Source organism: Perca fluviatilis, chromosome 7 (assembly GCF_010015445.1).
Source record: "Perca fluviatilis chromosome 7, GENO_Pfluv_1.0, whole genome shotgun sequence".
NCBI lineage: Eukaryota > Metazoa > Chordata > Actinopteri > Perciformes > Percidae > Perca > Perca fluviatilis.
The window spans coordinates 37,038,813-37,110,901 of record NC_053118.1 but is presented as its reverse complement, the minus strand read 5'-3'; the positions used below and the strand labels follow the sequence as shown (position 1 = coordinate 37,110,901).

At 43.0% G+C, this 72,089-nt stretch overlaps 1 protein-coding gene and 1 pseudogene across 1 annotated transcript in view; both read left to right on the top strand.

The window, feature by feature from the left end:
* The window catches only part of LOC120562574 (collagen alpha-6(VI) chain-like), a 146,306-nt gene extending 124,228 nt beyond the window's left edge, over positions 1–22,078 (top strand). The window contains 11 exon segments of the mRNA XM_039806349.1: positions 932–1,425; positions 2,157–2,247; positions 2,788–2,916; positions 2,919–2,968; positions 2,971–3,433; positions 3,531–3,648; positions 11,255–11,394; positions 13,170–13,217; positions 15,674–15,730; positions 16,330–16,368; positions 21,491–22,078. Coding sequence (XP_039662283.1) covers positions 932–1,425; positions 2,157–2,247; positions 2,788–2,916; positions 2,919–2,968; positions 2,971–3,433; positions 3,531–3,648; positions 11,255–11,394; positions 13,170–13,217; positions 15,674–15,730; positions 16,330–16,368; positions 21,491–21,759 — 1,898 coding nt within the window. The 3' untranslated portion in view covers positions 21,760–22,078.
* Positions 22,079–35,548: 13,470 nt separating this feature from the next.
* On the top strand, positions 35,549–68,692 carry LOC120562462 (annotated as a pseudogene).
* The last annotated feature ends 3,397 nt before the right edge of the window (positions 68,693–72,089 follow it).

The window sequence follows — 72,089 nt, the reverse complement described above, 5'->3', positions numbered from 1 at the left end:
AAGACAGTGTCATTATCCACAGTAAACGAGTCCTGTACCACCATGAGCTAAAAGGTTACTCTGGGAGAAGAAAGCAATTACTTCAAAACCACCATAAAAAAGCCAGACTACAGTTTGCAACTGCACATGGGGACAAAAATCTTAATTTCTGGAGACATGTCCTGTGGTCTGACGAAACAAAAATTGAACTGTTCGGCCATAATGATAAACGGTATATTTGGAGGAAAAAGGGCGAAGCTTTGAAGCCTCAGAACACCATCCCAACTGTGAAGTATGGGGGTGGTAGTATAATGTTGTGGGGCTGCTTTGCTGCAGAAGGGAGATTGTATTCTGAACGAGCCGCCATGATAGTCTATCTTTGAATTTCCGGAGAAACCAGACCCATGTGACGCGTTCATCTAATCAGCTGCCGGTTTTCATTTTTTGGGCGACAATACAGATTAGCGCTGCCTGCTGTTATGGAGACGTATTACGTCTCATCTCTCCAATGTGTTCCGAGGCACTTTTTTTGACCAACTCAAGGAGACTGATCAGTCCAACTGTCTTTTCTGCCAAGAGTCGGCCGTCTGGTTGGTGTGTCAGGGGCTTAAGTAGTACTACCGAGCACGAACACCCGTTTCCTGGGTGAAAGTCTTGTGTTTTCTCCTTAACTTCTCCCGGGACATGACACCTCTGCTCCCAGGCTTGAAAGCCCTGTGCCGATCTTCGCAGTCTTATACAGCAGCAGTCAATTTGGTGCAATACAGCAATAAATACGTACAATACATACCAAGTACAGTGCTTTACATTTCATAGCTTTATGTACAAATGGTTCATGAGAACAGCCTGCTAAGGTAAATGTTTTGGTCAGAGTTTCTAAGATGATAGCATAGTGGTTTTGGGTTTTTAATGGGACCTGATTCATACTTTTTCTCAACATAAACTCCTCCAGGTGAATCAAGGTGCCCGGTCTACCCCACCGAGCTGGTGTTTGGTCTGGACATGTCGCAGGACGTGACCCCTGCAGCCTTTGAGAGGCAGCGCTCCGCCCTCCTCTCCCTGCTGGACGACATCACCATCTCTGAGAGCAACTGTCCGTCTGGTGCTCGCGTCGCCGTGGTGGCTTACAGCGCCTACACCAAGTACATGATCCGCTTCCAGGACTACCAGCGCAAGCCTCAGCTGATCGAAGCTGTGAAGAACATCGCCCTGGAGAGGACGTCCATCAGGCGCAATCTGGGGGCCGCCATGCGCTTTGTGGGTCAGAACGTCTTCAAACGTGTTCGTAAAGGACTGATGATGAGGAAGGTGGCAGTCTTCTTCTCCAGTGGGCCGTCAGAGGATAATTCAGACATTGTCACCGCCATGATGGAGTACCGAGCCCTCAAAATCGTCCCAGTGGTCATCTCTCTGCGAGGCGCTCCGGAAGTTGAACGAGCGATAAAGGTAGGTTTGATTCAACCGTTTTAAAAGTAGGGACCCATTCTTGTTCGCCCAGTGGCCTCGGGGGAATCGCGTCCGAACTAGACGTCATTGAAGAGTTGATTACTTCAAACTGACCTATGACCTTTAAGCCCAGTTCAGACCAATGATTCGAAACAAGTTTAAACTAGCAACTACTTGCAAAGTGTCGGTCTGCAGAGTTCTGAAACCTGCTAATTCACACCAATGAGACAAGACGGTGTATCATCTGCATAGAAAAATTACTCTCCGTCCTTCCGTTCTAACTACCGACTTTCAAAATATGAATGTGGATAACATTAGTGATAGTGAGATGCTTGCTAGAGTTGCATTTCTAGTGCTGAATCAGCAAAAACGTTTTATTTCATTGATTCACTGCTTTGTTTAAATGCTGCTCGGCCCGCTGCCTCTCTAGACTTCTTTTCAGGCTTTAGACAATCTAACCCGTGACGGGAGACTTTGGCCAATCACGGGTCATTTGAAAGAGAGTGTGTTTCTATTGGCTGTTCTACAAATGCAGATGCGTCTACGTTCTTTCAGGTGGTGAAAGCCTGATTCAGTGGGGGGGGGGAAATCCTGCAGAAAAAGAGCTGCGTTTTACAATTCGGGCACTTTTTTTGCCCGTTGGAGAGCATTTACAAGAAGTACTTTAAGTCAGGAGATGAAATGTGAACAAAGTTAGTGATAAATATTAACAGCTGCTGTTTTATCTCCAGGTCGACGACACAGGAAACTCTTTGTTCACCGTGCTGGGGAGGGACGTGGCTGCTGACCTGCTGAAGGTCAAGAACTGTGCAATCTGTTACGGTAAGCCCCGAGCCTCAGGCTTGGATTATTATAAATCATTAGTGATATTATAAAAAATGTGCTCTAGTCCATATCGACGACGTTCCACTTCCGGGATTGCTCAGGTGCTGCGGAAATTCGCCGGATTTTCCGCCGGATATCCATCACCTTCCTCTTTCTTTGTGTTGGCGTTCTAAACTGTGGGTGGCTTTGTGCCCATGTGTGTGTGTCTCCTGCATGCGCAAGTACAGCTGCGGAGAGTTGCTTACTTCCCTAGATGAAATGGAGAGCCCAAGCATGTCTTCGCAGTGGGCTACTGGTGTGTACAGTGTGTTCAGGGGACAGGCAGCTATCAGATAGTGAGGAGATGTTTGCTGTATGTGACAAAAAATGTTGTAGCCTAAAAAACGTGTGACGTCGCTTAGAGCAGATTGTCTAGCTAAGTGATTTCCAAAAGTGTCACTAAGAAGTCCCAAGTGACAATTTTAACAGCTTGAACTGCACAAAGCCATTTTCTAACCAAGCTAGTTGACTTCTCGATGATTGTTGTTTTTTCTTCAGACCCCTGTAGGCATTCAGAGTTGTGCCCCTCGATCGAGGACATCCCGACACCTCAACAAGTCAACGTGGACCTGGTTCTGGTGCTGGACGGCTCCAGGGAGATGCAGGCCGATGAGTACGCCGGCGGCCAGCGCTGGGCTCTGTGGTGGAACATCTGGCCGTGAGCCCACAGCCCCCGAGAGCGCGCGGCGGCCGGCCCGGGTGGCTGTAATCCAGAGCGGTACCAAAGATCCCAAGCTGGAGTTTGGCCTGGGGACGTACCAGAGCAGCACGCTGATGCGGAGGCACCTGATGAGGAACATGACCCGGCGGGGCGGCTCCTCGGCGCTGGGAAAGACGCTGGACTTCACCCTGAAGGAGGTGCTGAAGGCCGGCCAGACCCGGAGGAGGAGGGCGGTGCTGGCCGTGGTGGGCACCAAGACGGCCTCCTGGGACCAAGCTAGGCTGGACTGGATCTCCTCTAGAGCCTACTGTGACGGGGTGGCACTGTTTGTGGTGACGGTGGGCAAGCGCTACGATCGGGAGCAGGTGGAGGATCTGGCCGGTCGGCCCGTAGCGCAGCACCTGATCCACCTGGACAGACTGAAGGCCGACGAGCAGAGCTACGCCCAGCGCTTCTTCAGAGTCTTCCTCTCCGCCCTCAGCAGTGAGAACACACGCACACACTCTCACACACACACACACACACACACAAAACATACATAAACAACAACAAACATGAGTGTATTTTGTGCATATTTCAGAGGGAATAAATGCGTATCCTCGTCCATCATTTAAAGAAGACTGCAACAGGCTGAAGGAACCAGACGATGCGCCGGCCTGGGAACATGACGATTCACTGATCTTCGATAGGGACAATGGGTAACTCACACTTTATTTATACACAGCCTTAGAAGGAACAAATTACAGTTTTTTACAGTTGCTAGAATACATTTCTCAATACTTAGGTCACTTTTTCAAAACTCTTAACACAGTTCTCTTAACCAACTTTCAGCTCGGCACAGCAGTTCATTTCACATTCAAAATGCCCTAAAACTACCAAATCACTTCATACATGTCTCAAATCAACTCCTTCTCCCATAACACTAGCAAAGGTTGACAGCCAACAAACACACTTTGTCACCCACAAAACAATGACCTAAAATACACTAACAACAGGTATCATTATACAATGTTTTCTTATGTAAAACAAGGACACCTCTCTACTGTTTAGAATTCACTGCAATATATGTTACTGGAATGAATCAGACATGATGCAGTACGCTTCAATATATTTCCAAAATAGTAATTCCAAAATACAAGAATTTGTATACACACCATCCACTGATACAGATACAATAGGAATGCTAATCTACTCGGTCTTCTGCATTTGGCCACAGGTTCTCATCCACATCACATCTTATAACATCTAGGGCAATACACCTAGGAAAGAATCTTCTGGCATGCCTAATCCATCCCTGGCAATCTTCTGCTGATATGTCCAGGCATCCAGCATGCATTGCTTCCAGGAGGGACATTTGATTATGTGGAAGGTGGTCATAAACCTTCCACCTCCGTGAGGAAAATAATTCCTCTATGGGGTTGAGGAATGGAGAGTAAGGTGGGAGGAAAAGTGACACCATTCTGGGATGGGCTGCAAACTACTCGGTGACTGCACGGGAGTGGTGAAATGCCACATTGTTTCATACAGTTATAAATGTTGGCTGATTTCTTCTCTCTGCATCCCTTTCCTCAACTAGCACAACCCTTTCATAGAGATCATGCAGGAAAGCAAGGAGACGCTCAGTGTTGTATGGCCCAATTAGTGGTTTTTGTAACAGCAATCCATCAGTGGATATTGCTGCGCACAGGGTTCCTACGTTTTGAAAAAAACTGGAAAAGTTATGGAATTTAAAAAATGCAAATTCCAGGCCTGGAAAGGTTTTGGAAATATAAAAAGACCCAGACAGTTTTGGAAAAGTCATGGAATTTTTTTTTTAACACAGCATAATAATATGTGATTAATAAATGTATTTCACGTCGTCCTAACCTCAACATTCTATTCAGGGCACGATATTATGAATCCCACTATGAACCACATAAATTGTCATTCGTTTTATTGTTAAACCTCTGAGGGTAAACTTTAACACAGATTTTTATTCTTATTGTATAAAGTCGACTGACATTTTCAGGAATACATAGTCATGGAAATTTGACAAAAAGTCATGGAAAAGTATTGGTTAAAATGCGTATGAACCCTGCGCGCACATTGTGATGTTGGCACCCCTCTGGCCCAGGACATCCACTGTGGCTCTCTTCCCAATCACATTCCTTCCTCGTCACCGTGTTTTCGCCAAGTTGAAACTATTAGGCTATTGCAGTAGTATACATTACCTAAAATGTATGTCTTTGTGTGTGTTTGGTTTTGTTCAAAAACAGTTATTTTTGACAAACAGTTGGTTTGCCAGAAAACTCGAACAATAGATGCCACTGTTGAGCGTTGCAGATTTGGCTGCACTCTCTGACCAGCCTCTCTCATTGAGAGACCACGATTGATTACATGATCAATTACAGTAGCTCTAATCTCATCTGAGACTACAGCTCTTGATCTTCCTCTTCTTCTTCCACCACCACGCATATGAATTCCTCGCCCCCTTCCAGCCACTCTTCTTCCTCTTTCAGCCACTTCTCCATCTCTGGCTGGGTCCATGTTTCTGTCACAATACAAAACTATTCTGAGGTTGTCTCCTTTTGTAATGAAATTGAAAGAGTAACACCTTTGTAGGTGTTCAGCCATAATGAGAATAAGCTGTGTTTGGTCCAATTGTCCAATTGTTTTCATAGCATTTAATTTTTCGATTCAAAATATATTTCATTATAATAGTACTGTAGAAATGTAGCAAATTGCTGTCTTATTCAGTTTTTTATTATGTTATTGTTTTGAACTTAATTTTAACAGTTTTGAAAACAGTATGTTAGCATGTGCAAATTGGCCTGTAGGTACATAGAGTTTTGGCGGTTTGAAAGATGTAGTCATTGAATGCATTTTGTGCCAAAGCAATGATAAATGATCCACAGTTTAGCCAACATATACTTCTGTGTGCTTACTGTGTGAAGAGTTTTGACAAAGTGACCCAAGTATTGAGAAATCCGTCCTAGCAACTGTAAAAACTGTAAAGGTCCCACAGCATGAAAATTTCACGGTTTCACGATTTTTTTTTTGGGGGGGGGTTTGGGGTGGGGGGGTGGGGGTAGGCGGGGCCCTGGGTATCCTTCTCTGCATTTTAGAAAATGAAAGCTCAGATGGACCAATCTGGAATCTTCTCCTTATGAGTCCATAAGGACCAAGGTTACCTCCGTTCTCTGATTTGCCGCCCAGAGAATTTGGCCCGCCCATGAGAGAGAGACATCATGGCTTGCAAACGAGCGATATATGGCAGTTAATCAACGCCACATCCTCACCCTCCACCTACAGTATTAGGGGACCACTGAGGCCGATATAGAAGAGACTTCAGATACAGTATTAGTGGACCACTAAGGTCTATATAAAAGAGACTTCAGATACAGTATTAGGGGATCACTAAGGTCTATATAAAAGAGACTTTAGATACAGTATTAGGGGACCACTGAGGCCGATATTAAAGCATCCAAAAAGAAGCATGTCATAGGACCTTTAAAGATAATAACAATGATTCTGTCACTGCAAGCTTAACATTTCCTGCAGGAATCCGGGAAGCATTAATTTAATGATTTGTGGGCCAAACAACATCGAGACCGTTAGGTTAAAAGTGGGCTGTATTTGTTTGAAAATTGACAATTCCATACAGTAGATGTCCATTTAAATCAACAGTAATTTAATCATCGTACAACACACTTCATTCAAAGTCGACAGAAACTAAATAAAACTATCAAAAGCTGTCTTGGTTCATCTTTCCACTGTTCCAACAATCACCACTCTGGTTTGGTTGAAATGAACCCTTAATTAGGACTGGGCACTGAACGTCGATACTTTTATGGCACCGAAAAAAATACAAATTTCGGTTCCAAAAGCGTCTGAGCGCGTAAGCTTATCTGTCCTCTCTGCATATTGACACAGAGCGGAGCTCCGACCGACACACACACACACACACACACAGATAGGTGCAGACGGAGTAAATTACGTCGTCGGCTCTGCAGTTGTGTTGAAGTCACCGCAAGTCACGGCGATGCCGATAAAGTGGTTTCAAGTGTGGTTACAGTTTTTAAAAACTTCACGGAGATAGCGTTTGCTGCGATGTGATATTAATGGTCGGCATCGAAACTGAGGTATCGAAATTGGCACCGGATCGAAAGATTTTGAACGATGCCCAGCCCTACCCTTAATTCACCCATTTACATGTGGAAATACGCTGGCTCTATACACGCTAAAAGTCCTGATTTTTTACATGGAGTCTGGTGGGTTTCAGGGTTCATACGTTTTGAAAAAATCTGGAATTTGGAAAATGCAAATTCCAGGCCTGGAAAGGTTTTGGAAACATAAAAAGACCCAGAAAGTTTTGGAAAAGTCATGGATTTTTTTTTTTAACACAGTATAATAATATGTGATTAATAAATGTATTTTGTGTATGATTTGTGTAATGTATTTTCGGGGCGTGATATTATGAATCCCACTATGAACCACGTAAATTGTCATTCAGTGTGCCGATGTGCTGAAATAGCAGCAATCGGCACCATGACTATTATTGCTCATACTTATTATTATTATTCTGCCTGTTTTTTGTCCCGCTACTAGTCACGGAGCGTTGCCAACACGTGCACACAAAATACATCAAAATGTGTGTAATGCTCGGGAATGGTGTGCTATGTGTTTTCAAAAAGATTTGCCGCACGGTTTTCACGAAATCTGCAAAAAACGGCGAAAAATTGTCCAATAGACTTGAATGGGAAATCTTCAGGAAATCACGTAACATCGCTCAAAACAACCCCTCTTTAGGGGGCATGCTGTATCGCCATACTTTAATGTAGAAAAAAAATGTAAAGTTTAAACTGAAGACAAGACTTTGGTCTTTGTTGGGCTGAATGGGCATTCGGATATCAAGCACGGTTTCTACCAAATCACAGTTTAAGTATCGTCCTCTTTTCAGACCGTTTCAGATTTTCCAATGTGTGTGTATGTGGCCGGAATGTGGAGAGTTAGAGGGGAGGATAGAGTGGGGAGCTGCAGTACAATTCTCTGAAAGTTTTCCAAACAAATTGCTGTCTCCCGTACAGTTTTCATTCTTCATACATCATGGTTGGTCAAAATGTAGGAAATCTTGTGCCGGTCGCAGACATGTATCTATGGAATCCACCGGACCTAAACTTTTAGCTCCATTCATACCAGTTGCCGATAGAAACAATGGAAAAAATGGAACTACAGTGCATTCTCTGAAATTCTTTCCAAACAAATTGCTCTCTCCCCTACAGTTTTCTGCCAATAGAAACAATGAAAAAAAAATATGTGGAAGGACGCAAATGGTTCCCTGTTGGTTACCTGCTCTGTGTCGCATATATTTGACACCACAGAGGAGAGGACAGAGCTGCAGTACGATTCTCTGAAATCTTTTCCAAACAAATTGCTCTCTCCCCTACAGTTTTCACTCTTCATACATCATTGTTGGTGAAAATGTAGAAAATGTTGTGCCGGTCGCAGACATGTAACTATGGAATCCACCGGACTTTTGGCTCTCTTCATACCAACTGCCGATAGAAACTGTGAAAAAAAATATCTGGAGGACGCAGACGGTTCCCTGTTTGTTACATGCTCTGTGTCCCATATATTTCATACCACAAACATAAAATCCACATCAATGCATTCGCCAGACCTTTATCTTTCTTGTGATGATAATATTATTGCCGTTTAGACCCAGTGTTTTTTTGAATTACAGAACAAACTTAAGAGGTATAATTATCATTAAATGGATATATTTGACCCATGGAAGATACTGTCTCCCCCTCTCCCCACTCCCTCACTGTGGAAATCACCATAGCAACAAGTTCTGACACACACAACTCCTATCATGGAGACTTCTGGAAGGAAGGAAGAAGGAAGGGAGGAAGGGAGGGAGGAAGGGAAGGAGGGAGAGAGGGAGGAGAGAGAGGGAGGGAAGGAGGGAGAAAGAGAGGGAGGGAGGGAAGGTGGGAGAGAGAGAGGGAGAGCACAAATAGTCTTATAGGGTTTTGAATTAAAGAAAGGAACTTCAGAGGTATAATCATCATTAAAATGGACATTTTTCACCTGCCAATCAAACTGTCTACCCCTCCCTCCTCTAACTCACACACAGAAAATAGAGGAGAAAAGGAAAAGAGAGGAAAGAGAAAGAGAAAGTAAAAAAGAAGAGGATGAGGAGAGGAAGGAAGGAAAAGTGTTATTTGTCAGCTAAAGTCATGATGGACTAAGGTGGTATTTCAGAAAGCAGGTTTAGTGAAAACTCTGAGTTAGTTAAGCCTGAGATGAGGGAACCTCTGGGTTTTCTGTTTCAGAAAGAGAGGTAACTTAACCTCAGAGTCAGTTACTATGGTAACTGAGCCTCAGTAGCTACTAAGGTAACTGAGTCTGTGAACCTAACCTGGTAGAGCAGGTTTTCTTCAAGGAAACTTCGAGTTTGTCTCAGTCTCTTCCCTCTGACACAGCGCTTTTTATTTCCTCATTCATTCATTCAATCTGGATCAGGCGAATTTTAAGCGCAGTTTGTTATCGGCATGAATAAAAAAAAATATGTTGGTTTATTAACCATGTTAGGCAGACTATAAAACATTTTATTTCTCAAAACATGGCATTTCCTTTTGTCTACGATCCCATTGATGAAGAAGCTGCTTTACTTCACAGAGAGTTAAACATATGTGGAGATGATATTGACCCCCAGCCCCGACATTTAAATTTTCAGATAACTTCCTATTTGAGTGGTATCGTTTTTCTTCCCAGTCGATCATTAGGTTAGGTAGCCTAGGCTACCTAACCTTATCGTCCTCATATCACTAACGTCACCCATCTATGCTCTTACATCCCAGCAGATTATTTGTGTCGCATTAAGTTTTTTGCAAACTGCATTTGTCTTTGCAACATTGGTGATGCGGAGCATTTTAGTAAAGCCACTGTAGCAAAACGCCCGTCAGAAGAGTGTGACTCCCTCTGAAACGTGTTTTAAACGTTTTTAAAAGGGAGTTCCACAGTATTGCAGGTGATTGCAGGTGACCTTTTGAAATAAAAGTTTATGGATTATAATTCTGATAATGATGGTGCTGTAACTGCAGGATTGCACCTAAATGAAATGGATTATAGGTTCAATACCATTTCACCGTAATGTTAGGCTATACATCTATATTGGAATATACGCATTTACTCTAGCAGCAATTTACACTTCTCCCATGATTCTATCTCTTTTGAATGTATATATATATATATATATATATATATATATATATATATATAAACAGTCATTTTAGCATCCTAAACCCACCAGACTCCATGTAAATAAACAGTACTTTTATGCATCCCCAAACCCACCAGACTCCATGTAAATAAACAGTACTTAAAGCATCCTAAACCCACCAGACTCCATGTAAATAAACAGTACTTTATGCATCCCAAACCCACCAGACTCCATGTAAATAAACAGTACTTTATGCATCCTAAACCCACCAGACTCAAAGTATGGAATTATACATTGTGAGAAATTTTACAAAAGTTAAAAAAAAAAAATGGTAAGTGGTACTACGCTGTTCTCTGGTCTTGACCTGTATGCATTTGTGGTGTCTTGTAAGCCCATCCATCCATTCCCTATTGCTATGTACGTCAATACAGCTACTGCTATTAATACTTAGCTAGTGTTATTCGGATGTGCACCAAGTAGTAGGCACACTGTCAAAATTTCTTCCAGAATTTTCTAGTTCATTTTATTGTTAAACCTCTGAGGGTAAACTGTAACACAGATTTGTATTCTTATTGTATATTGTCGACTGACATTTTCAAGAATACATATAGTCATAAAATTTGCCCGCAAAAGTATTGGTTAAAATGCGTTATGAACCCTGGGGTTTGGTGATGGTGATGTCGGGGTTGTTTCATGTTAAACTAAAAGGATCTTACTCTTTAACTAAAAGCTCTATCTCTGTAGAGATCCTTCCATAATGTTGTCAGGCACTTAGAATAATAATCTGAGTCTGTCAGCGGCAACAACAGAACTTTTAGTGGACGCTAACTGACGGTGAACATCTGTCCTGTAGGGTTACATTACAGCCTGGTTCACGGCTGCCAGTTACAGCGATCACGCTCATGAATGGAAAAAAGTTTTTAAGATTTCTTTTAACATTAGTCACTTAGACACCAATGCATGGAAAAATAGGGTTGAAAAATACCTGAAATTACCCTTTAAGTACAGTTCTTGAGTACATACTACAGCGGTGTTTATGTCTGAGGCCGAATGTGACTGAGTTTATCTTCTGTGTTATTCGGCTGGGGTGTGTCCAGTCAGGGGTCGGCAATGCTGGCCGACGAGTTTGTGGAGGAGGTCGAGGAGAAGTTTCGGGTGCAGACAACACAGCTGGATGTCATCGCCAGTGTGACCCCAGGGGACGGCCAGAGTTTCCTCTCAGGACTGAACCTCAGCGGTAATACACACACACACACACACACAAACACATGTATACATATATATTAGGGCTGCAACGATTCTTCGAATAACTCGAATAATTCGATTACAAAAAATCTTCGAAGCAAAATTCTTTGCCTCGAAGCTTCGTTAAATCAATGTAATTAAGGTTATACGGCTCACTGTGTTTCCGCACGGAGGATTATTAAGGATTATAAGAGGTTTGCGCTTCTGCGGACACAAGACTGACGGCCCATATTACAAATGAAGGAAGACGAAAATAGCGATGGTCTAAAAGGGAGAGACAGGCGAGAGAAAACGACAGAAAGTTTGGGATCATTTTAAGCTGCAAACATGCTGCTACATCACCTCTGTAACAAACCTCCAGTGTACTCATCCATTCCACGGAGCTAACCCGATACAAGGTAGCTAACGTCTGCTGCTCTCGTCCACCGCGCTGTTTACACAACTAGCCTGCAGCATGCTATTTTGCTAATAGCGATGTTTTACACAACTAGCCTACAACATGCTACTCTGCTAATAGCGATGTTTTACCAAGCTAAAACGAAAGCTGTCGGTTTGTAGTGTAACTTTTTATTAGTTTGCTTCTAATCTTTGGAAATGTAGCTGCTGCCGGAGACAAACCGGCTCCTCCCCCCAGCATGGCTACTCAATATGCACGTGAATGACGTCATCATGCATTCTTTATTCTTTCTCCTCACTATAGATATATCTGTGCTCCTCACGGTGTATTAGGCTTCTGAAAATGTGTCCCCCAGAACAGTGTAGTTGAGTAGCCCTGCTGTAAACCCTCTGGTCAGTGAACAGCTCTTTTGCATAATCAGTGCAAAGAGCCAGAGGCAAGAAGGGGAATTGGGTGAAAAATATTAACATTTGGGCCACCAAAAATGTACTATTGTAATGTATTTCTTTTTAAGGGTCTTGGAATTTGGCAATACAATTTTTTGCTTTTTCTAAAAAAGGAAACCAGTCTTTTGTATATATACAAGCGACAGGTTTCCTTTTTTTTTAGTAAACAGCAATAATAAATATTTACTATTGCTGTTTACTAAGTATTTCTTACAAAGTATTTCTTATCCGATTACTCGATTAATCGATGGAATAATCGGTAGAATATATAACACGGTGCCTAATCATGTCCCGTGTAGGATTTAAACAATTCAGACTCTGGCGATAACAGAATATGTAAACAGAAATGTTGTTAGGCCTAGATTAAATTGTAAACAGAAATAATCGATTATGAGCCGGCCGGTTACCCGATGCAGCATCGTCCATGTCCACGATTCGATGCATCAATTATTTGATTAATTTCAACACCTCTAGAAGGGACGTACACGCGATCTGCATTTGTAGAACAGCCAATAGAAATGTTCTCTCTCTGAAATGACCTGTGATTGGCCAAAGTCTCCGGCCCTGGGATTTTTTAAAAGCCTAAAAAAACCAGAGCAAAGAGGAAGTGCAGAAGTCTAGTTCTCTCGAACACTTAAAATTAGATTTACAAAGATTAATCTACAAATTGGTTATCATCTATCATCTCATGTTTATGTGTTTTTGTGTGTGTGTGTGTGTGTGTGTGTGTGTGTGTGTGTGTGTGTGTGTGTGTGTGTGTGTGTGTGTGTGTGTGTGTGTGTGTGTGTGTGTATATGTGTGGTGTGTGGGTGTTGTGTGTAGCGTCGTCTGTGTATGTATACAAAGAATCTGCGATTACGTAAAAAAAAAAAATGGACTGAATTAGATGAATATGTAATAATAGTTCCGTGTCGTCTCTCCCAGGTGCAGACACCCTGACGAAGCCGGAGCCGACCAGCTACGTCTCTAAAGGTAAGAACTAAACTGCCACTCTCTGATCCTTTCAGCTTTTCAAATATGCACAAATACAATATAGAATACAAAGCTGACTGATTTTTTTTAAAGTCATCAGATCACTTCAACCGTTGGCTGATGTTCTGATGTGAACTCAGTACCGTATGCGACCTGTTTTTTTGAAGCTTCGGGACTTGAAGCATGTGGTTAGAGCTGTAACAATTCAAAATTTTGCTGTACAATTACTCGTCTCAGAAATAATTCAGATCAACAATATAATTGTCTCTTTCAGTCAAAGGTAAAAATATTAAAATGTATTCCTTTTTTAAACAAATTCAAGTTTTGAGTGAATGCCAGGACACATCTTTAGGTTATATATCAGTTATATCACCATACGTCTCCATCCTCCATCACTCTCTGACTCCGTGGCAGAAACCCTCATTCATGCTTTCATAACCTCATGTTTGGACTACTGCAATGGAGTCCTGTCTGGGGGCCCCAGCAAAACCCTGGACAGGCTCCAGCATGTCCACACGCACGCACGCACGCACGCACGCATGCACGCACTCGCACGGTCGGACTGTTTAGCTAAAGCGATGCTTGTTGTTGGCACAGGACCCTAAACACGTTCCTAGCAACAAAAATGACAAAATAGAGGCGTTGTTTACTTCATAATAATAGTAATAATAATAATAATAGTAACTTTTATTTGTATAGTGCCTTTCATGAAACCCAAGGACACTTTACAGAATGACTGTGGCTAAGCTAAAGGAGGTTGTAGGCTGTGGGGAACAGGTGGTGTTTGAGGAGTTTTTTAAAGTGGTGGTGGTGTGGGTGAGTCATTTTTTTCCATGACTAAGATGAGACGATGACGAGACTGCGCCGATGTCCAAAAACGCTGACTAAGACTAAATTAACATCCATTATTGTTGACGAAAAAAGACGAGACTAAAATGTTTTGCATAAAATAAAAACTAAGATAAAATCTCTCTTCATTTTCGTCTACAATCGTCTCTACTTTTCCATCATGAGATAGAATATTCAGCTGTTACTAGGGTTGGGTACCGAGACCCGGTGCTAATACAGCACTGACCGGTGCCATAACAACCGTTATCTACCGGACCGAATAGCAACGCAGATTTCGGTGCCTTATTTAGGTGCCACTTAAATGCCTGCGCTTCTCTCTGATGCTCCTAAATGGACGTTAGAGACAACCGAAACATCGCTGCACGGGACGCTAGTTAACACTATACCTGGCGGCAGGTAAAGTTAGCCTACCGTTAGCTAGTTAACACTACACCTGACAGCAGGTAACGTTAGCCTACCGTTATCTAGTTAGCACTACACCTGGCAGCAGGTAACGTTAGCCTACCGTTAGCTAGTTAACACTACACCTGACAGCAGGTAACGTTAGCCTACCGTTATCTAGTTAACACTACACCTGACAGCAGGTAACGTTAGCCTACCGTTATCTAGTTAACACTACACCTGGCAGCAGGTAAAGTTAGCCTACCGTTAGCTAGTTAACACTACACCTGGCAGCAGGTAAAGTTAGCCTACCGTTAGCTAGTTAATACTACACACAGAATTTACTGGTGAAATAAGGAAGAGGCTCAATATGTATATAACTTTATATAATTTATTTTTATATAACTATTTGACTGAAATGGTTATCAGAAATAATCTCAGAAATAATTTGTTATTTAAAAAAAGACTAACATGTTTTGACTAAAACTTGACTAAGATATATTGAGTTCTCTTTTGACTAAAACTAAAATGATGAGACTTTTAGTCGACTAAAACTTGACTAAGAAAAAAAGATATGTGAATGACTAAATATGACTAAAACTAACAAGGACATTTGGCACAAGACTAAGACTAAATAAAAAATAGGTGACAAAATTAACACTAGTGTGTTTGTGTGTGTGCGCATGTCTGTGTGTGTGTTTATGTGTGTGTGTGTGGTGTGTGTGTGTGTGTGTGTGTGTGTGTGTGTGTGTGTGTGTGTGGACATACTGGAGCCTGTCCAGGGTTTTGCTGGGGCCCCAAGACAGGACTCCATTGCAGTAGTCCAAACAGGAGGTTATGAAAGTATGAATGAGGGTTTCTGCCACAGAGTCAGAGAGTGATGGCCGGAGGATGGAGATTTATGGCTATGTATTTGTGTTCCTATATTATCTGGGTCACATAACAGTGATATACACTCACCTAAAGGATTATTAGGAACACCATACTAATACTGTGTTTGACCCTGTCCTATCAATATGGGCCAACATTTCTAAAGAATGCTTCCAGCACCTTGTTGAATCAATGACACAAAGAATTAAGGCAGTTCTGAAGGCGAAAGGGATCCCCCCCCACACCATTACACCCCCACCACCACCAGCCTGCCCAGTGGTAACAAGGCATGATGGATCCATGTTCTCATTCTGTTTACGCCAAATTCTGACTCTGCCATCTGAATGTCTCAACAGAAATCGAGACTCATCAGACCAGGCAACATGTTTCCAGTCTTCAACTGTCCAATTTTGGTGAGCTCGTGCACATTTTGGCCTCATTTTCCTATTTTTAGTGGAGATGAGTGGTACCCGGGGGGGTCTTCTGCTGGTATAGCCCATCCGCCTCAAGGTTGTGCGTGTTGTGGCTTCACAAATGCTTTGCTGCATACCTCGGTTGTAACGAGTGGTTATTTGAGTCAAAGTTGATCTTCTGTCAGCTGGAATCAGTCGGCCCATTCTCCTCTGACCTCTAGCATCAACAAGGCATTTTGGCCCCCCAGGACTGCAGCATCCTGGATGTTTTTCCTTTTTCTGACCATTCTTTGTAAACCCTAGAAATGGTTGTGGGTGAAAATCCCAGTAACTGAGCAGATTGGGAAATACTCAGACCAGCCCATCTGGCACCAACAACCATGCCACGCTCTGGACCACACCCCTAAATGCATTGAAGCAGTTGCCATGTGATTGGTTGATTAAATAATTTCATTAACGTGAAATTTAACCGGTGTTCCTAATAATCCTTTTGGTGAGTGTATAAAGAAGCTGCAGTTACGTAAAAAAAAAGGACAATTAGATGAATAAGAAATAATAGTTCCAGGTCTATGTGTGGTTGACTGTGTCGTCTCTCCCAGATGCAGACACCCCTGAGGAAGCCGGAGCCGACCAACCAGGTAAGAACTAAACCACCGCTCTCTGATCCTTTCAGCTTTCATGGTCAACTGACACTGACCAATCACACAATTATTTATATATTACACCACTGCCATATCACTACTAAATACAACTTATTTAATTTTGACAGTTTTTTTTTTTTACATTATCTAGATGCCTCCTGCCTAATTTTCTAAATATTACATGGGCTTGCACCTCCACCACTGGGTGAATTTATACAACAACGGTCGGCAAAACTCTGAACACATCTTCCTTTTTTAAGAATGACTTCAGTGCCGTTCTTTGTTCTTTTCTCAAAGAAAAGCTGAACTCCAAGTCTTCCAGAGTCGCGGCCAAAGACCGCTGTTCTCCAGCAGCAGCAGCCATCTTCTTTGTTTTCAAGTAGCAGGGAATTCACGCGCAACCGTCACAACTCTGCCGTCATTATGTTAAGCCCCGCCCACAGACTCTATACATGATGTGATTGGCCTGACTACAGTTTGGTTTTTCCAGCTCACAAGCCAACAGAGAGTTGCTAGACTGACCCTGGGTGCAAATGACATTTGTTGCCGCTAGGGGGTGCGTCTAGATTTCTAGGCTATTACTTTTCTGCAATTTTCACACTTTGCAAAGTAATCCAGTGGGCCTGATTGGACCCTTTGGGGGGCCGGGCCGTATGTTTGACACCGCTGCCTTAAAATGTGAATTTAAGAAGATATGTAAAAAATGCCCTCAGACCTCCGAGGGTTAGGCTGAATCTCATTTCTCATCTTACCCCTTCGTCTTACCCCTAGCCCTTGTCCCTCAAAACCAAGTGGTAAGGGCTAGGGGTGAAAACATACCCCTATGAAATGAGACGCCACTTGATTACATCATCATACATACTTAGGTCTGTTTGCAATCAATATTTCTATACACACTGCATGGTGTGTTGTATATCTGTTTCTGTTATCACTGTTTTGAATGTCATTGATGTTCAGAAACACTTTCTTTGTTAACAAAAATCTCTTTATTTCCCAAAAAACATAACCGGCAAAAACATTATATAAAAATATATTATATTACAGAACCATTATCAACTATTAGAACCATAACTTACATGTCACACACATAAAAAAGGCACTCAAATGTATAAAACTAAAAAAGACACACAAGACCACAAACTTAAACCAGCTATTCTGAAATTCCAGACCCCAGTCTGAGGCCTGTTGGCCAGTAACCCTTCCCTCCAGACCCCAGTCTGAGGCCTGTTGGCCAGTAACCTTTCCCTCCAGACCCCAGTCTGAGGCCTGTTGGCCAGTAACCTTTCCCTCCAGACCCCAGTCTGAGGCCTGTTGGCCAGTAACCTTTCCCTCCAGACCCCAGTCTGAGGCCTGTTGGCCGGTAACCCTTCCCTCCAGACCCCAGTCTGAGGCCTGTTGGCCAGTAACCTTTCCCTCCAGACCCCAGTCTGAGGCCTGTTGGCCAGTAACCCTTCCCTCCAGACCCCAGTCTGAGGCCTGTTGGCCAGTAACCTTTCCCTCCAGACCCCAGTCTGAGGCCTGTTGGCCAGTAACGCTTCCCTCCAGACCCCAGTCTGAGGCCTGTTGGCCAGTAACGCTTCCCTCCAGACCCCAGTCTGAGGCCTGTTGGCCAGTAACCCTTCCCTCCAGACCCCAGTCTGAGGCCTGTTGGCCAGTAACCTTTCCCTCCAGACCCCAGTCTGAGGCCTGTTGGCCAGTAACCTTTCCCTCCAGACCCCAGTCTGAGGCCTGTTGGCCAGTAACCCTTCCCTCCAGACCCCAGTCTAAGGCCTGTTGGCCAGTAACCTTTCCCTCCAGACCCCAGTCTGAGGCCTGTTGGCCAGTAACCCTTCCCTCCAGACCCCAGTCTAAGGCCTGTTGGCCAGTAACCCTTCCCTCCAGACCCCAGTCTGAGGCCTGTTGGCCAGTAACCCTTCCCTCCAGACCCCAGTCTGAGGCCTGTTGGCCAGTAACCCTTCCCTCCAGACCCCAGTCTGAGGCCTGTTGGCCAGTAACCCTTCCCTCCAGACCAGGGCTCTAGAGTGCAACCAATTTGGTCGCAAATGCGACCAAAATTTTTAAGGGTGCGACTAAGATTTTTTCTAGGTCGCACCGGTGCACCTAACGTCCTCGCATCCGCTGCCTCTCCACTAACGGAGCGATGTTGTTTATATCGATATGGTTTAATGTTGCGTTACATGACCCATTCCTTCTGTAAAGCTGTGCCTGTGTTTGGATCTCTCCTCCGCGCAGCCCCGCCCCCATTCACTCACACACCGGCCGGCTCACCTGCAACATGGAGAGACACAGCGCCGCTGGTCCAAACTCCCGACATTTGTCTACAGTTTTAATTGTTATTAACACAGCTGTATATTGTTAAGTATGAGAGGGAAACCTGTATTGGTACTAGTGTTTCCGCGGGTAACTCTGTCACTGCGGCCGCCACGGCGAAAAACACATTATTAAACTAACTTCAGTTCGTTGAGTAATAGCGTGTAAGACGGAGCATGCTGGATCATAGTTCATAAAAATGCAGCGCAGTGACGATACAGACATTTCATAGCCTACACAAGACTGGTGTAACGCCGCTAATGAGTCAGCCGTCACTCTCTGAGTAGCCTAGCATACGCTTCAGTCCATCGCATTCCCCCTGTCTTTCGGTCGTTCTTTATTTATTTATTTTTTTTTTTTTACGATTTCGGCCTTTATTTTGATAGGAAAGCTGAAGACATGAAAGGGGAGAGAGAGTGGGGGGATGACATGTACAGACATGAAAATCACTCACCTTTCGTGAAATTCCGCGCTTTGGAAACCCAAAATAGGTGACCTACGTGAATCGTGTAGATTTGATGAGAAAATGTTTAAGGGGGGAGAGGGGGGGTGTAAGTACTCGGGCCTGGTGCCGTATGACTATTTTAGAAAAATTAATAAATGAAATAGTCCACATGGGATTTGTTTTAATGCGCTGGATTTAACCATACTGTCTATGGATTTGACCAATCATCGAACTTCCACCCACCAATGAAACGAGTTCCGCCAACCTTCTGCAGCACATGTTCAGGGAAGACGCCGGCAGCGGTAAGACGGTGCTTGCTAGTCATTAGATGCTAGTCACAAAGCTTCGGTCCGTGCACTCTGTAATACGAGTACGTTACCGGCAACGACCGCTACCGTTAAGACTGCGACTGTTCCTTTACTGACCGACCGTGATACAAACAATACGAGTGTGCACGTTCATAGCGGATCATGATTTGTAAAAGCTATCTGAAGTCCAAACTGCCTTGATAAAGCTGTCTGTTTGGAATCAGCATGGCAGGTATTTAAACATAACGGCCTTGTCCCAGAGTTTAGACTTCTAGCTATATGAAAAGATAAACAATGCCACATTTTTAATAAATGTAAATAAAGCAGCTAATATCAGCATGGACAAAATCATGAATGTACTAATTTGCTTTTTTGATGATGACCTGGCCAAAGTAGTAAATTTTAGTTTAATTTTAGTTAGATTCATTGTAGATTGTGATTATGATATTATTGCAATATGTAAATACAAATTGACTCTTTATTTAGTATATGGTTGGAAGAAGTACAAATGTATCCAAAACTTTTTAGTCTTTAAAAATTATGACTTTTATTATTGTGTAATGTCAGAAGGACTTTAACTGTTTTGCCAGTCAAATTAACTTTAATGAGTGCATATTGAAATATTACACTGTTGGTTGGCAAAAAATGCATCTCAAAATGCATCAGATTGATGCTTTAAAATATGGAATATTTAAAATTTTCTTCTGGGGGGGCATGCCCCCGGACCCCCCTAGAGGGGTAATATCCTTCTCACCTTTTTCACCCCTGACCCGTTTTCATGCCTGTCATATAGGAAAGGGCTGCAGGTCGGAGTCAAACCTCTATATTTATCAACTGAGCTATCCGGGCGTCCTCTCTCTCTCTTTTAATCAGTCTGTTATTGTTGTTGAAAGCTTATGAAGGAGCTTTCTCAGGCTATTTATTTTAGATAACTTTCATTTATATGTGTTGCAGCTGTATATTTTCAAACTGGTAAAGAAAACCCTTTCTTTGCATTTTATTTTAATCACAATCTGTTTTAATAAAAGAGCTTGTGAAAAGTGTCTTTGACTTAAAACTGAACATTTAGCCCACTTTGTAAAAAAATACAGAGCTATATATCGTGTATCGCCATTCAGCCTTACGGCGATGCGAGGAAAAATTTGGGTGCACCTAAATTTTGTGCTGGTGCACCTAAATAAAAAAAGTTAGGCGCACCAGTGCAACCAAGGCAAAAAGTTAGTGTGGAGCCCTGCTCCAGACCCCAGTCTGATGCCTGTTGGCCAGTTATGCTTCCCTCCAGACCCCAGTCTGGTGCCTGTTGGCCAGTAACCTTTCCCTCCAACCCCATTTCTTTCATTAGTGTCCTGTATCATAACCAACAACAATGTACAGGTACATGAACAGGCATGAATTACCGGTACAAATGATTACTGCTCGTTTTCAGCCCGAAAGTTGATCAGCTGCTGGGTTTCCTCCAGCGTCCCTGTGTGTGATACAGGACGGTATATGTAAAGCATGTGTCTCAAAAGCAAGTAGTGTTATGCACTGATATCAAACGAAATTCGCTGGTAATGGAGTTTAGTTAACAATGTAGACATGCTTGGAGTCCATTCAAGGCAGAGAAATGCGGGACTGTTGTGCAAATCAGCAATTTAACGTTAGCGTTAGCATAGCAAGCTAGCGATTTTAAAAAAACGTTTCAATTACAAATATTGTTGCAAATATATATGTACAGGACTGAGTAGAGCACAAAACAAGACTTTCGTAATTTTTAAATCAATTCTTTAAGCTGAAATTACTTCCATTTATGGGTCTCTCTGGTCAACCTGGCAGCCATTGTTCCTTGTTGCGCAACGTATCTGGATACCTCTGGCTGGCCAAGTAAGCTTACATCCTTGCTTGGTTTCAAGGGGTATCTAGCCCTTCCCCTTAGCCCTACCCCTAGATCAAAATGAATATTGGGTCAGCCCTTACTCTCACGTGAACGCGCAAAACGAAGGGGCAGGGGTAAGGGGAAGGGGTAAGACAGAGAAATGAGACGCAGCCTTAATCTCTCTCTCCCGTCTTCATCCAGACACCTGTCTCCTGCGCCCGGACGCCGGCGGCTGCCAGAACTACACCATAAGATGGTACTTTGACAGCGATCAGGGGCGATGCTCTCGCTTCTGGTACGGCGGCTGCGACGGCAACGGAAACCGTTTCAACACCCTGACTGAGTGCCAGAGCCTCTGTGTGACGAAGAGTCAATTAGTGGGAAGAAGAGGAGGAAGAGGAAAAAGAGGAGGCGCCGGTGTGAGACAACATCGCCTGGACCGAATGAAGAAAACGGTTGCGTTGCACTGAACACGAAGCGGGATAAAATACATGCAAGCTGAGTCTGCTCTGGGATGTTTAAACTGAAACACATCAGGGAAAGTTTAAACTGTTCCAAAGCGTTTCCAAAGCCTGTCTACGGAGAGCCTGTTCACTCCCTATTTAGCCCCATTGTACCGAATTTGGTTGCAGTTCCACCAGAGTTTCACTGGGGGTGATCACGGTCTAATGCAAAATGTATGGGAGTCTACAGTGGGGAGAACAAGTATTTGATACACTGCCGATTTTGCAGGTTTTCCCACTTACAAAGCATGTAGAAGTCTGTAATTTTTATCATAGGCACTCTTCAACTGTGAGTGACAGAATCTAAAACAAAAATCCAGAAAATCACATTGTATGATTTTTAAGTAATTAATTTGCATTTAAAAAGATTTTTAGAACAAAACAGCAGTGTGTATTTTCTTAGCCCCCCCTTTCAAATGCAACATTCAAATTACTAGACAAAAAATGATATCCTGAGAAAAGTGGATTTTGAGGGGTATAGCTCCATAGACCTCCATTCATTCTGCACTGGCCCGTGAGCGCCCTCATATGGAAGCAGAGTGGAACTGCAACCAGTTCAGAAGCTGGAAGTATCTAGAGAGTGAAACTTCTTCCCTTATTATAAATTCTTTGGTGTTTCTTTCTCTGGACCCGTTGCCTTGAATTCTTTGTGTGTGTGTGTGTGTGTGTTCTCACCTTTACTAGTATTTTCCACCTTGTTCTCTACCCGATGCTCAACAAGAGCTGCCTCTTTCAGGATATACTGTATGTTGTTATTTTTGATGCAACCAGGTGCTATTTTCTGAAGGAAGAGAAATTGCAGCAGGTCAAAAACCACAACAAATAAAATAAAAGGAAAATTGACATGCCAGGAAATTGACATACAGGTCACATTCATCTGAATTTAGTCAAATTTTTGCCACAGAAAAACTCTCATTTTTATTGTTTTGTACTATATTCTGAATAAAATGTATGTTTCAGTTAACACCAAAACTCAAGCATGGTCTATTAATGTACATCTTGTCAGTCCTGAACTATCGGTCCCTATAACACTGTGCACAAAACAACCTTTGAGTGACTTTCAAACTTTCATTCAAACCCATCAGAGGTTAATGTTGATCTCCTGCACCGTAGTTGATTGTTAAAGGGTCATTTCGGGTTTTTAACTCTAGTTTCCAATGTTTTTGTGTGTAAGTGACTGATAGGAACAACAATCTTTGAAGTTGGTCCAGTAGTGAGCGGGAACGCTGTAACTGCAGCCACAGACCGGGCTGCAATGTATCCATAGGGGCAAATGTGCATCGTCAATTTGCATCCACTAAAGAATTGCTGTTTTTGCCAGTGAGTCAGATTATTATTCTAAGTCTCTGACAACATTATGGAAAGGATACTTTTAGAGAGATACCTTTTTAAAACGTCTTTAAGACCTTTCTGTTTAACCAGAATCAGCTCTGAAGTCGCTAGCGCTAAACCCACCAAACAATACTTTTAGCGTGTATAGAGCCAACATATTCTGACATGTAAATAGGTCAACTATGTGTTTATTTCAACCAAAACTAGAGTTCTGATGGTTGAAAAAGTGGAAAGACAACCCAAAATGGCTTTTCATAGTTTTATTTTGTTTTTGTCGGCTCTGAATGAAGTGTATTTTACGCTGCTAAAATGATACGATGAAATTTATTTACATGGAGTCTGGTGGGTTTAGCGAACGCAATTTTATGTTTAAAAAAAAAGGATCTTTCTCTTTAACAGAAAGGTCGACCTCCTTCGAAATCCTTTCCATAATGTTGTCAGACATTTAGAATATTAATCTGAGCCTGTCAGCTGTAAAAACAAAACTGTTACAGCCCTAAAACAAAGTGATCTACAGCTTGCAGAAGAAACTGCGCAGTACCGTGTTTCTGCCACAAGATGGTGGCCAAGTATTTGATTTGAAAGTGCTGCGGGTCTGTAGTGACTCAGCTCGTATTTATTCCTTAAAGGGGTGATAGAATGATTATATAGGGTATTTCACACTGTTCCTTAAGGTCTCCTAATAGGGTATGTAACATGGGTTGGGCTGAAAATTGCCCGAATGCTATTTTATGGGCCCTTAACTACCCTGTGAATATGGCCCTATTTGTAACAAGAGCTTTTCTTCCAAATATGGTATGCTCATGAATATTTAGATGAGCTGCGCGCTGATTGGTTTGAGCGAACCACATAGAAACACATTGGAGACGAGACAGCAGGTCTCATATTTCAGACCCTGCAAAGTTATACATTGTTTGTCTGCTATTTCATTATTAAATTCACTTCTGAGACTTTTTAATGCAAGAAATCAACTATAAAAAGCTCAAATATGGGCCGTTTTACGAAAATGTATGGCTAATTGCAACTTTTGGTAAGACGTGTCGGACTTTAGGAGCTCCACACAGTCTGACGAGAAAGCGTCAGCCTCCATACCCAGTGAAAGTCACCGTTTCTCGGTTACTTACTACCGGGGCTCGGGATTTCCCATGATTCCCAAAAAGGGAACGGATATGTGACTGGAACATGTTTGTCGCGTTCCTGGAAAGGACTGTGTAATTTACAGTAGTAGCACGTAAAGGGACAACACACTTCCAGTTTAATCATTCCAATCAACTACTCGTGTTAAAAAACGTGACATTTCTGCAGGCAAACAGTAAAGTTTACTTGGGTTTAATGGAGCCATTCTTTTAAAGCCAAGGAAATTATTCTAGAAATCTTTTACACCTTATCTCTGTTTGCCTGTAATTTGTACCGAATTACAAAGTTCTTTCTAAAAGAACTTCCTAGAAACTCACAGTTGATCACAAGCATGCTCTGAACTGTATGTATTACAACCACGCCCGCTAAAACTTAACAGCAAGATGAATTTCTTTGAGCCGACAAGTCTTCAGTGAAGTCATTTACCTCCCCTTAGCAGCGCCCAAGACGATTGTGATTGGTTTAAAGAAATGCCAATAAACCAGAGCACGTTGTTCTCCCATCCAGGAATACATTGTGGACTAGCCGGACCTTCCTCTGCAGCGCTGTGGAGGAAGGTCTGGCTATAAGAGACTAGCTGTTAAAGTAAACTCCTGCAGTTGTTTCTGTCCCCTCTGTGTGTGTGTGTGTCTGCAGGCTGCTGAGGGCGAGCGGTGCATCCTGGGACGTCCCGCTGCTGCTGGCCGTCCTGCTGTCCTCTTCCTCGGTCCTGATCGCCGGTCTGGAAGGAGCCTGGCCGTCCGACCGCACGTTTGAAGTCCTCTGCTCAGTGAGTCCACACGGCTGTACAGACAAATGTATAGTGGAGTAAAAAGTACAATATTTACCTCTGAGATGTACTGGAGTACAAGTGAAAAGGAGCAGAACATGGAAATACTCAAGTAATAGTAATTATAATAATAATAATAATAATACATTTATTTATTTAGCGCTTTTCTAAACACTCAAAGATGCTTTACAGTTGTTATTACACAGATACAAGAAGCAGACAAGGTTACATAACAGCGAAAATAAAAGAAGACCTGCATGGACAAGCAGAGACAAAGCAAGAGAGGTGGGCAGTGAAAAGGAGGGAAAAACTGGGAAAGTCTGTTTGAAGGATGGTAGGGTGCTTGACTGTTTGATGTGGTCGGGGAGGGCGTTGCAGAGGGGTGGGTGCAGCAGCTGAGAAGGCTCTGTCCCCCCAGGTCCGGAGCTTAGGCCGGCTACACACTGGCTGCGTGGTGTGAGCGTGTCAGCTGCGTGGCGTGTCCGTATTTATTTCGGCTGCCATGTTAACAGGTTAGAGGTTACACACTGCCTGCGTGACACGCACGTCTCAGGCGAAACGCAGGGTGCATGCTAGAAATAGGACCGACGCCTATTTTTCACGCGACACGCAAACGTGTTGGAAGGGTTTCCAGGCAAAATAGAATAGGAAAAGATGTTTATATGTCGTTTAGACAGAAATACATATTAATAAATGTCATGTTGATGTTTGAAAGTCTCTAAGTTTATACTTATATACTTATTTATAAACAAATAATCGATTTTCAAATATTGCACCTGTCAATACAGAAGGAAATATTCTGTAGCCTATTTTGCTGTAAATACGGACAACGTTGTCTTTGCTGTAATCAGATCAGAATATATTTGTTTCTGTTTATGGGAAACATCCATGTGTCCAGACAAGGCTAGCAGCAGCAGCGCCGCGTCAGACACGTTTCTGGTGTGTAAAGACATGCAGCCGCCACGCAACTGACACGCAACACAAACGCCACGCATCCAGTCTGTGGCCGGCCTTAGTCCTGATGGTCTTGAGTGTGTTAGCATCGACAGACCTGAGGAGGTGTATGGAGGGGCAAGGTTATTAGGTGCTTTGTATGTGAGGAGAAGTATTTTGAAGTTGATTCTGTGTTTGACCGGGAGCCAGCGCCGGTTTTGGAGAACAGGGCTGATGTGGTCTCGGCGGTGGGTGGAGGTGAGAAGGCGGGCAGCTGAGTTCTGGACGTATTGGAGATTGTTGGTGATTTTGTTTGGTAGTTCGTAAAGAAGTAGTCCAGTCTGGAGGTGATGATACAGTGGAAGTATAGTAGCTCTAAATAGTACTGTAATACATTAGATTTTTCCCTTGACATGTTCTAAACTTGAAGGTAAACTCTTAACAGGGTGTGTCCAGTTATAATGGAAAAAGAACCTAAATACTATATATATATATATATATATATATATATATATATATATATATATATATATATATATATATATATATATATATATATATATATGTATTTATATAAATATAAATACTAACTACTTCAACGTAGATTTTCTTTAGGGCTTTATTACGTGGTATCGGATCGGTGCATAAACTCCAGTACTTCCCGATACCAATACCAGCGTTTTAGGCGGTATCGGAGCCAATACCAATACTGGTATCGGTATCGGACCATCTCTAGTTATAGGACAAACTTTACAAACATGAAGTTCAGAGTTTTGATTATTAATTGTATGAACAATCTGTTTGTGTTTTTACAGAAAATGAAGGACAGGTTTTTGTCGAAAGAAGAGAGCAAGAAAGACGCCGAACTCATCGCCAGGAACATGTAGGACTTCCTGTTTCCTCCTCTTCTCCTTTCCTTTCATCTTAATCTTTCTGCTTTCTCTTGCCTCCCTATCCCTCTCCCTTTTTTTTTTTTTTTCCCCCCCTTTTTTTTTTTTTTTTTTTTTTCTTTTTGCCTCAATACACACACACACACACACATACAAACAGGTACACACACAAGTACCCATGCACACACACACACACACACACACACACACACATGTCTTGAGATGAATGTTGCTATCAAACGTGTAAATCTATCCTTTTCTATATATAATAGTAGCAGGAGGGGCAATATTAGTTTTCTAAAACTGTAAAGTGGCGGTGGGTTAACTGGGCAGATGGCGGTGAATGTGCTCGTGTAGACCATGGATGTAGCCTGTAATAAAACCGGTGTAGATTCAAACCACTTCATAAACCCGTCACGTAGAGATTCACAGGTTGACCGGCTCTTGACCGATTTTCATGTGACCGGCCATGTCCGGCGACCAGCTGGTCAGTCTGATATATGCCGATTTAATGCCGGTCAAATGCACTCAGGCGCCTCATGATTAGCATCGCGCAACATCAGCACACCGCCGCTCAATCAGCTGTTTATGAAATGTCATAAAGTCGTAATTATACACGGCTCTGCAGAGCAGTCTGCTCTTCTGATCTAAGGCGAACGGTCTCTTTTTTTTTTTTTTTTTTTTTTTTTTTTTTTTTTTTTTTTTTTTTTTTTTTTTTTTTCCCCTCTGAGGCTGGACCTGAACAACTGGAACATAAAAACCGCACTCACGCGGGTCCTGTGAAATTTGACAGCTACAGTTTATCGGAAAATAGTGTCGGGCACACTGACTTTGATGAATTTACTGTTTATCAGACCCCAGATGAGACAAGAAGCTAACATTAGCGAACGCTGGGGTGACGGTCCCTCTACCTCTGATGCCCCGCTGCAGGAGACGCTGTATTAACATTACTGTTTAAAACGCTTTTCACGTTACTGGGGGTGCATACCTCTCAAAACCAACATTAAAAACGTAGTAACCTTCCCTCAGCATTTAGTTTTGTTGCTAAACTGTGTGTAAAATGAGCGGTGTCGTTAAATCATATGTTTCAGGTAACTGCACTCTAGGGACACCAGGAGTAATTAATATAGTATATATATTTATAGAATATTGTAATCGGTGCATCTCTACCGTCACGTGGTACGGACAGGCAGCGAGGCTTCGGATGTCATCAATGACGTCATTTGTCCAAAACGATACAAGCCTCAATACGTGCTTCACGGAAAACTTCCGGGATTTCTCAACACACGCTCCGAAGCCTCGGCACAGAACATAACATCACTACAGTTCACCACCAAAATCACAAATACATATTGTTGCTCTCACCCTACAGTCACATTAGCTACAGAAGACAGCGACACGCACTCGCTTGTGGGCGTTCCGGGGCGTGCCTTAACCTACTCCTGGTTGCTTGGCAAAAGTAAACAGAAATTCTTTGGTGCTACCTTCAAGCACGTCCCCTCTGTTTACTTTGTGGATAGAGCCATAGATATATGTATGAATGATGAAATATGAAATATTATGACTAAACGTCCTGTCAACTAATCAGATGTCTTCCCACTATAATGGTTGAAAAAGTTGAAATCGTGAATATTCCATCTATAAAAAGACCGCTGTTCTCCCTACCTTTTCATCAATTGCAAAATGAATTGAATTAAGTTACTGAAGATTGCAGCTGTGTACGTGCTGTGGAGAAGAAGACAGCGCCGTACTGTCTAGTCACAAGAACGATGTTTTTGGATTTAAAAGTATTTATTTCTCGATAGAAGTAACAAAATATACTAGAACTACAAGCAGTTATGACGGGGCCCAAGCCACCGATGCCAGTTGCCCCCGATGCCAGTCGCCCCCAATGCCCCGGGGAGCTGCGCCAATGCAGGACCTGAAGCTTTACGTGGGGGGGGGCAAACATTGGTGAATATCGAGAGGTTTGATGCACGAGGCGTCAAGGCGTCGTACTCTGCCAGTGCAAATGTAGTGGTTAACAGTTCATCTCCATGAATATACAGACTACCTTTAACAATTCTCTACAATAAACAAACTTCTTAACCCCCCTGACCACAGGGGACAGCAGAGAGAAATGAGAGAGTGAATGAGAGGGTGGAGGGGGGTAGGCAGGTGTGGTGGTTGAAAGAGCAGGGGAGGTGGTCAGATTGTTGTAAATGGTGTCATAGGCGTAGATTTATTTTTTCGTCCGTGGGTGCTCACAGGCGTAAGCCCTTAAAAAAAATAAAACAGTAGTAAAAAAATGTTTGCATTTCAAAACCTTAGGAAATGGACAAGGTCCGATGCGAACACACGCCTATTAACTCGATAATTTAGCCGTAAATTAGGCTTTCAATTCAGACAGAGCCACTTCTCACAAATACAGATAGGATTGGAGATGAAAAGATTAACTGGCACGTAACCGCGATCAGTTTCATGGGAAATTAAGAATCAATGACACCAACATAACTAATCACACTATGACAGACGCTCCACTCAGCACCAACTGCAATGTTTAATTGCACGGTATCAGCAGAATGCTATTGATTTTGGATTGATAAAGTGTGAGAAAAGAGTTACATTTGTCCACTGTGAAGGTTGTAGAAACTTTGTCAGGTGGGTTAAGAAGTTTGTTTATTGTAGAACACCAGGGGAGCACGCGAAAGCGAAAACCAAAACGTAACGGTAGGAGGTAAACATCAGTAAATATTAAGAAGTGTGAGCTGCAAGGTCTGTGATACATTCCCATTGCAAATATTCCATTAACATTGATTAACAGGGCCAAAACACTTATACATTGATTAAAGCGCCCACTAATGGCCGATCTTCACCACATTTGCTACAGAGCCTCAGAGCGGCATGCCGAACGAGCAACAAGTTTCGTGTGAATTGCATTTACTGTGGCAGAGATTTTGCAATTGCATATTTCCCATTGAAATGCATTGAGTTATTGGCCAAAACAAATAAACGTTGCGCATAGCGCCCCCTAAAGGCTGATATACGCCAAATTTGGTACAGAGCATCGTAGTGGGATGTTGAACAAGGATCTAAAGTCCTTTACTTTAATTTGGCAGACATATGATAAAGTTAGTGTTTAGTAGCTAGCTAGGAAAATTTGTTTGGTCATCAAATGCGCATACTTTAACGTAGCAAAATTCCTTGAGTAACTTTTGGTCAGGTCCATCTGGAGATGCTATCTACAAGGTTTCGTGCAGATCGGTCGCACGGCCTAGGACAAGTTCAAAAAGTTGGTTTTGTGCATTGCGCGATATTGCGAAATAACTTTTGAGTGGAAATGGGTGTGGCCTATATAATGTGATTCAGTTTTATTCAAGGAAGACGTGGATGTAAGGTTTTCTAATGTGCGATGTGTATTGTGGGAGTTAAAGGCAAAACAACATTATAGCGCCACCTAGTGGTCCACATGTGTAATTTTTGGTAGGTGTGGTCCATTACCCATTGTCTATCTACCATGTAAAATTAAAGTTGTTCACATTAGTGTAAGTGGTAAATTTAGACATGGGTCCTATAGGCCACGCCCACTTTGACCCCTCAGTACCCCACTCTAGGGTTGGCCTCAGGAGTGCCCCTCGATGGTACCCATCAAATTTAGTAAAAATCGGATGAGCCGTTCATGAGATATAAACTTTTTGTACTTGTAGCGCCCCCTAGTGACCAATTTTCGTAAAACGCGTGGGGGACCTTCAGAGGGTCATGGCAAACAAGAATCTAAAGATTGGCGTTGATAGCATTTATTTTGGCCGAGATATGTCAAAGTTGGTGTTTTCATAGTTAGCTACACACATTTATCCTATCAAAATTCTTTTTATTAACTTTTTGTTAATAAAAATCTGGAGATAGTACCTGCCAAATTTCGTGCCAATCGGTCTCACGGTCTAGGAGGAGATCGAAAAAGTAGATTTTTTATAAGTCGCGATTTTTCACGCATAAAAGTCTAGGCGGAAATGGGCGTGGCCTATATCACGTGATTCAGTTGGATCCAGGGAATGCATGGATTTATGGTATTTGAATGTTGGGTGTACGGTGTGGGAGTTATAGGGCAAAACGCATTTTTTCCTGCTATAGCGCCACCTAGTGGTGGAAGTGGGTCAATTGTTGCGCCTGAGGTCCTTGCGGAGTTTCGGACCAGTCCTGAAAATGGCAACCTCCCACCGTGTACGGTTTAGGCTGTAGGCGGAGAAGAATAATTAATCCTTAGAAAAACAATAGGGTTCCACAGCCCTGCTGTGCGAACGGCGTAGCTCTTGCTACCGTCGGTTCTTGCAGACTCGGGCTTGGACCCCTTATGAGATAAAATGCCAAACATATCAGATATATACAGAAATATGATGTCCTGAAGCGTTTCCATCATCTTGAATGATTTTCTTCGACTAGAGCAACCAACGTACATACGTCACGCTGCCTTCACGCTGCCTTCGCTCCGATTGGCGTCGCTTTGTCGCATCGTTCAGCATTTGCATAAAATAGACTTCTTGTCTATTCTGGCGGCGGCAAGCTCGTCGCTCGTTGCTGGCAAACGGCCACTCCCACTGAAAATGAATGGCAGCCTGTCGCTTTGTCTCTGTCTCTTGTAGCTAATGTGACTGAGGAGTTACCTGTCGTTTTATTTATCAGTCTAGATAGTTTTGATGAGAGTTGCCCAGTGTTGCTGTTTTCTCTCCAATGTAATGGAACCAGATGGCGCTTGGCTTGTGTGGCAAAGAGCCAAAAAAATACAGTACATTTGAAAAGCTCTACAGCAATGCCTCTTTTCTCTACACTCTGCATGCTGGCTGCAGAGAAACTTGGCTGAAGCATCAGAAATGTTTTTTCAATAATGTAAAATGTTCTCTACTTGTGGGAAATGTGTTCTGAAATTCACTGGAAATCTGGACCACATTTCCTTCACTTGCCCCTGTGAGTTTACCCCTTCCTTTCTCACTCTGTGCTGTTAGCCACCACAGCCAAATAAATACTTTAAGATTAATCTCACACGAAGCAGAACCAGATTCAGAGTCAACATATTCACTGACACAGCACCACTTTTGAATGTTGAGGAAACTAGATTAATAATTAGATTTTCTCTAGTTTTAAATGAAAGCTGTGTGAAAGCCGTGTGTCTGTCTGTGTGTGTGTCTGTCTGTGTGTGTGTGTGTCTGTCTGTGTGTCTGTCTGTCTGTCTGTGTGTGTGTGTGTGTGTGTGTGTGTGTCTGTCTGTGTGTGTGTGCCCTTTAGCGTCTGTATGGGACGTAGAATGAGCAGCGACAACGTTAGCGAGTAGTAATAAAGACTAAGGAGTCAGGTTGGGGGGGGGACTTTCACCCAGGAGACGGGGGTTCGTGTCCCTCGGGTTCTCCTCCCGCGTCGTTGCCTTGGACACTATTTCAATCAGGAGAGACTTCGTTTGCAGATATGCAAACATATTTATTGTACAACTGTAATATAATATGTACAAAGTCTTTTGGAGATTAGACTCCATCAAATTAATAATATTTTTAAAGGGGTAGAGAACAGGAACATAACCCCCAAAAACGTGACGGGAATTATAGATTATAGATATGAAATATTTATTATGTATACTGTAACATGAATTCAGAAATGCATACATACACACTAGCATATACACCTTAATACTTACCTCCTGCAGCCACGGATCTGAAAATAAAAAGGTCGGTGAAGAGAGACGCCCCCAAAACAGAAGCAAATAATTCCAGCAGTACAGGAAGGCAAAAGAAACATAGGCATCACATGCGGCAATTCAGGCCGGCATCGGCCACTCCAGCCGGCATCGGCCCCACCAGCCGGCATCGGCCCCACCAGCCGGCATCGGCCACTCCAGCCGGCATCGGCCCCACCAGCCGGCATCGGCCACTCCAGCCGGCATCGGCCCCACCAGCCGGCATCGGCCACTCCAGCCGGCATCGGCCACTCCAGCCGGCATCGGCCCCACCAGCCGGCATCGGCCACTCCAGCCGGCATCGGCCACTCCAGCCGGCATCGGCCCCACCAGCCGGCATCGGCCACTCCAGCCGGCATCGGCCACTCCAGCCGGCATCGGCCACTCCAGCCGGCATCGGCCCCACCAGCCGGCATCGGCCACTCCAGCCGGCATCGGCCACTCCAGCCGGCATCGGCCACTCCAGCCGGCATCGGCCCCACCAGCCGGCATCGGCCACTCCAACCGGCATCGGCCACTCCAACCGGCATCGGCAATTCAGGCCGGCATAACAACGGCATCCCCACTAGGCCGCAAATCAGGCCGGCATTTCCGCCAGTATGGCAACTCGGGATTACAGCTTTAGGGATCGGTGGTTGCAAGGACAGTCGTTGACGACTGGACGCCCCCCAAAACAGAATGAAGTAATTCATTGGTGGGAGGCAAGTGGCCTGCGAACCACTGCCCCTGGAAAAAACCCCGAACCCAGCGGAAGGGGCAGCGTCCGTGAAGAACAGCATCGAGTCTGCACCACGTCATCGTAGAAAAAAGAAACACCATTCCATCATTCGAGAAGGTGAGACCAAAAACGCAAATCGGAATGGCAGCCATCGTCGAGGGATACGAGATCATGCAGTTGGGAAACTGAAGATGCCGTATCCAGTAGCCGGGAAATGAACGAACGCCCCTGAGGGATAACACGCATGGTGAAGTTTAGGTGGCCTAAAAGGGAAAGTAACTGGCGCTTGGTTATGGAAACGGCGGATGAAAAAGACGCAGCGATCTCGCGAATGCGCTGTAATTTGTCGAGCGGGAGAGACGCTTGCATGCCGACGGAATCGAGGGTAATGCCGAGAAACTCCAGGCGTGTGGCAGGACCTATAGTTTTTTTTTCCGACAGAGGAACGCCAAGGGAAAGAAAACAGCTCCGCAGCGTCCCCAAAGACGAACCTGAGCTATCATGAGGGGGGTCGATGAGCAGAAAATCATCCAGCAAATGAAGCACCGAAGGCACCCTCACCCTGTTAAGCAGGATCCAGCAAAGGGCTTCTGACACATGATTGAAAATGCACAGTCCGAAGGTCAGGCACACATCGAAATAGAATCCCACTTAACCCCGAAAAGAGGCCATTGGGAAGGATGGATGGGCACGATTTTAAAGCGTCTGTGATGTCCGCCTTGGAAAACCAAGCGCCCACCCCAGCCAGCTTAATCACGTTGATGGCGTTATCGACGGTGGCATAGTGCAGAGAAAAGGGTACTAGCGGGATGGGACTATTAATGCTGGGAACGGGACCGTTATGCGGCGCAGACAAATCAAAAATCAAGCGCTTTTTTCCAGAATACTTCCTAGTAGCTACGCCGATCGGATTAACGCGAAACAGGGAAAACGGAGAAGAACTGAACGGCCTAATGACGTAGCCCTTATCGACCTCCGACGCCAACAACCGAGAGACGGTGTCGGTGTCGGAAGTAGCGGAAAGGAGATTTTTAGCCAAGAAAGTAACATTTGGCGCCGTGAGTACGCCCACCCGAAAACCTTGGGAAAGCCCAGAGAGAAGGTGATCAACAAACACAGAATCAGGATGCGAACCCAGTTCAGATGCCAATGCACACAGGTTTAATGGAGTGGATGGGTCAACAGTCAGAATGTCTTTGAGCCACGGCGAGCCGGTTGCCGGGCAGACTGCGGCGGACGCGAGCGCAGAGGGCAGACAGACTGGGGGTGGGCATCGCGGCAGTAGCTGGCATCCCCGGGCAGCTGCGCCGGGAGGGGAATGGGGACGAGGAGACTGAGAGGAGGGACCGGGGTCCTGGCGGAACAGCAACGTAGGGCAGAGAGAAGCCACGTGGCCCGCGACTCCGCAGGTGGAACAGGAATTGACCTGCGCACCACCCACCAGCATAACCAGAAGCTCTATATCCAAAACGGACCAGTCCAGCTGGACATTGGACCGAGCGAGGTGCAGCGCAGCTTTACTAGAGAAAGCCTTGTGATAGCGATAGAAAAAGTTCCTCCCATACTTTAGGTTGAGATCGCCAATCAGTGCTAAGTAGGAATCGAGTTCCTGCTGCCGTTCCGGGTACACGGAACAAATCACGTCCCTAAATATGCCGAAAGCCACTAAAAACTGCCCAATAGAAAGTTCTTTGCACAGCTGAGGGTCAGCAGATTTAATCACGGCGGAGAACCCCACCCCGGAAACGAGACATTTATCACATTCAGGGGAAGGCAAAATTAATCTCACCAGAGTAACGTCCTTGCCCTGCAAAATGTTAGCACGCAAACTGGCAGAAATATTAGCAGAACCGGGAATGTATGGCCTACCGGAGGATGGCGCCAAAGCAGCGTTGGCCAGCGAAAAAGCAGCCCATATGGGCGGAGCTGGGCGCCGGCAGCGCCACGGAGGAGAGAGCAGCACTGACGGTCGCAGAACCAGCGGGAGCTGGAATGCTTTTGATGGCCTGCAGCTGTGCTTCCATAGACTGCAACGAGCCGGCCAAAGACTGGAGAGAAGCGAGAATGAGCCTCGTGTCCGAAGACCCACTCGCAACATCCATGGTAGCAGCGCGGCCGAGGGAACCCGCGCCTTCACTGGGGCGCCGAGGGAGGGATCCGCCTTCTTGGTCCATTTCCAACAAGGGGCAGCCACGGGAGCGGTAGGCGAGGGATCCGGCAGGAAGCAACCGACCTGGACATTCAGCTCACGGAGCTGAGGAGACGGCAAAGCCGAAGCCGGCACAACGCCGCAATCCCGGAGCCGCCGAAGGAGCGACTCCGACCCATCCGAGCAGGAGCCGGGCAGAGAAGCCAGCCGCGAGCTCCTGCGAACGCCATCAGGAGAACCAGGAATCGCCTCCGGCAACGAGCAAAGAACAGGAAACGGGTCCGAAGCACGATCAGGCTCAGAATCCGACATGGCGATCACCAAAAACAAAACACCAACCAGAGAGGAAAAGCGATCTATGTAGCCGTCTGACTGACAAAGGTGAGCGCTTTGCCTGAAACGACAGCTGACAGCACAAGGAGAGAACAGATTTATCTATTTATCCTATTTATTTAGTATTAGAGCACTGCAGAATTTTTTGTTTTTGAAGCTTGAAAAGCTATGAATTAAATATGCTACATGGCTTTAAAAAAAATTATTTTACGCATCGTGATGCATCGTGATGCATCGAGATATCGAATCGAATTGAATCGCTGACATGATAATCGTAATAGAATCGAATCGGGAGATCAGTGAAGATTCACACCTCTGCTATTAGCCCTTTCTTTCTGTATTTCATTACATGTTTAATTCAGGAAAAAAAAGAAAACTCAGGCTGGTCTCTGTCAAGTCTAATTTGAATTACAAACAGACAAATTAAAAAAGTTCTCCTTTTTCTCCTGCAGAATGTGGTGTGAGGTGGAGGGAGGAGTCTTAGCGGCTCGGTCCTACCCCCCCTCTCTTCTTCATCCTTCAAAAACGAGGCTGCAGCTACATGACTGTGGGACTCCTGTGTTTGGGTGCAGGGGAAGCGCATACCACAGCAGATCTGTAAGTAACTTTTTTCTTTTTACTTAAGTTTGCAGTGATGGAAATGTAACAGCAGTGTGGATTTTATAAGTTTGATCTGTAAACTTAAAGGGAGGGAGGGAGGGAGGGAGGGCGGCGTTTAAGGGCTGAAAGAAATCATAATCATAATCACAATTTCTTTGGTCAATATTGAAATCAATACCTCGTTGACTCTTGGGAAGATGTTGCATAGTTATTGTTAACGACAAGTACTCTTCTTTACTCCTAAATGTAATTTTATAATATCTCAAGACAAATCCAGCAAGCTAACGGTACGTTAAAATTTAACTTTACACATAGAGTAAAGTTACGTTACACAAATCAACAGTAGCCACATCCAGCAACACGGAGCCCTAACCGACCAGCTGCACTTAATGTTACATTTTCACCACCTAACGTTAGCTCCCCAAACATTAGCCATGTTGAATCCTATCAGTCATCATGTATTAACATCTATTGTTGTCAGCTTACCTCATGCCTTTACACGATTTTCCTTTCAGTAAAGCAAATTAAAACTTAATAATCCATGTCTTGATGAGGTAAAGTAACTACTTCAGCAGCAAAGTCTTCGCATTACTATCGTAAATGTAATTTCCATAACGTTAGCACAATGAAAATTGCGACAAGTCCATCAGCAGTTCTGGTGAAGTCATTATAGTCTTTATCAACAAAAACTCATTGAAGCTAGCGAGGCTCTCCAACTACTCCGCTCATATTGAAAACAAGCTCCATGCCGGCTGGTTGAGAGAAAACAAACGCTAAACAGGAAGTAGCGGGGTTGATGGGAAATGTGGTCTTATAGTTGAGATAAGATCTACAGACATAAATAAATGTATTAATAAATTACAGTTGGATGTTTCTCTCATGTGTCTTATTGTAACTACCGCTCTATATGCCATAATACTGACTCTATTCAGGATTTCTACATTAAAAAATATTGTTTAATGTATATTAGCCATTCAGAATACCAAAGACAGTTTTTACATATTAAGTTCAGGCACAATTGAAAAAATAAAATTATTACCTGCAATATAAATGCAAAATTATGAGATTATCTTTATAATTGAACGAATTACTTGTTCTCTTGGAGTTATATCAATCAAAATTCCACCCAAATCTCTATTTTTTGTTTTTTTCTAGAAGCCACCGTTGTCTTACAGTCATTACTTTGAATTAAAACCACTATTGATGTATTGGTAGAAAAATATAAGGATTATAAAGACAACATGAGCCTCTTTCCCCATTGGTTCCAATTGAAGCAATTCTAAAACTTAACCCTGGTAAGATGGCCGCCAAGTGGTTCCATCCTGGAATGGCAAGTATGAATTACATGTCATATCTATTGTTCTATATCTATGTTCCAAACTGCCTGCGTGACACGCACGTCTCAGGTGCGGCCCGAGCCGCGCCGAAAACGCATACGTGCTAGAAATAGGACCGATGCCTATTTTTCACCCGACACGCAAGCGAGTAGGAAGCGTTTCCCGACAAAATAGAATAGGAAAAGATGTTTATATATCATTTTGACACGAATACATATTAATAAATGACATGTTGATGTTTGAAAGTCTCTAGGTTTTGAGATGAATGCAGATATATAAATGTAATTTAAAAAAATAATCTATCTACAATTGCAGGAAGGTCTTTCTGTCTGTGTGTGTGTGTGTGTGTGTGTATGTGTGTGTGTGTGTTAAGCGCATATCTCTTGAACCGTTAGTTCAATGGATTTCAAACTTGACAGGTGTCTTGCTATGGGCACGAGTAAGTGCAGTGCCAACTTTGACGTTGTTTGTATAAGAAATGCAAAAGATATCGTTAAATATATAGGTCAAAGAAGCACACATTGGCTTTTGCCGCTCTATCCGCTGGCCACTCCCCCTCTGCTCACTGCATGCAAACACTGACTGAGCACCTGTTTGTGTCATGACTCACTCTACACCGTCTCTCTCTCTCTCTCTCTCTGCACACACACACACACACACACACACACACACACACCATCTCTCTCTCTCTCTCTCTCTCTCTCTCTTTAGATATGTGCTGTTTAGCTCTCATAACGGGAGCGCACTGCCATAAGTCCATGATGCTAATGTCTGATTACTCCACATTTTCATTGTGATATTTGGTGATTGAATTCTGAATCTGCATCGTTCTCTGTCAGGTAAATCAGTAAGTTAGTAGTACCACCTCGGGTCTCTCTCTCTGCGCACACACAAACGGTCCTGTTCTGGTGGTTGATGAACGCAGATATGTGCTCGGGTCTCTCTCTCTCTCTCTCTCTCTCTCTCTCTCTCTCTCTCTCTCTCTCTCACAAAAAGCGGTCCTGTTCTGGTGGTTGATGAATGCAGATATGTGCTGTTTAGCGCGATCTCGCGCGCTTTGGGTACGCACCGCCATGAGTCCATTACGCTAATGTCTGATTACTCCACATTTTTTTCATTGTGATATTTTGTGATTACATTCTGAATCTGCAACGTTCTCTGTCAGGTAAATCAGTAAGTCAGTAGTAAGGGTATACAGGGAGTTGCATATGAAGTGGTTTGGGGTCCTTCTGTAAGTAATTTTGGGGTAGACTACAATTTAAAATATCTGATCCTTCTGCTATTACGAAACACAATTTTGGCTGTTCATAGCATTATGTCTTTTAATGTGACAAAAACACTAAATAATAATTTTGACTATGTATTGGTATATATTTTACGGTGGTGTAAGGTGCTAGAAAAAGCATTAAAATGGACCTTAATAGTGCTTGAATTTGACCTTGGAAAGGTGTAATACGAACCCTGATACATACCCTTCTCATCTCCGTCATACCTGCCAACATTTAGTTTTCAAAATCCAGGAGATTTGGCGGGAAACAACCGTCTTCACCTGCCATTTTCATTGGCTTGCACAGAGATCAACTGGGTTATAGGTTGCCAGGTTGAGGGTTATAGGTTGCCAGGTTGAGGGTTATAGGTTGCCAGGTTGAAGTGACAAACGGGATGAAAATTGTATATGGTGTGTGGATTGTGTGGGATGCGTCTACAAGATCTGGCAACTGGTCAACATTAGACAAACATATCGGTCCGATTATTTATAAAGCAGTTTGGGCCCTGCAAATTAGGGAGTTTCCGGAGAAATACCAAACTGGGAGGGGTCTGGGAGATAGGGCTAATATAATGGGAGAAACCGAAAAGAAAACAGGAGTGTACTTGTCAGCTTTTTTCTTTTTCTTTTTTTGGGATATTTGTTTTGCCCGTTTTTCCCCTGATGCTTATTTTGTGACGTTTTTTTGTTTTTCTTTACTTTTTTTCCGACGTCTTTCCTTGTTTTTTTTCCATTGGAGTTTTTTTATAGAGGCCAGTAAAAATTAACTTCAGGCAAGTAGAATCTTTTTTTTTTGTACTTGCCCGTTGAACCCTGATGCTTTAATGTTCCTAAAACACTTAATTTTTCTCATACTGTCTGTCTGAATATACCTGTAGGGCCCTATTTTAACGATCTGAAACGCAAGTATCAAACATGAAACGTAAGTAGCTTTGTGTGCGGGTTTTCGGGCGCTGTTGCTATTATGCCGGCCGGGATAAATGACTCTTTGCGCCCGCGCCCAAATCTAAAATGGGTTGGTCTGAAGTAGCTAGGTGTGGTTTTGGCGTAACGTGAAAATAACCAATCAGAGCGTCATCTCACATTCCCTTTAAGAGCAGGCGCGCTTGTTCCATGGCGGATTGCTATTATGAAGGCGGATTTGCCTGGCGCACGCCAGTGGGAGCTGTCCGGGATGCAGCAAAGTAATAAATGCCTGCACGTCTTGGCCGGGTGGCGATGTTGCTGCGGCCTCTCGGGCGCATCTCCTCAAGTCTGGAGAGGATTGCTGCAGCCATGGAGCGTGGGCCTCCAAACGCACCACCGTCCTCCTCCCCCCCACTCCATCTCCGTCCACCCGCTCCACCAGGAGCGCGCCAGCGCATATGCCACCCACTCCGACCAGATTCCGCCGGAGGTGTGCAATCCCACCGTAGTTCAACATCACGTCTCCTTAAGTCCTCTAATATTTCCTCATTTATGTCATCAACACATCCATGATTCATGGAAATGTTGTGTAAAAAACATCAAACCACAAAGAATTCGCGACTTTTGAGGACTGTAAGTGCCTCCTGATCTATCCAAACACATGAAGCACATTTTCAGTAATATTTTTCCTTGTATTCATGTATGGTTTGCAAAAATGGAAGCTGCTGCGTCCGTGGAGAGAAGCAAAGTGTATGCGCATTGTACAGCCTACATTATGGCCAAGCATTTGCCCCTAAAATAGCATCTGAATAATGCGCCACTGACTTTAGACCAGGTTTTTCCTGGTCAGTGGCGAATTGTTTTCTGAAACTGCAAAATAGCACCAGGGAAACGTTTCGCCTGAACACGCCTCCTCTTTTCGTTGAACACGCCCCTGGAGCGCAAAATACATTCCCTAATATACCGACTTGCGTCTGTGGAAGTGTCGCGTCGCGTCCGGTGCAAAATAGGAATGATACATGCGTTGGTGTACAAAGGCGCATTCGCTGAGTGCAAGATAGGGCCCCGTAGGCTCCCTCTGTCTGAAACGCTCCCGTTCTGGCGCCTGTCTCTTTAATTCAATTCAATTCAATTTTATTTATAGTATCAAATCATAACATAAGTTATCTCGAGACACTTTACAGATAGAGTAGGTCTAGACCACACTATAATTTACAAAGCCCCAACAATTCCAACAGTTCCAGTAATTCCCTCAAGAGCAAACAGTGCGACGGTGGGGGGGGAAAAACTCCCTCTTGGGAAGAAACCTCGGACAGACCCAGGCTCTTGGTAGGCGGTGTCTGACGAGCCGGTTGGGGGTGTGATGAACAGTTAAGACCCTATTCCGAAATAACTCAGTCTGCAGAGTTTGCTGATGAGAGCCAATACAATGACGTTCTGCACTAACTCCTGTTCTATCTGTGTTGTAGGAAGGGAGAAACTCACGAGCCATCCCAGCATGATGGGAAGAACCAGTTTGGTCTTCAGCCTCATCGTAGCAGCATTGCTCTCTGGCATCGCTGCTCAGAGAACAGGTGGGGATTTTTTCAGCAGTAGGGGACGGGTCTGTTTGCTAAGCGAATAATACCGTCACATTACACACGTCTTAATCAGAAAAAAAGGCCTTATTTTAAATAACAGAATATGCTGTTTACATGACCTGTATCAAATTCAGAATATGCTTCTAAACATACTCACTGTGACATTGTTAGCTCTAATTTTACACTGAGACTTTACCCAGAACACCCTATTTTGGCTCTTGCTATGCTGACCTTGTTCTCCCCCCTCTTCAGATTGTGAAAAAGCCACCGTGGCCGACATCGTCTTCCTAGTTGATGGCTCCTCCAGCATCAGCCCTGGAAACTTTCAGGAGGTCCGGTCTTTTCTCCGCAACTTCATCAGAGCCCTCGACATTGGCCCCAACAAAGTTCGCATCGGCTTGGCTCAGTACAGTGATGAACCTCAAAAGGAGTTCCTGCTGAAGGATCACTCTGACAAGAAGTCTCTACTGGCTGCCGTGGAAAGAATTCAACTCCTAGGAGGAGGCACTGAAACAGGAAAAGCCATCGACTTCCTCCAGAAGCAGTACTTCACCAAAGAGGCGGGAAGCCGAGTTGGCCAACGGGTGCCTCAGATCGCTATAGTTATCACAGATGGGGAGTCCACTGATGAGGTGAAGGAACCCGCCCAGAAGCTTAGGCAGGACGGAGTCATTGTGTTTGGCATCGGGGTGGGAGAAGCCAACCGGAAGCAGCTTGAGTCCATCGCCAACTGGCCTCCAGATCGCTTCCTTCACTCATTAAATAGCTATCAGGCTCTGCAGGAGCAGATGCAAAAGCTGCTGGAAACTGTTTGTGTAACAGTGGTAGCTCAAAAGGAAGGTAAGGCAAAGGATTGGAGGAAACATTATATAGTTGCATAGTTGTTAATTTCACAATAATAGAAAATAACTATCAAAGAAAATAAAATAGCCAGAGTCTATCTTTTTAAATGCCGAAAGCATCTGTGGCTGCTTATATGGTTTGGATCTATGAAGTTGAGAATCTTAACCAGGGATTAATTGATTATCCCACCCTGGCTCTAACCCTCATGGTCTACTTTACATTTGGTTTACTACTCTTACATTCTGCAGTCCACTTCGGTAGCCATTTTGTCAAAAAGTTCAACTTGATTACTGTCATTTCCAGTAAGGGTTTTGACGAACGCAGGAGAAAATGTGCATGGGTAGGTGTAGTTAAGGTGTCCGTTTCACGCGATCTTGTTCAAACATATATTAAACAAAAGTGTACCTGTTCCAAATGGCCCACTCAAAGCCTGCCATCATAGAAAGGGGCGCGCGGGCAACGTGTAACATGAGAAAAGTAGTGGTGTTAAGCCTGAAAAAATAGAGAGTTTGGCACCATATTGTTTGTACAGTCAGCTTTTGCTTGTCAAAAACTGAAAATATAAACGCGTTTGTATGCATCTTTTGGGGTTGAAAGGTCAGTTAGGCTGAATTGTTTGACCCCTCCTCAACTATGACGAACTAGCTATAACTTTGAGAGGTGGCTGGGAGGGGCCCGAACAATATTGACTTGACTGTATTAAACTGTAACAGAATGTAATAATGTATTTTTTTCTTCTTGCAGCTTTGGCAGAAAGGTTTGCAGATATTTTCTTCCCTGGTGGACAGCGGCATAGCTCAAGGACAGTTTGTGTCTTTTAAGAACGACCTTGTGAAATTGATCAATCAAATTAACGCCGGACATCCACCTACCGTCGGTGTGGCACCATACGGTCAAGATACCCAGGTTGAATTCCTTCTCAAAGATCATCAAACTAGACAGCAACTCCTGTCTGCTGTCAGAGGTTTCCGCCTAGCCCACAACCCAACCAACCACATTACCTGGGTAGGGCTCTGCTGGACGCCAACACTCGCTTTTTACCGTAGCGAGGTGGGTGGGTGCACACCTAGGGCCCGACAATTCCTGGTCGGTTGTGAGTGGAAGAGACTCAGATGATCTTGTGTCTAAGGAAGCTCAAAAGATCAAATCAGCAGGGGTTACTGTTGTTGGGATGAGTGCAGGTGCAAGTATGGATGCTTTACAACGTTTTGTCACTTCTGGGTACGCATTTGATTCTCCCAGAGTACTTATTTTGAAGGATTCCATCGTGACTGAGAAAAAGGACAACATTACTGAAGGTGAGAATCGTCATTCCTTTGGGCACTCAGCCACCTAACCAGTCGTTGTAATTCTTGTCATTAGTGTCTGGAAGTGGACATTGTACAGCTGCTTTACAGGCAGTGAGGAACAAATAAGAATGTCTATCTGAGTTCATTTCTGGAAAAAAAAGTCATTGAATGCTGTTATGAGTTTTAAATGTAAAGTAGATTTTAAACAAATCACCTTTAAATTATTTTATGCCATATAACCTAGCCGCCTTAGGATCTTAGGATCGCAATCACTTATATATAATATATATTTGAAAGGTTAAGTAGCCAACGGCTCAAGTTAACTTATTACACTCCTTTTCACAGATTGCAAAGGAGCCAATATTGCAGACATTGTGTTCATCGTTGATGAGTCGGCAAGCATTGGAGAAGAAAATTTTAAGCTGGTGCGCACTTTCCTGCACTCGATTGTGAGCAGCCTGGATGTAAGACCGAATAAAGTCAGAGTGGGCATCGTTACGTACAACGAGGAGTCCATACCACAGGTCTACCTCGACACGTTCAATAACAGGGAGGAAATCCTCCAGTTCATCAACATCCTGCCCTACAGAGGAGGTGGAACGAACACTGGAGCTGCCCTAACCTTCACTCTGAACAATATCTTCATTAAGGAAAAGGGCAGCAGGAAAAGTAAGAATGTCCAGCAGGTGGCGGTGGTGATCACCGACGGTAAATCCCAGGACAGCGTGCATGAAGCAGCAATCCGTCTCCGTCGGGCTGATGTCACCGTATACTCTGTAGGAATCAAAGATGCCAACATGGAAGAGCTGAGGGACATGGCGTCTCACCCCATTGATAGGCATGTTTTTAATGTGAACAGTTTCACCGAGCTGAAGTCCCTGAAGCACAGCCTGCAGAAAGTCATTTGTGAAAACATCATTGACCAAGCTGTCAAAGTCAGTGCAAGGGAATCCGAGGCCAAAAAAGGTTTGAACCACTGTTTTTTCGTAGTCTTCTTTCGTTTTGTGAATATTGACAAGTTCAATAGACACAAAATAATCAACATTTAAATATTGTATTAGTATTTATGTTGTAACCTGCATATTAAATCAATGTAAGAAGAGAGAGTATGTTAGAGTATGGATGGGATGGGTGGAACAAAAAGTAGTTTTGTCCCAGAATGACCAGTCAAAGCCAGACCATTTCCTATGTTTGAATATTAATTTCTAGCCCTCCTCTCTGTGACTATGTGAAAAGAACTAACTCATGCAGTTGCTTTTCCTCTCCAGCATGTGTAAAAAAGGAGGAAGCAGACATCTTCTTCCTGATGGACGACTTGGGAAGCATTGGGAACCAAGACATCGAAGACATGCAGAACTTCATCATCAAGTTTTTTCAGACCTTCAATATTGGGCCAGATCATGTCCGCGTCGGGCTTGTGAAATATGCTGATGATCCAACTTTGCAATTTGACCTGACAGCCTCCTCAAATGTTGATAACCTGAAGAAATCTGTGAAGAATATTGCACATGAAGGAGGTGGGACAGAGACAGGAAAAGCCCTAAAATCCATGGGCCCACACTTTAGGAGAGCGATGCAAACTCGTGGTCACAAGGTCCCAGAGTACCTGATTGTCATCACAGATGGTAAATCCACTGATGATGTCAAGGCTCCAGCAGAAGAACTGAGGCGGCAGGGTGTCACCATCTTTGCCATCGGGGTGAAAGACTCAAACGAAGCTGAGCTACTAGATATTGCAGGCAACCCCAAGAGGACTATCCAGGTCAATAATTTTGATGCCCTGAAATCCATCAACAACGACATCATCAGAGAAATCTGTACTGAAGATGGTAAGTAAAGGTTAACTACACTGGACTTTAAAATACATATGCCGTTTCTCCATTACATGGTACCTGCTCGCCTTTTTTGGTTTTCCATTATGATAAAATGTCCCTGGTACCTGCCAACAGGTTCTTTATTTAGTATCACCTCCGTCGAGGTTCCAAGCGAGCTGAGGCGATACCAAAAGGTGACATGAAAACCTACAGACTACTGATTGGTCGGAGAGAATCGTCACTAATCACTGCGTCATCATTGCTAGTGGCCGACGGGGGTGTCCTGAACAAGTTTAGCCAGCGGTGTTTTTTTTTTTTGCTGCCTCCAGCTTCTTTTGAAATTAAATGTGTCTTCTGGCAAACAGCCACATGCCGAGAATCAAAAACAACACACCTTCCACGTTCTGTGTGTGTGTGTCGTTATGTCACGGCAGTTTCCTGCAGCGTAGTTATGACAACCAGCCACACTCGCCTGCATTATGAGGCGGTACTAAATCTGCAATGGAAAAGGAGAACGGGCACCGTGGTCGCACCAAGCCGTAAGAGCTGGTACTAGCAGTGGGTAAGCGCCAGGAGTTAGCATAAGGAGAGGGAAGGGAGTTTTTCGCCGAAAAATAAATTAACAATGACATTTATAATATTACAAAATACAAAAAAAGCCTTGAAACAGCCTTAAAACCTTAGTCAACAGTTTTTAAACAACAATTGCTTACGTTGAAAATGTACGACTTACCTCAATTCAAGCTGCTCTGGGCAAATTCATGTCCACTAATAATTCTTCATAAGCTATAGAGAAGCTATATATAAGAAGTAATCCGCTGTCTGGAATCTCAATGATACCCAACAACTGGGCCCTAAAGGGAAGAAGAAGAGGGGAAAACAGGAACACCACGTTAACATTTCTGTGTTCTGTGTCCACAGTTTGCAGAGATATACAGGTGACATATTTTTTCTTAGCTGACGGTTCTGAGAGCATCTCTAAAGGATGACTTCAAGAAAATGAAAGAATTCATGAAAGCCGTCATCAGCAAACCCACCAACGAGAGCAGAATAAGGTGCACGTCCGGTCTCATGCAGTTCAGCACTGACAACAGGCTGGAGTTACCCCTCAGCCGCTACTACAGCAGAGAGGGAATTCTGAAAGCCATCGATGATATGGAGCAGCTGGACCAAGGCACGCTCACAGGAAAGGCCCTTACTAAGGTTGCAGTATTTTGATAAAACCAATGGAGGGCGTCCTGATGTCAGTCAGAGGCTGATCGTGCTAACAGACGGTGAGGCCAAAGACGAGGGTCATAGGCCCCGCTGAGGCTCTGAGGAAAAAGGGGTGGTAATCTCAGCCGGTGGTGGACGCCAACACCACCCAGCTGGCGGATATCAGCGGCTCAACAGACAGGGTGTATTCTGAGAAAGACTTTGATGCCCTGAAGGACTTGGAGAGCCAGGTGGCTTTGGATCTCTGTCAGAAAAGTAAGAGCAGTTTCCCCAAAAATAACCAGTGTATATGTTTGTAAAGAACGTTGAGCCATTAGCTTAATCTCTCAAGTGTTCCAGTCTGCTTTAAAGAAGTCTGCACTTTAAATAAGCATGAACATGATTTTCAACAACATATGCATGTATGGCATGCCCATTATCTCCATGATTTACATATATCTTTATTATTAAGATTGAACAGGTAAAATAGAAATGTGAAAAGGAGTTTTTGTGCTTTTACCAGTTAGCATTGAAGCTAATTGTTGATCAGCAACCCCTGTGTGAAGAAACTCTGACTTTTGTTTTGACAGCAATCAAATGTATTTCCTGAAATATTTAAACAATCTCTTAAGTTACTGACTTTTACTTCTTTCTTTTTTCTTTCAACCAGATTGTACAATAAATAAGGCCGACATTATTTTCCTGGTGGACAGCTCCACAAGCATAAATGAAATCCAGTATGGAAGCATGCAGATCTTTATGGAGTCAATAGTGAATCAAACAACAGTTGGAAAGGACATGACTCGTTTGGGCTCATTTCCTAGCCACTGAAACCCAGCCTCATTTTTTCTTTGCATGACTATGACTCCAAACTAAAAGTTCTTGCAGCAATACCAAAGCGAAGCCAACAGAAGACACTTACACGGGCGAGGCCTTGCAATTTCGTTGGAATACTTTTAACGCTGCACATGGTGGCCGTGAGAAGCATTCAATGTTCCTCAGATTCTCATGGTGATCACAGAGGGGCGGGGGGGCCACCAACCCTGACATCTTAAAGGAGCACTCTGATGCACTGGCGGAGCCAACGGGATCGGGTCATCAGTGTCGGGAGTGAAAGAAGCAAAACTTGATCAGCTGGAGACTATGGCTGGTGGCGACAAATCCAAAGTTTTCTTTGTGGACAATTTTAAGGCTCTAGAAACTCTTTACAAAAAATGTCGCTACCCTTTACCCGTTCTGCAGATTCAAACAAAACCTACGCAACTTTTGCGTTATATCATCACAGTATTGTCGCTTTTCGTTTCTTTTCACGACAAAAATTTCACACCGAGCGTCACTGCTGGTCAGGGGCCTTTGCGCACAAACTGAAGTGAGTAATCCCATCTGTGGTGATACTTGATGCTTTTAACAAGCTAATCAGGTGTGGGTGGAGCAGGGAAAGATGGAGAAAATTATTGCATGCCAGATAATCTCGGTGACCACAGGAGGCACATATAGTGCGTTCCATTTTAAATCGGAAGTCAGAGCTGGGAATGACGCCACAAAGGAGTGGAGCAGATTCCATTCATACAAGTCGATTTCACTGTAGGGTTGCTCTTTCCAGGTTAGCCATTGTTAGCAATACCAGTTGATAACGTTGGGCTGTCTTTTGTGCATACAAACACCTATACATGCTAGCAACTATGTCCACGGATAAAGTTGGACAGTACTGTGTGTCACGACTAGTTTAATGATACACAAATAAGACAGGTGAGTGGTGCATTAAATTTGTATATTACTATAGTTTTCACTACCTGTGAAAGCCGCTATGTTGGATTTTCGAGGTCTCCTTTCTTGGCGTACTGTACTGTGAGGGGTCCACTTTAACTTCCAATCTGAATTCATAGAATGTTTCCGACTTTGAACTCGGAAAATCTGACTTCCGAAAGTACAAATGGAACGGCACTATCACATCATAACTACCGTGTCTGAGGCTACATCTACACTACTACGTTTTGTTTTTAAGTTTGTTTTAGGCCCAAAAGATGAAGAGTTTTAGCTCAAGTAGCAGAAATATTCTTCCACATACTTAATGCCCAAAAGGCATATTCCAAAAGCTCCGTTTGTGTCCGTCAGACTACAAAGAAACCGTGGAGGTTTCAAAACCAAAAACAGTGGCGGTGTGTTTCTTTTACCTTTTCACAGCAGACATTTGGACTTGTCATAGTAGGAGAAATACAGCTGAAACTGATAACCTTAACGATGGCTCAATTCCATCAAGTGTCCCAGTAAAGCTATTTCAGTGAGTCAGCATGCGCAATACCAGGGCCTCTCCTAAGTGGAATGCAGCCATCATTAATGGTTTTGAATGCAACTGTGCGTTTCCTACTATGACATGACAACATGTCTGCAGTGAAAAAAGGTCTATTGTCTTTGTCATAGGGGCTCGGATATGCCGCAGCAGTTGTTAAGGCAACAAATACATGCATTAATTGTAAATGAAAAGATATTGTTTTCAAACCCAAACGTTGAAGTGTAAATGGAGCCTGATATTTTGCATCTATTCATTATCAGTTTGGAGATACACGCTAATAATGGGGAGTTGAGTGTATCGTTTGCTATATAGTTATAATTCCAAGGCAACATTTGTGTATTAGTAATGTAGACAAATGGACTTTCTCTTTTTGCTTTGGCAGCTTGCAAGACTACGATTTTGTCTTCCATACTGATCGGTCTAGCAGCATCAAACAAAACGAACACAATATCATGAAGAACTTTACGACTAACATTAATCGCCGACAGTTTGAAGTCGGTGAAAAGTTGGTGCATATTGGACTTTGCCAGTTCAGTGACGAGCCTATAATTGAGTTTTACCTCAACAAGTACTACAATAAGGAGGATTTGAACACACAAATCCTTAAAGTGGATTACACAGGTGGAAACACCTATAGGAGAGCATTGGATCACATTAAGGAGTACTTTGAGAGTCGGCAAGGAGCAGCCGTGACCAGGTCCCCAAAAATCTGGTGGTGATCACAGATGGTGATTCCTTGTGATGATGATGTAGGAGGCCTTGACATTCTCAGGGATCAGAATTATTTGTTTTGCCATCCGCGTTGAGACGTCCACGATCCAGCTCCTGCAGATTGCTAGCACCCCAGAGAGTGATGTCACCAGCGGAACTATGATGTTTTGCACTCTATCACAAAGTGTGGTCGTCGTATTGCGATGACCCCCCCACCCCTCCCCACCCACCAGCATCCCCAAAACCGCCAACACCGCCCCAAACGACTGCACCAATGATATCGCCATAGGATTCGATATTTCTCCGAGGACGAGACTCCTGGTGAGGTGCTGGTCAGCGGCCACACCAAGCTCAGAACTTCCTGCCACAGATCCTCATTCACGTTTCCTCATTAGAAGGCCTGGTGCTGTGTTGCCTTACACCGGTGCCGCCTTCAACTTCCCGGGGTGGTAGATAGAGATGGGTACTATGTACCTAACAAACTTTGAGGGCTACAGGGCGTGGTGCGAATAAAGTCATGACCCTACGGATGTCAGGCAACCCCTATTTCAGCCCTGCCGTATGGCGCTAAACTCCTAAGCAGATGTTCCGAAGATCAAGTCAATCTCACAACGAGGTGAGGTGGCACAGCTGGCAAACCCAGGAAAATCATGAAAGACCACGAAATCGCTATCGCCAACCTCACCAGACCAATTGTAAAACCCACTTTCCATTTAAAGGTCATCAGAAACAAAATAAAACTATCAAAAGCCATCTTGTTTCATCTTTCCCACTGTTCCATAGCAATCATCACTCTGGGTTGAAATAAACCCTTAATTCACCCATTTTACATGTAGCGGGAGATAATGCTTGGCTCTATACACACTAAAAGTACTGATTATTTTACATGGGGTCTGGTGAGATATAAAGGTATATACACCTAAAAGTACTGATTATCCCCATGGGTCTGAGGTGGAGTTTGGTGATGGTGATTCGAGGCTTATTTCTTGTTAAATAAAAAGGATCTTACCTCTTTAACTAAAATATCTATCTCTGTAGGGATCCTTTCCATAATGTTGTCCAGAGCACTTACAATATTAACTTGCAAATTTCGACAAAATGGCGGTACATTTGTCCTAAAGGGGAAATTGCGAAAGCCCGGTTCACGGCTGCCGGTTATAGCACTTTAATACTGGACCAACTTCAAAGATTTTTGGTTCACAATAATCATTTAGACACCAATGCATAGGGAAAATAGGGGTCCAGATTGAAAGAAATAAAACCCCCAGAAAATTACCGCTTACACATATAACAAACACAAGAATGTTCAAGTGCACATTTTAATTATCACATCCCATGAATAATTCAATTTTTCCTCTCCTCTGGGGATACTTTTGGGGGAAGAGTAATGCACGAAAATAATGTAATGCTTTGGTTTACATAAATGAAAGGGACGAAAATGGAACAGTTTTCTCCCCACTGAATGTGTAACATGTTTCCGGATAATCTGCAGACCTGAGGATTCTCTCACATTAGCCGCAACTATAGCAAGTGGCGGGTTGAAACAGTGGGTGGAGCAACGCATATTGCTGAAGGAAAACTTGTGCCTCATGAGGGGTCAGGGTTCGGGTCGACCTGTAATGATCTCCTGCATGCCTTTATCTCAACCACTGGTATCCATATGAATTCGGAGCCAAATTTTAAAACCAAAACAAAAGAAACCTGGCTATATCACAGTCCTACTAATCTCTGATCCTGGAGTCCATCAAAAGGTTAACGTCTTCTCAGATGGACTCGATAGAGAGGCTGATGATGGAAGACGGAGCATGAATCAGAGCATATGCAGTCTGGTAAAGCAGGTGTTGCTATTTCTGTAAATATGTATTTTATTTATTGTGGAATGACCGGTTGTTATAACAAATCGCCCTGTCGAGGGTTGTGTTCACTACAGTCTATATCAGGGGTTTCAAACTTTTTCAATATGGCCAGCTTTGAATTGTTTCTTTGAAGCCAGAAGTACCCTGACCAGCACTAATAATTTTTTGAGTAGAAAAAACGTCTATCTGGAACGACTGCTTATGCACAGAAATAGAACCAACATGGCCCACTTTCCACGTAGGACGCGAGCGTGTTGGGAAGCGTTTTCAGGCAAAATAGAGATAGAGGAAGGAGATAATGTTTTATGTCATTTAGACTGCAAATGCATGATAATAAATGACATGTTGATGTTTTGAAAGCCTCTAGGTTTTGATATAAAATGCGAAGAATACTCATGAATGCTGAAATTTTTTTATCGATTTTTCTAATATTGCACCGCAATCAATGGGAGCAGCGTATTCTGTAGCCTGTTACGATCAATACTGCCGACGTTGTCTTTAACAGCAATCAAATCAGTATATATTTATGTTTAACATGGTATTTCATTTTATCAATGGGAAACGTCCGTAGTAATCCGAACAAGTCTAACAGCAGCGCCCAGCGTCACACTTTCACCAGTTGTGTAGAGACATAAAATATCCGCGCAGCTGACCGCCAGCAAACACTTCAGCTCATGCCATGCTGATAGTGTGTAACCCGGTACAAAGTATGGTTATGACACAATTGTTAGCTATTTATTTTTACAAAAGCGTCTGCTCTGGAGCCTTAACATACAAGATAATGGAGCCTTTATATATTATCTGTTTTTACTTTAGAAAATAATAATGGAATAAAATAGAATCTTTAAATGCTTAAGATGTAAAGTTGTTTTACTGTCAAAGGAAGAGTGAGCGTAAAATGAATGAAGGAGTCAATGGAATGCTAGCGGCAAAGAATCAACCTTGTAAGCCTGCCGAACCTCTCAGTGGAATTTTGCTACGGATCTTTCAACCGATGTTTCAACTTCGAGGATTGCTCCGTGCAGGAAATTCAGCTTGATATTGTATTTCCATTTCCTTCAGCTTTGTGTTGGAATTTTTAAATTAAATTGATTTAATGAGACTATTGTTTGACACTGCTTCTCAGATCTGCGGGGTCAATTTACACTGCTTCCCTAGTTAGACTATCTGTCGAATTGTTTTTTGAACCCAATTTTCTTACTTTTTGTTACCGCTATTTAAAGTTTTTTTTTGGAAGATGTTTGGTCTGCTTTTCTAGTTTTTGTGCTTTTTTGGGGACAGATTTTTATGTTTTACGCTTTTCAGTACATGCATACATGTCCTGGGACCTCCCTAGATAGATTTTATTTAATGTTGTGGGATCGCCCAAATTGCATGTCTTTTAAAAGTCTTCGTTTGACTTGGTAAGGAAACCTGCCAGACACCCTGCTCGGACGGTGAGAAATACAATCAGCTGCTGTTTTGCTGTGGTACTGCAGGTGAAACCTTGTGAAAGCTCTGGAGGTCGCGTGACCACCCAGCTGCAGATAAGGTGGAGTTTGGCCGAGGATTGACTACAAGCTTCCTCTCAGCATCCGGGCAACGCGGCGTCGGCAATACATCCGCAAACAGATAAAGTAAGTCCGACGCGTTATAGCCAACCATGTCGAAATCAGTCAATCAACATTTATTCATATCAGTCTTCACAGGAATAGCGAATTATCAAAGTACAAACAGTAAAAGCAAGAAAGATGAAACATGCATACGTGTAACAATTATTATATTCTATTCTCCTTATATATGCTTCCTCTTGGTGATATTATTGAGGCTTGCTCAATTAACTTTCGCTGTTATGCGGATGACGCACTGATTTATAACGCCTCAATCAAACCAGATGGAAACCAGTCAGTTAGCTAAACTTCAAGCGTAAATTAAAGATATACAATCCTGGATGATGGCCTATAATTTTCTGATGTTAAACTCAAACAAAACTTTGAAGTTATTGTGACGGGCCTAAACACCTCCGAGCTTCATTATCTAAAGACATAGCTACTCATGGATGGTATTGCCCTGGCCTCCAGCACTACTATCAGAAATCTGAGTTATTTTTGATCACGATATATCCTTTACTTAATAATCTCAAACCTGACATCAAGAACGAACCTTTTTCATCTTCGTAACGGTACCAAAATTAAAAGAATGTCCTGTCCAAAACGATGCTGAAAAGAACTAGTCCCGTTCATTTTATTCACTTCCAGGGCTGGACTGTTAGCGAAAATACTGTCAGGTTGCTCCAAATAGAAGTCGCCGGGCCTCTCAAGCTGATCCAAGAATTAAACTTGCAGTATTTCTGACAAGAACTAAGAAGAAAGAGATCATATTTCTCCTGTACTGAAAACTGCTCTGCGGGCTTGAGAATTAAGCGGATTTTCCGCCCGGATATCATCACCTTCCTCTTTCTTTGTGTTGGCGTTCTAAACTGTGGGTGGCTTTACGTGCCCATGTGGTATTGTGTCTCCTGCATCTTAAATTACACAGCTGCGGAGAGTTGCTACTTCTAGATGAAATGGAGAGCCCAAACGTAATGTGGCAATTATGGGCTACTGGTGGTATTACACAGTGTGTTCAGGGGACAGGCAGCTATCAGATGAGTGAGGAGATGTTTGCTGTATGTGACAAAAAATATTTGTAGCCTAAAAAGCGTGTGTGGCGATAAACTAGAGCAGATTGTCAGCTAAGTGAAGTTTTAAAAGTGTCACTAAGAGTCCCAAGTGACAATTTTGGCAGCGAACTGCACAAAGCCATTTTCTAACCAAACTAGTTGACTTCGATGATTGTTGTTTTTCTTCAGACCCCTGTAGGTATTTAAAGAGTTGTGCCCCTCGATCGAGGGACATCCGACCACCTCAACAAGTCCAGCGGACTGTGGTTCTACTAGTGCTGGGCGGCTCCAGGGAGATGCAGGCCGATATATGATGCGGCCAGCAGCTGCTGGGCTCTGTGTAATGGTGGAACGACATCTGGCGGTGAGCCCACAGCCCCAGGCGCCAGCGGTCAGGCCAATTGGCTGTAATCCAAGCGGTACCAAAGATCAAGCGGAGTTTGGCCTGGGGCGTACCAAGAGCAGCTGATCTGGAGGCACCTGATGAGGAACGCGGTGACCCGGCCGGGCTCCTCGGCGCTGGGGAAGACGCTGGACTTCACCCTGAAGGAGGTGCTGAAGGCCGGCCAGACCGGGAGGAGGCCGGTGCTGGCCGTGGTGGGCACCAAAGACGGCCTCCTGGGACCAAGCTTAGAGCTGGACTGGATCTCCTCTAGAGCCTACTGTGACGGGGTGGCACTGTTTGTGGTGACGGTGGGCCAAGCGCTACGATCGGGGAGCAGGTGGAGGATCCTGGCCGGTCGGCCCGTAGCGCAGCACCTGATCCACCTGGACAGACTGAAGGCCGACGAGCAGAGCTCGCTCAGCACTTCTTCAGAGTCTTCCTCTCCCGCCCTCAGCGGTGAGAACACCGCGCACACTCCACACACACACACACACACACACAAAACATACATAAACAACAACAAACATGAGTGTATTTTGTGCATATTTCCAGAGGGAATAAATGCGTATCCTCGTCCATCATTTAAAGAAGACTGCAACAGGCTGAAGGAACCAGACGATGCGCCCGGCCTGGGAACATGACGATTCACTGATCTTCGATAGGGACAATGGGTAACTCCACACTTTATTTATACACAGCCTTAGAAGGAACAAATTACAGTTTTTACAGTTGCTAGAATACATTTCTCAATACTTAGGTCACTTTTTCAAAACTCTTAACACAGTTCTCTTAACCAAAACCCTTTCACCGCTCACAGCAGTTCATTTCACATTCAAAATGCCTAAAACTACCAAATCACTTCATACATGTGTCTCAAATCAACTCCTTCTCCCATAACACTAGCAAAGGTTGACAGCCAACAAACACACTTTGTCACCCACAAAACAATGACCTAAAATACACTAACAACAGGTATCATTATACAATGTTTTCTTATGTAAAACAAGGACACCTCTCTACTGTTTAGAATTCACTGCAATATATGTTACTGGAATGAATCAGACATGATGCAGTACGCTTCAATATATTTCCAAAATAGTAATTCCAAAATACAAGAATTTGTATACACACCATCCACTGATACAGATACAATAGGAATGCTAATCTACTCGGTCTTCTGCATTTGGCCACAGGTTCTCATCCACATCACATCTTATAACATCTAGGGCAATACACCTAGGAAAGAATCTTCTGGCATGCCTAATCCATCCCTGGCAATCTTCTGCTGATATGTCCAGGCATCCAGCATGCATTGCTTCCAGGAGGGACATTTGATTATGTGGAAGGTGGTCATAAACCTTCCACCTCCGTGGGAAAATAATTCCTCTATGGGGTTGAGGAATGGAGAGTAAGGTGGGAGGAAAAGTGACACCATTCTGGGATGGGCTGCAAACTACTCGGTGACTGCACGGAGTGGTGAAATGCCACATTGTTTCATACAGTTATAAATGTTGGCTGATTTCTTCTCTCTGCATCCCTTTTCCTCAACTAGCACAACCCTTTCATAGAGATCATGCAGGAAAGCAAGGAGACGCTCAGTGTTGTATGGCCCAATTAGTGGTTTTTGTAACAGCAATCCATCAGTGGATATTGCTGCGCACAGGGTTCCCGTATTTTGAAAAAAACTGGAAAAGTTATGGAATTTAAAAAATGCAAATTCCAGGCCTGGAAAGGTTTTGGAAATATAAAAAGACCCAGACAGTTTTGGAAAGTCATGGAATTTTTTTAACACAGCATAATAATATGTGATTAATAAATGTATTTCACGTCGTCCTAACCTCAACATTCTATTCAGGGCACGATATTATGAATCCCACTATGAACCACATAAATTGTCATTCGTTTTATTGTTAAACCTCTCGGAGGGTAAACTTTAACACAGATTTTTTTATTCTTATTGTGTAAAGTCGACTGACATTTTCAGGAATACATAGTCATGGAAATTTGACAAAAAGTCATGGAAAAGTATTGGTTAAAATGCGTATGAACCCTGCGCCATATTGTGATGTTGGCACCCCTCTGGCCCAGGACATCCACTGTGGCTCTCTTCCCAATCACATTCCTTCCTCGTCACCGTTGTTTCGCCAAGTTGAAACTATTAGGCTATTGCAGTAGTATACATTACCTAAAATGTATGTCTTTGTGTGTGTTTGGTTTTGTTCAAAAACAGTTATTTTTGACAAACAGTTGGTTTGCCAGGAAAATTCGAACAATAGATGCCACTGTTGAGCGTTGCAGATTTGGCTGCACTCTCTGACCAGCCTCTCTCATTGAGAGACCACGATTGATTACATGATCAATTACAGTAGCTCTAATCTCATCTGAGACTACAGCTCTTGATCTTCCTCTTCTTCTTCCACCACCACGCATATGAATTCCTCGCCCCCTTCCAGCCACTCTTCTTCCTCTTTCAGCCACTTCTCCATCTCTGGCTGGGTCCATGTTTCTGTCACAATACAAAACTATTCTGAGGTTGTCTCCTTTTGTAATGAAATTGAAAGAGTAACACCTTTGTAGGTGTTCAGCCATAATGAGAATAAGCTGTGTTTGGTCCAATTGTCCAATTGTTTTCATAGCATTTAATTTTTCGATTCAAAATATATTTCATTATAATAGTACTGTAGAAATGTAGCAAATTGCTGTCTTATTCAGTTTTTTATTATGTTATTGTTTTGAACTTAATTTTAACAGTTTTGAAAACAGTATGTTAGCATGTGCAAATTGGCCTGTAGGTACATAGAGTTTTGGCGGTTTGAAAGATGTAGTCATTGAATGCATTTTGTGCCAAAGCAATGATAAATGATCCACAGTTTAGCCAACATATACTTCTGTTGTGCTTACTGTGTGAAGAGTTTTGACAAAGTGACCCAAGTATTGAGAAATCCGTCCTAGCAACTGTAAAAAACTGTAAAGGTCCCACAGCATGAAAATTTCACGGTTTCACGATTTTTTAAATGGTTGGTTTTTTAGAAATGGTGATAGGTGTAAACTGAGCCCTGGGTATCCTGCTCTGCATTTTAGAAAATGAAAGCTCAGATGGACCAATCTGGAATCTTCTCCTTATGAGGTCATAAGGAGCAAGGTTACCTCCCCGTTCTCTGATTTGCCCGCCCAGAGAATTTGGCCCGCCCATGAGAGAGAGACATCATGGCTTGCAAACGAGCGATATATGGCAGTTAATCAACGCCACATCCTCACCCTCCACCTACAGTATTAGGGGACCACTGAGGCCGATATAGAAGAGACTTCAGATACAGTATTAGTGGACCACTAAGGTCTATATAAAAGAGACTTCAGATACAGTATTAGGGGATCACTAAGGTCTATATAAAAGAGACTTTAGATACAGTATTAGGGGACCACTGAGGCCGATATTAAAGCATCCAAAAAGAAGCATGTCATAGGACCTTTAAAGATAATAACAATGATTCTGTCACTGCAAGCTTAACATTTCCTGCAGGAATCCGGGAAGCATTAATTTAATGATTTGTGGGCCAAACAACATCGAGACCGTTAGGTTAAAAGTGGGCTGTATTTGTTTGAAAATTGACAATTCCATACAGTAGATGTCCATTTAAATCAACAGTAATTTAATCATCGTACAACACACTTCATTCAAAGTCGACAGAAACTAAATAAAACTATCAAAAGCTGTCTTGGTTCATCTTTCCACTGTTCCAACAATCACCACTCTGGTTTGGTTGAAATGAACCCTTAATTAGGACTGGGCACTGAACGTCGATACTTTTATGGCACCGAAAAAAATACAAATTTCGGTTCCAAAAGCGTCTGAGCGCGTAAGCTTATCTGTCCTCTCTGCATATTGACACAGAGCGGAGCTCCGACCGACACACACACACACACACACATAGATAGGTGCAGACGGAGTAAATTACGTCGTCGGCTCTGCAGTTGTGTTGAAGTCACCGCAAGTCACGGCGATGCCGATAAAGTGGTTTCAAGTGTGGTTACAGTTTTTAAAAACTTCACGGAGATAGCGTTTTGCTGCGATGTGATATTAATGGTCGGCATCGAAACTGAGGTATCGAAATTGGCACCGGATCGAAGATTTTGAACGATGCCCAGCCCTACCCTTAATTCACCCATTTACATGTGGAAATACGCTGGCTCTATACACGCTTAAAAGTCCTGATTTTTACATGGAGTCTGGTGGGTTTCAGGGTTCATAACGTTTTGAAAAAATCTGGAATTTGAAAATGCAAATTCCAGGCCTGGAAAGGTTTTGGAAACATAAAAAGACCCAGAAAGTTTTGGAAAAGTCATGGATTTTTTTTTAACACAGTATAATAATATGTGATTAATAAATGTATTTTGTGTATGATTTGTGTAATGTATTTTCGGGCGTGATATTATGAATCCCACTATGAACCACGTAATTGTCATTTGTGCGTGCCGATGTGCTGAAATAGCAGCAATCGGCACCATGACTATTATTGCTCATACTTATTATTATTATTCTGCCTGTTTTTGTCCCGCTACTAGTCACGGGAGCGCTACAACACGTGCACACAAAATACATCAAAATGTGTGTAATGCCTCGGAATGGTGTGCTATGTGTTTTCAAAAGATTTGCCGCACGGGTTTTCACGAAATCTGCAAAAACGGCGAAAAAATTGTCCAATAGACTTGAATGGGAAATCTTCAGGAAATCACGTAACATCGCTCAAAACAACCCCTCTTTAGGGGCATGCTGTATCGCCATACTTTTAATGTAGAAAAAAAATGTAAAGTTTAAACTGAAGACAAGACTTTGGTCTTTGTTGGGCTGAATGGGCATTCGGATATCAAGCACGGTTTCTACCAAATCACAGTTTAAGTATCGTTCCTCTTTTCAGACCGTTTCAGATTTTCCAATGTGTGTGTATGTGGCGGAATGTGGAGAGTTAGAGGGGAGGATAGAGTGGGGAGCTGCAGTACAATTCTCTGAAAGTTTTCCAAACAAATTGCTGTCTCCCGTACAGTTTTCATTCTTCATACATCATGGTTGGTCAAAATGTAGGAAATCTTGTGCCGGTCGCAGACATGTATCTATGGAATCCACCGGACCTAAACTTTTAGCTCCATTCATACCAGTTGCCGATAGAAACAATGGAAAAAAATGGAGCTGCAGTACGATTCTCTGAAATTCTTTCCAAACAAATTGCTCTCTCCCCTACAGTTTTCTGCCAATAGAAACAATGAAAAAAAAATATGTGGAAGGACGCAAATGGTTCCCTGTTGGTTACCTGCTCTGTGTCGCATATATTTGACACCACAGAGGAGAGGACAGAGCTGCAGTACGATTCTCTGAAATCTTTTCCAAACAAATTGCTCTCTCCCCTACAGTTTTCACTCTTCATACATCATTGTTGGTGAAAATGTAGAAAATGTTGTGCCGGTCGCAGACATGTAACTATGGAATCCACCGGACTTTTGGCTCTCTTCATACCAACTGCCGATAGAAACTGTGAAAAAAAATATCTGGAGGACGCAGACGGTTCCCTGTTTGTTACATGCTCTGTGTCCCATATATTTCATACCACAAACATAAAATCCACATCAATGCATTCGCCAGACCTTTATCTTTCTTGTGATGATAATATTATTGCCGTTTAGACCCAGTGTTTTTTTGAATTACAGAACAAACTTAAGAGGTATAATTATCATTAAATGGATATATTTGACCCATGGAAGATACTGTCTCCCCCTCTCCCCACTCCCTCACTGTGGAAATCACCATAGCAACAAGTTCTGACACACACAACTCCTATCATGGAGACTTCAGGAAGGAAGGAAGAAGGAAGGGAGGAAGGGAGGGAGGAAGGGAAGGAGGGAGAGAGGGAGGGAGAGAGGGAGGGAAGGAGGGAGAGAGAGGGAGGGAGGGAAGGTGGGAGAGAGAGGGAGAGACAAATTCTCGGTTTTTGAATTAAGAAAGGAACTTCAGAGGTATAATCATCATTAAATAGACATTGTTCACCTGTCAATCAAACTGTCTACCCCTCCCTCCTCTAACTCACACACAGAAAATAGAGGAGAAGAGGAAAAGAGGAGAGGAAGAAAGGAGAGTAAAAAAGAAGAGAGGATGAGGAGAGGAAGGAAGGAAAAGTGTTATTTGTCAGCTGTCATGATGGACTAAGGTGGTATTTCAGAAAGCAGGTTTAGTGAAAACTCTGAGTTAGTTAAGCCTGAGGTGAGGGAACCTCTGGGTTTTCTGTTTCAGAAAGAGAGGTAACTTAACCTCAGAGTCAGTTACTATGGTAACTGAGCCTCTGAGTCAGTTACTAAGGTAACTGAGTCTGTGAACCTAACCTGGTCGGGAGCAGGTTTTCTTCAAGAAACCTTGAGTTTGTCTCAGTCTCTTCCCTCTGACACAGCGCTCTTTTATTTCCTCATTCATTCATTCAGTCTGGATCAGGCGCATTTTAGCGCAGTTTGTTATCGGCATGAATAAAAAAAAAATATGTTGGTTTATTAACCATGTTAGGCAGACTATAAAACATTTTATTTCTCAAAACATGGCATTTCCTTTTGTCTACGATCCCATTGATGAAGAAGCTGCTTTACTTCACAGAGAGTTAAACATATGTCGGGAGATGATATTGAAGCCCCAACATTTAAATTTTCAGATAACTTCCTATTTGAGTGGTATCGTTTTTCTTCCCAGTCGATCATTAAGGTTAGGTAGCCTAGGCTACCTAACCTTATCCGTCCTCATATCACTAACGTCACCCATCTATGCTCTTACATCCCAGCAGATTATTTGTGTCACATTAAGTTTTTTTGCAAACTGCATTTGTCTTTACAACATTGGTGATGCGGAGCATTTTAGTAAAGCCACTGTAGCAAAGCGCCGTCAGAAGAGTGTGACTCGCTCTGAAACATGTTTTAAACGTTTTTAAAAGGAGTTCCACAGTATTGCAGGTGATTGCAGGTGACCTTTTGAAATAAAAGTTTATGGATTATAATTCTGATAATGATGGTGCTGTAGCTGCAGGATTGCACCTAAATGAAATGGATTATAGGTTCAATACCATTTCACACGTAATGTTAGGCTATACACTATATTGGAATATACGCATTTACTCTAGCAGCAATTTTCTCCCACGCAAATTCTCTCTCTTTTGCAGCAATATATATATATATATATATATATATATATATATATATATATAAACAGTCATTTTAGCATCATAAACCCACCAGACTCCATGTAAATAAACAGCACTTAAAGCATCCTAAACCCACCAGACTCCATGTAAATAAACAGTACTTAAAGCATCCTAAACCCACCAGACTCCATGTAAATAAACAGTACTTTATGCATCCCAAACCTACCAGACTCCATGTAAATAAACAGTACTTTAAGCATCCTAAACCCACCAGACTCAAAGTATGGAATTATACATTGTGAGAAATTTTACAAAAGTAAAACAAAAATGGTAAGTGGTACTATGCTGTTCTCTGGTCTTGACCTGTATGCATTTGTGGTGTCTTGTAAGCCCATCCATCCATTCCCTATTGCTATGTACGTCATTACAGCTACTGCTATTAATACTTAGCTAGTGTTATTCGGATGTGCACCAAGTAGTAGGCACACTGTCAAAATTTCTTCTGGAATTTTCTAGTTCATTTTATTGTTAAACCTCTGAGGGTAAACTTTAACACAGATTTTTATTCTTATTGTATAATGTCGACTGACATTTTCAGGAATACATATAGTATACATTTGCCAAAAAGTAATGAAAAGTATTGGTTAAAATGCGTATGAACCCTGGGGTTCGGTGATGGTGATGTCGGGGCTGTTTCATGTTAAACTAAAAGGATCTTACTCTTTAACTAAAAGGTCTATCTCTGTAGGGATTCTTTCATAATGTTGTCAGACACTGAATAATAATCTGAGTCTGTCAGCAGCAACAACAGAACTTTTAGTGGACGCTAATGTTGAACATCTGTCCTGTAGGGTTACATTACAGCCCGGTTCACGGCTGCCAGTTACAGCGATCACACTAAATAATTTTTTAACATTAGTCACTTAGATACCAATGCATGGAAAAATAGGGTTGAAAAATACCTGAAATTATCCTTTAAGTACAGTTCTTGAGTACATACTACAGTCGTGTTTATGTCTGAGGCCCAATGTGACTGAGTTTATCTTCTGTGTTATTCGGCTGGGGTGTGTCCAGTCAGGGGTCGGCAATTCTGGCCGACGAGTTTGTGGAGGAGGAGGAGAAGTTTCGGGTGCAGACAACACAGCTGGATGTCATCGCCAGAGTGACCCCAGGGGACGGCCAGAGTTTCCTCTCAGGAGAGAACCTCAGCGGTAATACACACACACACACACACACACACACACACACACACACACACTAACACACACACGCACACAGACATGCACACACACACTCACTAACACACACACAGACACACACACACTAACACATACACACACGCACACACAGACACACACACGCACACACACAGACACACAGACAGACACGTACGGACACACACACACATGCTCACGCACACACAGACAGACATGCACACACACACACAAACAACAATGATACATTAAACTGTCCTGATAAAGTAAATAATATAACACAGTGCCTAATCATGTCCCGTGTAGGATTTAAACAATTCAGACTCTGGCGACTTCTAGTGGTTCAAGTATAACTCTGGTGATATTGTGTGGTTTTATTATTGTAAGTAAATCCTATTTTCAGACTCAAACCAGCTAGAGCTGCAAATGTTAATAGTTAGTTGTCAACCATTGAATTAATCGCCAACTATTTTGATAATTGATTAATCAGGTTTGTGTATCGCTCACTTTGTTCTGACATGCAGATAATCTGGAAAAAGAATTGACATCCATCTCCATATTAAAAAGTACTTGTTGTAAACGCTCAAACGGGCAAAAAAGTCCCAGAATTGTAAAACGCAGCCCTTTTTCTGCAGGGTTTTCAGCCATTGAATCAGGCTTTCACCATCTGAAGGGACTAGAGGTGTGAATCTTCACTGATCTCCCGATTCGATTCGATTATGATTATCATGTCAGCGATTCAATTAGATTTGATATCTCGATGCATCACGATGCGTCAAATACATTTTTCTATTAAAGCCATGTAGGATATTTAATTCATAGCTTTTCAAGCTTCAAAAACCAAACATTCTGCAGTGCTCTAATACTAAATAAATTAGATACATAAAGCTATACAGCACTGAGCACATGGCACTTCCTGAATGTGCAAAACATAATATAATATGTAAAGAGAAAGGTTGTTAGGCCTAGATTAAATCGTAAACAGAAATAATCGATTATGAGCCGGCCGATTATCGATGCAGCATCGTCCATGTCCACGATTCGATGCATCGATTATTTGATTAATTTCAACACCTCTAGAAGGGACGTACATGCGCATCTGCATTTGAAGAACAGCCACTAGAAATGTTCTCTCTCTGAAATGACCTGTGATTGGCCAAAGTCTCCCGTCCTGGGATTTTCTAAAAGCCTAAAAAAAAACAGAGCAAAGAGGAAGTGCAGAAATCTAGTTCTCTCAGAACACTTAAAATTAGATCTACAAAGATTAATCGATTGGTTATCATCTATCATCTCATCTTTAAGTGTTGTGTGTGTGTGTGTGCGCGTGTGTGTGTGTGTGTGTGTGTGTCTGTCTGTGTGTGTGTGTGTGTGTGTGTCTGTGTCTTTGTGTGCATGCGTGCGTCTGTGTCTGCGTGCATGTGTCTGTCTATTGTGTGTGACCTATTCATGCACAAATGGAGAGATGTCAGAGTGAGTGGGCTGCCAGTGCTGGACCAGCGCCCTGAGCGGTTGGGGGGATACGGTGCCTTGCTCAAGAGCACCTGGCAGTGCCCAGGAGGTGAACTGGCATCATGACAAAATAGAGGTGTTGTTTACTTCATAATAATAGTAATAATAATTAAAGCTGCAAGCAGCAATGGACGGGCCCGTTTGGGTTACTGGCGGCCGCCGCTCCTTGCAACCGTGCATTTGCACGGCACTCAGACGCCGCAAATCGTCACCAATGAAAAGGGAACTCCCTGCCGAGTTCAATGATACCTCACACAAGACTCTACGTCATACAGTTCATTAGCTGTGAAAGGGGGCGTGGCCAAAGTATAGGGGGCGGGCCAAACCTTTTACCAATAAAAAAGGAAGTCTCTGCTGAGTTCATTGATACCTCACATAAGACTCTACCTTAAACGGGTCACCATTTATGAAAGGGGCGTGGCTTAAGCATAGATGGTACAGACCAAGTTTGAAGTCCATCGGATGAAATCTCTAGGAGGAGTTCGTTAAAGTATAGCACCTTGACTTTTAGGCCTACTTCCTGTTGCCACTAGGGGGCGCTATGACTTTAAGTAAATATCGCCCTTTATTTGTCCTCAGGGTCGGACTCTTATGAATCCTGAAAAGTTTTGAGCCAGTTGGACAACGTGCACTCGAGTTACACCCACTTCCTGTTTCGGCGGCGAAACACACAAAATGGCCGCCCCGCCACGGGCACGCCCTATGATGAAAAGTTTTTCTTTTAACAACTTTTCATCTTTAACATCTTAAGATGGCACAGACCGAGTTTGAAGTTGATCGGATGGAATCTCTAGGAGGAGTTCGTTAAAGTACGACATGTGGAAATGGCCAAAATCGCACCAATTTCGAACTTTGACATCAAAATGGCGGACTTCCTGTTTGGTTTAGGGTATGGCTCTAATGACGTTTTTTGTACATCTTGACATAGAACACGTGTACCAAGTTTCGTGAGTCTACGTTAAACGCACTGCAGGGGCTCAAATCTTTTAACTTTCTAGGGGGCGCTAGCGAGCCGTTTTTGTGCGCCTATTCCCGAAACCATTAAAATATGTAAATGTTCACCAGACTTGATGCGACCGCCAAATTTGGTGAGTTTTTGAATATGTTAAGCCCCTCAAAAAGGCAATTCATTTGACGGGAAAAACTATAATTCCTTCAGTTTCAATAGGTTTCAATAATTATAGTAACTTTTATTTATATAGCGCCTTTCATGAAACCCAAGGACACTTTACAGAATGACTGTGGCTAAGCTAAAGGAGGTTGTAGGCTGTGGGGAACAGGTGGTGTTTCAGGAGTTTTTTAAAGATGTCCAGGGATGTAGCATTGTGGATATCTGCAGGGAGGGGGCTCCAGAGAGATGGGGCTGCAACACTAAAGGCTCTGTCTCCGAAGGTACAGAGTCTGGTGTGGGGAACGGAGAGCAGGCCAGCAGTTTCGGGGTGGGGTGTATGGATGGAGGAGGTCGGAAAAGTAGTGGGGGGCCAGGGGCATGGAGGGATATGTAGGTGAGAAGGAGGATTTTATGTGTGATGCGGGACTTGATTGGGAGCCAGTGAAGGTGGATGAGGGTTGGGGTGAATTGCTGCCAGGTCTTGGTGTGGGTGAGTCATTTTTTTCCATGACTAAGATGAGACAATGACGAGACTGTGCCGATGTCCAAAAACGCTGACTAAGACTAAATTAACATGCATTATTGTTGACGAAAAAAGACGAGACTAAAATGTTTTGCATAAAATAAAAACTAAGATAAAATCTCTCTTAATTTCCGTCTACAATCGTCTCTACTTTTCCATCATGAGATAGAATATTCAGCTGTTACTAGGGTTGGGTACCGAGACCCGGTGCTAATACGGCACCGACCGGTGCCATAACAACCGTTATCTACCGGACCGAATAGCAACGCAGATTTCGGTGCCTTATTTAGGTGCCACTTAAATGCCTGCGCTTCTCTCTGATGCTCCTAAACGGACGTTAGAGGCAACTGAAACATCGCTGCACGGGACGCTAGTTAACACTATACCTGGCAGCAGGTAAAGTTAGCCTACCGTTAGCTAGTTAACACTACACCTGACAGCAGGTAACGTTAGCCTACCGTTAGCTAGTTAACACTACACCTGACAGCAGGTAACGTTAGCCTACCGTTAGCTAGTTAACACTACACCTGGCAGCAGGTAACGTTAGCCTACCGTTATCTAGTTAACACTACACCTGGCAGCAGGTAACATTAGCCTACCGTTATCTAGTTAACACTACACCTGACAGCAGGTAACGTTAGCCTACCGTTAGCTAGTTAACACTACACCTGGCAGCAGGTAACATTAGCCTACCGTTATCTAGTTAACACTACACCTGACAGCAGGTAACATTAGCCTACCTTTAGCTAGCAGCTGGAGTAAACACGGTTAAAATGCTGACCGCTAAACGGTGTAAAAGTTTGTCTGTATTTCACTGGAGAGGATTCCAACAGGGGGACGTACGACGGTCTGTAGCTGCCGTTGTCTGAAAAACAACACACATGTTGCGTTCACTTCAAACTTGCCTCGCGAGCCTCATGCTGCGTTCAATGTTATTGTAAAATACCCTTTTCCAGTTGTTGTTTTTGTCGTTTAACAGGAATTTACTGGTGAAATAAGGAAGAGGCTCGATATGTATATAACTTTATATAATTTATTTTTATATAACTATTTGACTGAAATGGTTATCAGAAATAATCTCAGAAATAATTTATTTAAAAAAAGACATTTTTTGACTAAAACTTGACTAAGATATATTGAGTTCTCTTTTGACTAAAACTAAAATGACTTTTTTTTAGTCCAAACATAAGGTTATGAAAGCATGAATGAGGGTTTCTGACACAGAGTCAGAGAGTGATGGCCGGAGGCTGGAGATGAATGGCTATGTATTTGTGTTCCTATATTATCTGGGTCACATAACAGTGATATATAAAGAAGCTGCAGTTATGTAAAAAAAAATAAATGAATAAGTAATAATAGTTCCGGGTCTACGTGTGGTTGACTGTGTCGTCTCTCCCCGATGCAGACACCCCTGACGAAGCCGGAGCCGACCAACCAGGTAAGAACTAAACCACCGCTCTCTGATCCTTTCAGCTTTCATGGTCAACTGACGCTGACCAATCACACAATTATTTATATATTACACCACTGCCATATCACTACTAAATACAACTTATTTAATTTTAACAGTTTTTTGACATTATCTAGATGCCTCCTGCCTCATTTTCTAAATATTACATGGGCTTGCACCTCCACCACTGGGTGAATTTATACAACGGTCGGCAAAACTCTGAACACATCTTCCTTTTTTAAGAATGACTTCAGTGCCGTTCTCCAAGTCTTCCAGAGTCGCGGCCAAAGACCGCTGTTATCCAGCAGCAGCAGCCATCTTCTTTGTTTTCAAGTAGCAGGGAATTCAACCGTCGCAACTCTGCCGTCATTATGTTAAGCCCCGCCCACCGACTATAAAACATGATGTGATTGGCCGGACTAGGGTTTGGGTTTTCCAGCTCGCAAGCCAACGGAGATTTGCTAGACTGACCCTGGCAGCAAATTAAATTTGCAAAACGAAGGGGTAAGGGGAAGGGGTAAGACAGAGAAATGAGACGCAGCCTTAATCTCTCTCTCCCGTCTTCATCCAGACACCTGTCTCCTGCGCCCGGACGCCGGCGGCTGCCAGAACTACACCATAAGATGGTACTTTGACAGCGATCAGGGCCGATGCTCTCGCTTCTGGTACGGCGGCTGCGACGGCAACGGAAACCGTTTCAACACCCTGACTGAGTGCCAGAGCCTCTGTGTGACGAAGAGTCAGTTAGTGGGAAGAAAAGGAGGAAGAGGAGGCGCCGGTGTGAGACGACATCGCCTGGAATGAAGAAAACGGTTGCGTTGCACTGAACACGAAGCGGGATAAAATACATGCAAGCTGAGTCTGCTCTGGGATGTTTAAACTGAAACACATCAGGGAAAGTTTAAACTGTTCCAAAGCGTTTCCAAAGCCTGTCTACGGAGAGCCTGTTCACTCCCTATTTAGCCCCATTGTACCGAATTTGGTTGCAGTTCCACCAGAGTTCCACTGGGGGTGATCACGGTCCAGTGCAAAATGTATGGGAGTCTACAGTGGGGAGAACAAGTATTTGATACACTGCCGATTTTGCAGGTTTTCCCAGTCTGTAATTTTTATCATAGGCACTACTCAACTGTGAGTGACAGAATCTAAAAGCAAAATCCAGAAAATCACATTGTATGATTTTTAAGTAATTAATTTGCATTTAAAAAGCTTTTTAGAAAAAAAAAGCGACTTTAAAATAATCTAACACCCAGCAGTGTGTATTTTCTTAGCCTCCCCTTTCGAATGCAACTTTCAAATTACTAGACAAAAAAATGATATCCTGAGAAAAGTGGATTTTGAGGGGTATAGCTCCATAGACCTCCATTCATTCTGCACTGGCCCGTGAGCGCCCTCATATGGAAGCAGAGTGGAACTGCAACCAGTTCAGAAGCTGGAAGTATCTAGAGAGTGAAACTTCTTCCCTTATTAGAAATTCTTTGGTGTTTCTTTCTCGGGACCAGTTGCCTTGAATTATTTTTCTGTGTGTGTGTCACCTTTACTAGTATTTTCCACCTTGTTCTCTACCCGATGCTCAACAAGAGCTGCCTCTTTCAGGATATACTGTATGTTGTTATTTTTGATGCAACCAGGTGCTATTTTCTGAAGGAAGAGAAATTGCAGCAGGTCAAAAACCACAACAAATAAAATAAAAGGAAAATTGACATGCCAGGAAATTGACATACAGGTCACATTCATCTGAATTTAGTCAAATTTTTGCCACAGAAAAAACTCTCATTTTTATTGTTTTGTACTATATTCTGAATAAAATGTATGTTTCAGTTAACACCAAAACTCAAGCATGGTCTATTAATGTACATCTTGTCAGTCCTCAACTATCGGTCCCTAAAACACTGTGCACAAAACAACCTTTGAGTGACTCTCAAACTTTCATTCAAACCCATCAGAGGTTAATGTTGATCTCCTGCACCGTAGTTGATTGTTAAAGGGTCATTTCGGGGTTTTTTAACTCTAGTTTCCAATGTTTTTGTGTGTAAGTGACTGATAGGAACAACAATCTTTGAAGTTGGTCCAGTAGTGAGCGGGAACGCTGTAACTGCAGCCACAGACCGGGCTGCAATGTAACCTTAGGGGCAAATGTGCATCGTCAATTTGCATCCACTAAAATGTTGCTGTTTTTGCCAGTGACTCAGATTATTATTCTAAGTCTCTGACAACATTATGGAAAGGATCCCTTCAGAGATAGACCTTTTTAAAACCTCTTTGAGACCTTTCTGTTTAACCAGAAACAGCTCTGAAGTCGCTAGCGCTAAACCCACCAGACTCCATTTAAAAAAACAATACTTTTAGCGTGTATAGAGCCAGCATATTCTCACATGTAAATCGGTAAACTGTGTGTTTATTTCAACCAAAACTAGAGTTCTGATGGTTGAAAAAGTGGAAAGACAACCCAAAACTGCTTTTCATAGTTTTATTTTGTTTTTGTCGGCTCTGAATGAAGTGTATTTTACGCTGCTAAAATGATACGATGAAATTTATTTACATGGAGTCTGGTGGGTTTAGCGAACGCAATTTTATGTTTAAAAAAAAAAGGATCTTTCTCTTTAACAGAAAGGTCGACCTCCTTCGAAATCCTTTCCATAATGTTGTCAGACATTTAGAATATTAATCTGAGCCTGTCAGCGGCAAGGGCTGTAAAAAAACTAACTGTTACAGCCCTAAAACAAAGTGATCTACAGCTTGCAGAAGAAACTGCGCAGTACTGTGTTTCTGCCACAAGATGGCGCCCAATTATTTGATCAGAAAGTGCTGCGGGTCTGTAGTGGCTCAGCTCGGTATTCCTTAAATCTCTGTACTTATATCTCCAGCTGGAATCTAAGTATTTACTCAACTACTGCACCTAAGTCCAGTTTTGAGGTACTTTTACTTGAGTATTCATGTTCTGCCACTTTCTACTTCTACTCCGCTACATTTCAGAGAGAAATATTGGACTTTTTACTAAACTACATTCATCTGTTACAGCTTTAGTTACTAGTTACTTTAGTTACTCCGCTACATTCATCTGTTCCAGCTTTAGTTACTAGTTACTTTAGTTACTCCGCTACATTCATCTGTTCCAGCTTTAGTTACTAGTTACTTTAGTTACTCCGCTACATTCATCTGTTCCAGCTTTAGTTACTAGTTACTTTAGTTACTCCGCTACATTCATCTGTCACAGCTTTAGTTACTAGTTACTTGTTTACACTTTCTAAAATGGGAGGATTGTTCTTTACTTTTAATACTTAAACTACATTGTCCTGATGATACTTACAGACTTTTACTTAAGTAACATTTTCCCTGCAGGACTTTTACTTGTAACGGAGTATTTCTCATAGTGTGTAACATTATACTCATGAAACTGGAGAGCTGATGGTCCAAGTCGTTTTCATCCGCAGTAATTTTGTACTGGATGTACAGTACAGGCCAAAAGTTTGGACACACCTTCTCATTCAATGCGTTTCCTTTTTATTTTCATGACTATTTACATTGTAGATTCTCACTGAAAGCATCAAAACTATGAATGAACACATATGGAATTATGTACTTAACAAAAAAGTGTGAAATAACTGAAAACATGTCTTATATTTTAGATTCTTCAAAGTAGCCACCCTTTGCTTTTTTTATTAATAAGGGAAATAATTCCACTAATGAACCCTGACAAAGCACACCTGTGAAGGTAAAACCATCTCAGGCGACTACCTCATGAAGCTCATTGAGAGAACACCAAGGGTTTGCAGAGTTATCAAAAAAAGCAAAGGGTGGCTACTTTGAAGAATCTAAAATATAAGACATGTTTTCAGTTATTTCACACTTTTTTGTTAAGTTCATAATTCCATATGTGTTCATTCATAGTTTTGATGCCTTCAGTGAGAATCTACAATGTAAATAGTCATGAAAATAAAGAAATACATTGAATGAGAAGGTGTGTCCAAACTTTTGGCCTGTACTGTATGTACGATTTATAGAACGGGTCATAATGAATCAAAAAAAATCTTAGGAAATATTCTGCTGTGTGTGTAGCTTCACTGGTAAGGAAGCCAACATTAAACCGTTGGTGTTTTCAATGGAGATTTAGCTCGGTGGAAGAACGCTACAGGCGCTAATGTGGCTAATCTACGCTAAAGTAGCTTTATTTTATACTTTATGTTGGCTAAAAGAAACGCTATAAAAGCCTCTGTATCATTATGTTATTATTGAAAGTATATGAAATACATTTGCAGCAGTTCCTAATGAAATAGGTGCTTGTTGGTGAGCTACTGTAGCTTAGGAGGCATTAGCATTAGCTCATGCTAGGTGGTAATGTGCTGTGTTTCTGGGTGACTTTATTCATACAATACAAATGTGACTACTCGAGAGTCTGCTCTTGAGACTTTGCTCTAATTTATCTCCAACTATCTCGGGAGGTCCCGGGACATGTCTACATGGAGTGAGAAAAGCGACAAAAACTTGATGAAAAAAAAAACCTCTGCAAGAATCTCAGAAAAAAAACTCCCAAAAAGAGACGAAACCGTGAAAAAAAAGCCAAAAAATTTGAAAAAACCCTCAAATGTGTAAAAAGCACAACAAAATTTTGATAAAGCGCCAAAAACTTGACCCAAAAAAAC